This window comes from Cottoperca gobio, chromosome 9 (assembly GCF_900634415.1).
Source record: "Cottoperca gobio chromosome 9, fCotGob3.1, whole genome shotgun sequence".
Lineage (NCBI taxonomy): Eukaryota > Metazoa > Chordata > Actinopteri > Perciformes > Bovichtidae > Cottoperca > Cottoperca gobio.
In genome coordinates, this window is record NC_041363.1 from 24770264 (window position 1) to 24841959 (window position 71696).

Consider the following 71696-nt stretch of genomic DNA (forward strand, 5'->3'; position numbering starts at 1 on the left):
ACCTGGTTGCCACTGTGAGCAGGTGCAGTGTGCAATACTTTATCTCATGTTCTTGCACAAGAACACAAGACTTGATAACATGCTACAGATTAGATGTAGGATGATACAGTTTTGTCTTGCACAGAGACACAGCTCCCCAAGTGAGCTGATCATTAATATAAATATGGTGTGGGCCCTTCTGTAAACCAGAGCCTTGCATTGCTTTAAGCTCAACAAGAGCAGTATTGTTGTATGTTTGTCTACTGATACAGTGTGAAGGCAATGTTAAAGATATACTTTAAAAGCTTTATGGATCTCTTGGTTTGAATTGTTCCACAGATGTAAATCAAGGCACACAAAACTAAACAAGTTATTATTGATTTTAAAGGAAGTGGGACGTGCCTTGTACTCCTGCTCATAATGTCCATAAATAATTCCATAAATATTAATTTCTTTAACAATTTTCTTCAATACCTGCTTGAGGCATTACAACATTACACGAGGCAGTACTTTTCACAATGTTGTTTTCTTCTGCAGATAGTAAATCCAAGTTGAGAGAAAAAAGAAGTGATTGCTATTGACGGTAGTTTGCTATTTAAAAACGGCAGTCTAGTGCAGGATGTACCGTGAAGCGCTAGTGACAATTATCTCTGAACAATCGGTGGTCTGAAGTGTCCACCTTTTAGTATCGACTCGTAACGTCGGCTAAGATGGTAATACAAAAATCACCAGGTACCAGGTACTATCTACAACTTTTCCTAATTGAGTCGAGTTGAGTAGAGCTGTACCTTGCAGTGGAAACTTGCCATCAGTTTACCATCTAGGGCTCCAGTAGATGATTATTTAATATTATCTCCTAATAACTTTCAAGGTCAACATTTTCTAAAATCCTGGGTTGTAAAAGTTTTTGTTGTTGTATTTCGTAATACATAGACCTTTTTACACTTCACACCAATGTACAACACTTCTCCACTTTGTAGTTACAGCTAAAGACGTCGTTCCTTCATTTCAAATTTTAATTAATAAAAATCCTCTTTCCGCTGCTATGCTGATGACACCCAGCTATTCTTGTCATTCCCCAATCTTACACTCAGATAGAGGCATACGTCACTATATCTAATGGATGTTAAGGCGGGAGCTAAAATTCAGCCTGGATAAGACTGGGCTCATGTTCCTTCAGGGGAAAGGATGCCCCACAGAGACCTAGCCATATTGATAATAATGAGGTGCTGCCAACTCTTGTTTCTTTGGAAGGGATGCTCTTACAATTTTGATGACACCTTGCTCTTGTTCCTAAGATAATAAAATATACTTATTGTAAAGTCAATTTGGCCGAAAGCGTCCAAAGTGCTCTATTACCATAATGGAATGGATTTGAGGCTTTCAATTTAATAGTTATGGTAGACAGACTCAGATAGTAATTGTCTATTGAGAAAAAGTATAGATTGAGATCTGTCAAAGTTTCATCTTCATATATTGGCCAAAGTTCAAAACATGCACAAAGTGTAATGAAAATCCATTATAATATTTTTGCAGAGAAAGGAATACAGGAAAGAGTAACTTTTTAGAGAAAATAAATCCCATCTTGCTCTGAGAAAGACACTGACAGCAGTTAACAAACACACTGCACCAGTATCTGTTTATTTGTCAATGTCAGACAGAGTGAAAGTGCACAGTCGGCTTTCTGGTTCAGCCATAAAGCAGTACATATAAACCTGGAGGTGACTGGCTGTGGACTCACAGGGGAGCGACTGTAAGGGTGAGTGCTGTTCAGTCTCTTTTCACCTTCAGTCAATCAAACTCAGGACAATCACTGATGATCTTGATCAAGTGTAATCCATTTGTATTAACTGATTAAACTCTAAAAGTATTTACTTATGCCAAGTAAAGACTGGGCATTATCAAAATGTTACATTGTTAAAAGTGTGATCTGATACACACTTCCAAATTGACCCACTGGGAATGAATACAGTTATTGATTTTAATTAAATGATTATTAACAAAATATAATCAAAATATAAATAATAATAATTAAAATATTGGACTATTTCCATTTCAGGGGGAAAAAACTGACATGTTACTCCTACTTTTTAGATTAAAGAATATATTGGAGAAACATTGGCTTTAACCGATAGGTTTCATAACACTTAACAAACGGGTATGTTTATGAAGCGGGCTTTAACCAAGATTTTGCCAAAAGAGTCTGGACTCACGAAGACGTCTGTGTTTTATACAAGGGTCAATAAAGAGTTTGAAATAGACTACCAGGAATGTGTAGCAAAGGGAGTAAACCAGTTGAAGGGCCACAGGGGCCCATTGTTGATCTCATGCTTTCAAAATATGGCCCTGATAGTTTAAAACATTTACAAGAATGGTGTGATGAATGTGGTTTTCTGACAGGAGGGTCGTTAAGTACTGCACAGATACAGAAACTAGGTACAATACTTCAATGCTCTTTTATACTATTTTAATTATGCTATTTTATCTGCTATTTCAGACTGTTTTAATTCTGCTATTTTAATTCTGCTTTTTTATCTGCTTTTTTATACTATTTTAATTCTGCTATTTTTATAATGTTACTTCAGACTCATTTACATCAACACTGTGATTATTGTACAGTAAATGCTCTTATTCTGTCTAATGTTGCACTCATTTTTATGTTTTTGCTGTGAAGCACTTTGGGCTGCAATTCTTGTATGAAAGGTGCTATACCAATAAAGCTTATTATTATTATTATTATTATTATTATTATTATTATTATTATTATTATTATTATTATTATTATTATTATTTAACTAGTTTTTGTTTTAGTTTATCTTATATATTTTTTTTATAGTGTCAGATTTTCGCAGCACAATGATTGTGGTCAAAATCATTCACGCTGAGAATATTGTATATGTAGTAAATGCAATGTGGCATGCTCCTATGGTTTTACAAAAAAAAGGTTAAAACTAAAAATAGAAAGAAGACAAAAAATTGAAGATAAAAAAATTGAAGATAAAAGCTTTTGGTATATTGGTACGTTGTAATAGAGAAAGAGATTGCAGATAACATGTAAAAAGACAGCTATCATGTTGATCATGTGCCAAAATATGTGTTATTTGGATGAAGGTGATTTTGTCTCTCGTGTTCAGAACAAAGGAAATGTTGGAATAATAAATGCATGTCCTTTTACAGGACAAAATTAAAGAGATATTTGGATCCTGTTAGTTAATTGTTTTGTTATTTAAAGGATGAAATGTTCTGAGCGTAACAAACGTATTTAAAAGTTTTTGATTTAAAACATTTTGTGCTTCATCTCCAGATGAAGCTGTCAGTGTTGTTGATGCTGGCCCTGCTGGCTCTGTCCTCAGCCAGTCTGCAGGACATTGTGAAGAAGAGCTCACAGCACAGAAAAGGTATTTTTGTAACATAAAGACATACAGATATTAGCTTTGCGTTACACCTGCAGTATATACCTAACCATTCAGGCTAAAGCTATTTTTAGACAATATGGTCACTATTATTGAGTGCTCTGACTCTTGCTAAGCTGAATTTCAGTCTATTTAGTACGTTACTAAAACTACTTATTATAGCATTTTTGTGGTTGAATATGTAAACTTTCTGTCTGTCTCTTTTATACAGTTTTCTTGCTGAACCCAGAGCTGGAGGGTCAGGTGCCTGAACCAACTGGTAACAAAGTGTTGGGCCCTCTGACTCCTGATGACCTGAAGCAACAGATGGATCTACCTTCGTCCTTCGTTTTCGGTAATAACGTTAACCTGGAGTGGCTGACCTGGGACGGCTCTTTGCCCAATGGAGCCGTTGCAATCTACATCGGTTACACCGAGCGCACCGATTACGTTTGCAAGTACAAATGCGAGGCCGGCTTCTACAACCCCAGCCTGGGCCCCTACTGCCGCTACCCCTACGGAGACAGTGAGTACTACGCACCCGAGTTTGAGATCCTGATCAATAAAGACAACTTTGAGTTCCTGGAGTGGAAAGAAGGTTCCTATGGTTCAGTGCCCCAATATTCAGTCAGGACCTGCCCAGGTGTTGGCATCTATGTTGGGAAGAACAAGTATGGTCTTGGGAAGGTTGTTCCTCAGTTTGAAGCCTTCTTTCTGCCTTGGGAAGGCGATGAGTATTGGTATAAGAGTTACCAGGTCATGACAATCAACAGGGATGCCTACACCCAACACATTACTGACGTCAAGTACAACATAGATGAGGTTGCGATCTTCCAGTATCCTCCTGAGACCATGCGCATCTCCGGGGTCACCAACAACGAATGCCAGACGGTGGGGAAGACAGTCACCATCTCAAAGACCACAGAGGTGGAGACCACGTGGAACATCGGCCGAGCCACCATGCTGGGTATCACTGGCAGCATCACAGCTAAAATCCCTTTCATCGGCTCCGGGGGCATTGAACTGAGCGGTGAGAAGACCCTGCAGTTCTCCAGAGGAACCACCTTGGTGGAGTCGCTCAGCCACTCAGTGTCTGTGGAGCTCACCGTCCCACCAAACCACTCCTGCAGAGTCCGTATGGAGGGACGCAAGATCAAAGCCGATATTCCCTACACAGCTCGCCTCAGCCGCACCTACCGCAACGGAGACACCCAGTGGACCTCCATCTCCGGGATATACGACGGAGTCCAAATCGGAGAAGTCCGAGCTGTAGTGGACCGCTGTGAACCTGTTCTCGACGCCAAGCCATGCCCCTGAAAGACTGACGGAAAACACACCAGAAGATATTTTTTAACAACTGAAATATTGTTATATATATCACTGATGTTTGTGATATTGGAAGCAAATTATGTGTCACAATAAAGAATAATGCCATACACATGTGTATAAATGGAAAATATGTTTTGTATCGTTTTGTGTCTTAACGAAAACGTTACATGTTGGAAATACATGCAAAATAAAATCATATCATTTTTCTTCATTTCCATTCTCTTAACAATGAAACAGATAGGTCATGATTTTATATTTACAACATACAAAAACATCAGCGCATCCAGGTATATGTTTTATATTTTTTAGTGTATTTTAAAGTTAAGTCTGAAAAAGTAAATTAGCAGCTATAAGCAGAAGTACTTCTGCTTATAGCTGCTAATTTACTTTTTCAGACTTAACTTTTTCTAAACTACAGTTCAGAGGAAAATATTGCACTCTGTTCTTGAACATTTATCTGACAGCCGGAGTTACTGGTTACTGTAGATAAACATTTTCCATACATAATAAATTGTTAGTTGTTTGGGTGCTACATTTTTTGATAAATGGAATTTTGATTGCAGGATTTTTGTTTTAAATTGAAACGTTTTAGTTTGTGGTAATGATATTTTTAGTAAAGTAAAGAATAATTATTACATCTTTACCACACAAACCGAACCTACTAACCAATTTTATAAAACACTGCAATAAAATTATAGTGAAATAAAAGACACTCAAACAGACCAAGGGTTTTTATCGGCCATAGCTGTTTGCAAAAGATTACTTGTAGTTGCAGGGATTAAAAATAAAAACATGGAAAAAAATTAATGGAGAGGGTACAAAAAAAATTCATGATAAAAAAATATATGAAAGGTAAATTAATCATAAAGGTGAATAAATAATAAAAGGTAGATTCACAGTAGGTTAAAGTTGTATGACTTCACAAACAACTGTTATGTAACAACTGTGATAAGTGTTATTCAGCTTTTATTCGTTTAAAAAGCATAATATGTGTATATATGTGGGTGCAACGTTATTCTAGGTATTTTCTAGTCACCTCCTTGTATATTCTGCTTGTATACTTGAAAGGTGCATCCTCGCAAAACCAGTGTGTCAGTTTGAAGCTTCATGTCACCGGCTTTCATTGAAAGTGACTGAGCATTGGTATTGTTCATTTGTACAGCATCACTAAATGTATTCTACAGTTTGTTTTTGTAGTTCACTTTATGTTGGAGAAAAACACTAAAATTGAGATTTCAACATTCAGCTTTGACATTGAGTACACGCATGGGCGGATTATGACACAATGGGCTCCTGGGCACAGACATGCTAAAGGCTCAACTACATCTCCTACAGAGGAGCAAGACACACAGACTAGCTGTTTTGTGCCACTTCATATTTGTTTTCGATTTGTAGTGATTTTTTGTGTTGTTGTTTTGCCTCTTTTCGTAGTCGTTTTACATCTCTCTATAGTTGCTTTGTGTCCCTTTGCAGCTGTTTTGCATCTCTTCGTAGTTGTTTTGGTCATTTTGAGTCTCTTCCTGGTTGGTACGTGTCTCTTTGAGTGACATCCGTCCATGACTTCAGTAATTATTTCCTTTGACACTGCAAATTAAACTAAATACTTTCTATATGAGAAGAACCTGCCTTGTTCCAATACTACCAGCTCCCATTATGTGAAACTAAGAGGGTCACAGAGAATAACAACATCACTGCCCGTCACACTCAGTATACACATCTGAATGATAGCATGAATCTGAATAACATAAAGTTCTCTCTCTGCATGAATGACAAACACAATCAGCTAAATGCTGAATCAGCTGAAGGCTGTGACAGTGCCATTTTGTCAATGCAAATGACCTTTACATAGCCTGGTTTCACACAGAGTCCTCATTCAGACTTCAATAAATAAATGGATAAAAACTTTCTTTCTCAAGGACACACACAGATGGCCATGGCATCAGCGATTTTCAATGATAGGGCTGTACGTGCAGAACAATGTTCATGTTGAGCCGCTTCTCCTCCAGTGTAATCTTGGCAGCCGGCGACATTACGTAACAAGGACCTTCTTAATCAATGACCCACTATTACAGGGGATTTAATCACTGTGTTCCCATTCTGAGCTTATCTAAACATACAGTATCTTGTCATCAGTGCACAGCACTTTGGACATTATGCAATCCTCGATCATCTAGTAGATATGGCTTGTTACATCCAGCCAAATTTATTTATGAAGCACTTTTAACAGTCTCATCAAAGAGTAAATTCACAGCAGGAGGAGGTAGCACTGCTGTTTTCTAAGGAAGGATCAATAAAGAATCCTGTAATCATTATCAGCATGAATGTATTTTTACACTCCTTCAAGGCTGCAGGTTGATGTTTTCTAGTCAAGGACAAAGTAGGTCAGAACAGCATGATGGCCCTTTATCTGCAACTTGTTCTAGTTCTGAAGGAAACTAAGACAACCGGCTATCACAGCTAAAATCAGACAATTACCTTAATGCCAAAAAACCGAGACTTGCAGCCAGGACACTGCTGTTTGTGTCCTGTGTGAAATCACAAGTCAACATTGACTTATTTGTCACGCGTAGTTACTTTAACCCTACCCACGATCTTCTCCTAAATCTAACCAAGTTGTTTCGTTACCTACACCTAACCAAGTTGTTTCGTTACCTACACCTAACCAAGTTGTTTCGTTACCTACACCTAACCAAGTTGTTTCCTGTGAAGACAGAAACAACTTGGTTAGGTGTTGCTGGACATTTGTAGGATATTGCATGAGAAAATAGGAACAACCTTTTGGAGGTTATCATACGAACCGTTGTATGAGGATATGTGAATTATTTACCTTGTATGTTCAGCCAACCTCTCTATATAAGTCATATCTAACAATGTATGTACCAGACCTCCCACAAATACTATACAGGCCACACTAAAAACAACAGAAACAGTCAAATGTGTAAAAATTGTTCCTTTACCACTGAACTACAATACACTTGCTCAACATCTGGTATTAAAATGCTTCCAAAGTGTTAACTTTTTAGAAGTTAATAGCAGCAGCTTTGTGTTAAACTATGAGGTTTGATTGTGAGCCTAAGAAGAGGGCCAATTTTTCTTAACCCATAATATTGATTAAAATCATCTGAGCATGAAAATCAAACAATGTGTACATAAATATGTTTCAGTTGGCAGCAAACAAAAGGTCCAACACAAAGAATAAGCATATAAAAGTACAGCAGTACAGTTGCAGGTGGCATGTGATTAGTTTTTATTCAATTAAATAATTGTATGCTCAGTGTATTAAACACATCTAGATATTATTGTTTAGCCTTTAAGGTGTCTGATGACGCCATAAATGAGGACATATTTATAGGAATTAGCTCATAAAGGTCACTGTTTTGAATCCATACAGGGGAAGCTGGCCTCTCTGTGACACTGACATCAGAGGACAGTGGCTGTAGTGATCAGCTCCCAGTGAGAATACCAAACATGCTCAGTCACTCTTCCTACTTCCCTTGTATGAGTTTTAAACTAGTTAATTGGGAATATTACATTTCCAAAGCTCCATATGTGGTTATCTTCTGCTCTGAGTTTTTCCTTTCACATGAACACTTCAAACTGAGCAGCAGGAGAGAGTAAACTCTGGGTCAACGGGCGAGAAGCTGCTGCAGCTCTCTGTCCTGTTTATTGCAGGCAATAATTCTGCAGGGAGGTTTTAAAACTCAGCACATACTGCAGGCAGCTTCACTGCAGGAGGAATCTGTTGAGGTAAACACAGCTTCTCTATATCTGAATGAAGTGCTGATTTAGATTTACAACATTCCACATAATTTGACTGTCTGATTATTATCCTACAGTGCATGAAATTGATTGACAATCAAAATAATTAAATGGGTCTAAAATATTTGAATCTGAAATTATTTAGAACCTTCTTGTTGTGACATTTTTGTTACTATGGCTGCTCTTGAAATAATAAATGAAGCGGCATCCAATTATTAATAATACTGCTGCCTTAATAATACATCTTTGGCAGTTTTTTATTCATTTACATGAAGTGATTGAACATGAAGATTTTTACTATCTGTTTCACGTTGTATGTGAGGAAACCATGTGTATTATGGTATCACAAAGGTGTATGTTACCAGGACTTTGTTTCCTTCCATTCATTTCCTTTAATGTTTTTGTAATTTGTTAACTGAAATAATCCTATATCCTAATATTTCTGAATATTTCATTGGCCAAATGTTATGCAAAGAACACATTTTAATCATAAATGTAGATTGACATTATCACATTTTCATGAGAGAGCAAGCTTTTTAAATAATGCACTATTCAATATGTTATTCAACAGGCCAGTTGCACTGCCCTTAAACTCTTAGACTTAACTAAACCTAGATATTGATCAGGAAGTTTGTGTGACAAAAGCTAGAAAGCAAAAGCCATTTGTAAAGACATCTATATCAGAGTGAGGGCAGTGGTTTCCAAAGTTTTTGAGTTGAAAAACATAGGTGTTAATGGTAACTGTATTAACTGTTGCATTGTGATAATGGCTGTAACTGAGCCATCACTTATTCAGAAATAAAAACAATATGTAAAGTACAAGCTGGACTGAATTGTTCCTGAAACCTCAAGTAGTCTAGGGGTCAATTTTACTCTCATTTTTTAAATTTTATTTCAAACCAGAAATAAATGAGAAACTTGCGTGAAAAAGAACTTGCAGGTCATGTTATGTTATTTAAATACAACTTAACTTGGCTCCCTTTGCTATTCATTTCCCCAAAATAGTTATTGGTTAATAAAAAATGAATCGATCAGTATCCATAGTGGGACATGACCACACTCAACCCTAACCCAGTGCTTATACTTTTGTAAGTTTGATGAGTTTTGCTTTTTTGCTTCAGACTGAATCCCCAGTGATGCTGACATGCGGGTCATGTTTTCTCTGTGTGTCCAGATGAGGTGGCCTGTCGCTGTATTCTTGGCAGTGCTGCAGTTCTGCAGCCCAGCACTGCAGACTGACCCGCGTCTCTACATCTCCCAGGTGCATGAAGGGCAAGAACAACCCAGCAGTGAGTCACATCATAATAATACTGTTTTATCTAGTCAGACACCCAGATAGAGTTTCAATCTATAATTTCACAGAAGTTACATCAGCATAAATTAAAAACATGATATATTTACAAAAACAACCTACAAGCCAACGTATGATCAAGGTCGACCAAAACAAAATACTTAGATACTTACTAATTCCCAACTACGATATTATTATTCTGTCCAGGCCGTCCTCACCGAGAAAAAAAAAGGCTGTATAGGTTTGTACAAGCAGATTGTGACGAACCATATTTACGTTTGTTATCATAATTACTACGGCCACTAGAAGTGATTATGACAGGAGCAATAGTGGAAGTCTGGTTTGGTATTATAAAGAGCAACAAAACTCCACTTACGGAGGAGATTCAAACAAACACAGGACTAAAGACCCAGGGGCCAGAGTTCTTATCCAGTTTGAAATCAATAGTCAAGATTTTATTATTTTAAGTTACGGACGTTACCACGTCACGTTCTACATCACATACTTAACGTAATAACTACCTTCACTGGCAACCTACCTATTCTGTCGTTTTGGTATGAAGATGTGTTGATCTGTCAGCTGTGTGCATCCCTGAAAAAATGTACGCTGCACATCCGCAAGAAGCAATTAAGTACATGAAAGTATTTGCAAAAACAAAGTTTTCAAGGAAGATATTCTCGTTACGGACAAGAATGATTGGCTCTAATCTGCCCGTAGTGGATACACTTTTAACATCCAGGTACATACAAAGTATGCATGCAAGTACGTGAACAATGTTGTTTGCATTACAGCCATACACCTTGGTTTACTACAAGTATATCAGCCTTTGATTAAGACTAGATTCTGTTAGGTTCATTTTCTTTTAAATGATTGAAATTGACTATATTGATCCTGTATTCTCTTCCAGAGGCATGGCTTAACCCCACGCTGGAAGATGTTGTCCCTTCCCGGGAAGTCATCCAATCTCCTGAAATTAGAGAGACTCCAGAAACTGAGACGACCTCTCACTCCTTCCCCATGTTTGGTGAACACACCAACCTGAAGTGGGTGACGTGGAGCGGCTCTCTCCCAAACGGTGCCGTCGCCATCTTCAACGGCTACACCGAACGCAACGACTACGTGTGCAAAGTCAACTGCGAGGCCGGCTTCTACTCTCCCAGTAAAGGGAACCTCTGCCAGTACCCGTATGCTGACAAAGAGTATGCTTCCTCCAAGTTTGAAATGCTGGTCAACGTGGATCACTTTGAGTTCCTGGAGTGGGTTGAAGAGTCGTATGGGTCAGTCCCAGGTTATGCCATCAAAACCTGCCCCGACTCAGACATCTATGTGGGCAAAAACAAGTACGGTCTTGGCAAAGTAGTGCCCCAACACGAGGCCTTCTTCCTTCCCTGGGAGGGCGATGAGTACTGGTACAAGAGCTACCAGGTTCTCGCTATTAACAGAGACAGATACAGCCAGCACATCTCTCATGTGGAGTATGGCATCGACCAGATGGAGCTGTTCCACCATCCTCCGGAGGCCCTGCAGCTCGCCAAAGTCACCAACCTGGAGTGCAGAAATGTGCAGAAGACGGTGAGACTGGAGAAGACCAGTTCGATAGCGAAGTTCTGGGATATTGGCAGGGAGACCCGCAACGGCTCCATTTCCACCATGAAGGCCAAAGTGCCCATCCTTGGCCCGGGGACTGTGGACCTCAGCAAGGAGCAGACTGTGACCTTCTCAGAGGGAACTAGTATTGTGGAGGCCATCAGTCACTCTGTCTCTGTGGAGCTGCTGGTGCCACCCAACCACTCCTGCACCGTTAGGATGGACGGCAGGAAGATGACGGCCGACATCCCCTTCACTGGCAGGCTGAGCAGGACCAATCACAACGGAGACACCCACTGGACGTACATCACGGGCATCTACGATGGCGTGAGCGTCGGCGAGATCAATGCTGTGGTTGAGAGATGTCAGCCGGTTATTGACGCTGTTCCCTGCACCCCAAGTCAAGACTGATGATCAGTCTGTTGGACTTACAGCTCAAAGGGCAAATGTAAAAAATGTAAGTTTCCAGAGTACAAATAAAGACATTCAATATCTATTTCTTTGTGCGTCTTCCTTGACCTGAGATATTTTAGGCCAGTCACCGAATCGACCCTTGAAAGTCATTTTCTGATTATTTATTTCCCGTGCTACTTGTCCAGTTACAAGTCTGTACAATTAATTAAATATCTTGAAGTACATTTTCTTTAACAACATTAAAGATATGGCATTAATATGTCATAATTACATTGACCACACAATATAATGATCCTTACAAGGAAATTGTCAAATATATATATATGTTTAATATTTAATAAAAACAATATTAAACCATTAGTTGAATCCAAGATTTTTATTTGATCATTCTTCTACAATGTTTATTAAATTCAGTCACACAAAGTTCCTTATTGTTCAGAAACCATGCAAACATTTATAGTGTTTTATAGTAGGTGTAAAACGTGGGTTATATATGTTGAATAGTTTATATCTCTTAAGTGACAAAATAACTATTACTAAGGACAGTAAATACATATATTTATATTTTTGGACAGGTCACCACCAAGGCCCCAGCACCTCCGGCTCCAGGTTCACAATGTGGCAACTAGTGTGTGGCGATCTAATTAAATTAAAATGTGTTTGTTAATACAGGACTAAACGTTGATCAAAACTAAAATAACAAAAGCTTTAAGACAACATCTGAATTGCCACTAAATCTTGAGGTCCCATCTGGTAGAGAGGTTAAACTCTACTTTTACCACATTTAGTGTATATTTTACAAAAAAAAGAAATTAAGTAAAAATACAAAAGTATTAGCTTCAAAATATAATTGAAATGCCCAAAGTAAAAGTACTCATTTTGCAGAATAGTCCATTTCCATTTATATTATATTAATTAATGTGTACAAGATTTAAATATGCGGTAATGGTGGGGCTAATTCAATTTTTTTTAAATAATATACTGCTCTTTGTGAACTTCGCCCTGGGGAACAAGTCATATTGATATAAAAATATCTTATCTATTTCTTTATTATAATTTGTAGAATAAATCAGAATCTGAAAAGAAACTACTAACTAAAGTTATCAAATAAATGTAGTAGTCAAACGTTTTAAGAAAATATTGGTTGCCTAATTTATTTATTTTAACAATGTTTTAGAAATAGTTTTTTGTTCAATTAAAATGATGAGATAGTATTTTTACATTCTGCTTTAACATTAACAGGTCACGTAATGGAGACTACAGCAGGTGTTTTCACTGATGGACACTGAAGGTGTGTTTATCAGGAAATGTGGTGATAGGTGTGACCCCTGCCCTGCCACTAACACACTCTACTGCATACATTTTTGTTATTCAGTGTGTCCTGATCAATCCCCATCCACTCAGAAAATAGACTGTGTTTTCTGTAGAATACAGCCTCTGAAAATACATCTCAAATGTTGAGTGTATTGCTTTTGTTGAGCAAAATGTGAGCCTACTGTAATTCTCAGTCACCGAGCTAGATGGTGCTGTAGCCCAGCAGAGCAGGAAAAGGCAGTCCTCTCAGGAGGTCTTTCCAACAGTCGTTGACTTGTGACAGAGGCATGACAGGACGTCTAGCTCAATAATGTAACCTCGTTTAAATACTTGACAATATTTAGTTAGTATCCTATATATTGGTCTCACCTGTCTAACGTAGTGTGTGGTTGTTCTTAAGTGTGTCTGCTGGTGTTGTCTTGAGCCAACAAGGTACAGTAAGCTAGGCGTAGTAAGCTAACGTTAACAAAACCAGTTAAAGTAACCTTCACATAGTTGTGACAAATACGATGTAAAAACTTCTCTGAGTTCGGAGTTTTTTTTAGATATTACTTAGCTAATACATTAAAGGCATCTACAGATACATATAACTGGATTAAGTTCATATACATTGAATCCCATTGAGAAATAAGTCTAATTACACAATGAACATACAGGGTATTCTTATGGAAATGTTTCCTCACGATACATCATTTTGAAAACGTATGAAATTTAACCTAATGACAAGAGCTCACAGTCTTTTTTATGGGCCGATTGAAAAAAGTCCCAGTTTTAAGTAGATGTTGTCGTTATTTGTCACTCTTTTTTAAGAAGCTGTTGAACTTTGTCACAATGCGACGATTTTTAACAAGAGTCATAAACCGAGTTTTGCTGTGTGCGCCGTTTACACCGGCGATGGGCATTGAAGCAGCAATACACACACACGGCCGACGAAGGCTGGTAAGTGTTTAACCTCACATCATTTACATGCTGTCTACTTCACTGTACTGTAGCTACACGAACAGTTGTTTAACTTTCACTACCATAGATTTTCTCAACAGAATTGCCAGTCAAACGTAATGGATTGATAAATCCAACCAAACAACATTCAACATATTTGAGAATATAGTGCTGTTTGGACATTGTTACACATAATGTACGTTTGAAGACATTTTCAGGATCAGTCTAAGCCACTTTTTAATTCGGTCTAAATCTCATTCAAATGAAGTGATGATTTCTGTGCTAGATATCTAATGGAGTAACGTCACTGCTTCAGCCATATGGTTGTTACGAAGCAAGGCTGCCCTTTAATGTATAGTTTTTAGAATAGAGTTTGGCCTGCTCTCTCTGTTTACTACTGGTGAACTGTGACGGGTTAGGGACCAGTCCTAGTTTGTCCACAAGTCTAGCCACAAAAAGGGGTTTAATGGAGACATTGTAATCATACTATGAGATATAAGTTACATTTTGGCACCTTAAGAAAGATCACATCACATTTCGGTTTTCTTTTAATAAACTTGTCATATTTGTAATCTTTTAATGTACTTTCTCAGTTGACCTTCACTGCGTTAACTTCTCCTTGCCTTTTCACTGAGTCCTGTTCAAGTAAAAATAAATAAAAGCTCAGTGTGTAGATGCAGAACACAATGTTTGCAGTGTGTCAGCAGCCATAGAGTTGAATACAATGTAGTCTATAGTGTTGCTGTTAACAGAGCTGCTGCTGCCAATGGATCAGTACCATCAGTACAAGGCAGCTGCTGCACATGTCCTGTGTGTTTATGTCAGTTGACTTAAAACTTTTTCAAAGGAAGAATTGTTATTGTAGAATCACATTTGCCATTCTCCTTTAGTGTGTTTTTAAACCTTTCATTGGATGTGTCTCAATCGTCTGATTCAACTTAATTTAACAATGGCACAGAGGAATGAGATATATCTGGCTTTGAAAACACGCACACTACTTGTTAGTAGAATAAATTCATTGTTAGTTTTGGTCTTTTCATGAGCTCCGTTGACAAAAAGAAAAATATAAAGGCATATTTATTTATATAGCACAATTCATACACTTAAATGTATTTAAAAGACAAATATATGAGTGAGACCGTAAAATAAAATCTGAACGTATGTAGAAAATATGAGACAGACATGGGGAAGATATATAAATAAGTGAATAAATTCAGGCAGAAAACACAACATCGTTTCAATTATGGTTTTAAGCCTGATCTTAAGGTGTAGAAGTATATATATCACCAGCCATTTAATTTAATTTGTGATAGTTCAAATCTAAAATGATAACTTAATATGTATCTAAAGATCTTCTTGTTATTGCTATTCTTAATTCAAACTCAATTTAAAGATTTTAGATCACATCGTTAAGAATCCTCAGAATTCCGTAAACTACAGAACATGTAGCTTTCAATATTGCAGATGTGTGTATTCATATTTGTGTGTGTGTGACAGGTGGTGGGACTGGGTAACCCGGGGATGGAGGGTACCAGACACAACGTCGGCATGGCGGTGCTCGGCACGCTCGCCGCCCGGCTCGGCGTGGCTGACCGTTGGCGGAGCGACAAGCACGTGTCTGGTGAGGTCATCGTGTCAGAGGTACAACAAACACATGTGGTGCTGCTCCGTCCCAGGCTGCTGATGAACGTCAATGGAGTGTCAGTGGCCAAAGCAGGTGAGGTCACCGTCTTTCTGTGTGTTATGCAATAGGTGATGCTTAGCAGGAATAAGTGTTACCTTCCTTCCTGTTCAATCAATTTATAATCAATTTAGTCGATTGATAGGAAATGATAAATCGATTTTGCTAATCAGTTAGTCATTTTAGTTGTTTTATGAAGCTAAAATGCCCAATAATGGCTGGCTGCTGCTTTTCACTGTTTTTATATCGCTCTAAAATTTGACTGTTGGTCAAAAATAGAAAAGAACAATTTGGTGTTGTCTGTTAAAGAAACGTTTTATCCTGGAGATGTTTGAATTATTCATGAAAAGTTAAGAAAACTAAGAACGATAAAGTTGTTTGTTGATTAATTTGTGTCATTAATGAACAAATTCCTGGAAATGTTTTCTTGGATATTTAATATGGATGATCTAAAGTTTCTGTTTGTCCTCTCCAGCTAGTAAATACGGCATCGAGCCTGAAGACATCTTTCTGGTCCACGATGAAATGGACAAACCTCTGGGGAAAATCTCCGTCAAACATGGAGGAAGTGCCAGGTCGGTTTCCTTCATCACGTTCTTGAGAGCTCATGTTGTCTCTGACTTAATACTTCTCCACGCCGCAGTTTGAAGGTCTAGAAAAGTAAAACAAATGAATGTTATTTGTAAAGCTTTCAATGTGTCATGCAAATAAATACATGTGTGCATCTAGTTCCCTCTAAGAAATAATTACCCAAATCCATTTTATGTTGTTATGTGAAGTTATAAGATTCAGTATACAAATATCAGGACATTGATGCTCACTGTTATATTTTGTGGAAATGACAGTTTGAGGTGCAAGAACAACTTCCCCCCTGTGTTTATTACCGTGACAACGCAAAATTGACTCTGACCCCAACTTCTTCTTGTTCACAGAGGTCATAATGGAGTCCGCTCCTGTGTAGATTGTCTTCAGACTGATGTAAGTGACACAACTGTTCACAACACCTCCCATTGGAATTCTTAGGCACGTTTTGTTTTTTAAGAGTCTCATTTTTATGTTTGATTCACTTTGATTCACTTACATCTGCTGGTTAAAGTCATGGTGACAGCGCAGACATATTTCCAAGATGTTTTTATTTAATCAGTTAATCTCATTGAGACACAGGGTCTCACGCTCAAGAGAGACCTGCTGCTAGCTCTAGATAGATATATATATATATATATATATATATATATATATATATATATATATATATATATATATATATATTATATATATATATATATATATATATTATATATATATATATATATATATATATATATATATATATATATATACACACACACACACACACACAAAAGATATACACATAGAACAAACTGAGGTGCACATTTGAAATGCACTAAAGTGCAGAATAAAGCTTAGATTTGTATCTGACGAACGTTTACGTGTATTTCTGCAGACAAACAAAACATTTAAAACTCAAGCACAGAACTGGACTGGACTGAAGGTAGATCATGTGAATGTGTGTAAACCAGCAGTTTTCTCACGTCCTGTCGTCTCCTGCAGGTGATGCCCAGACTTCGGGTCGGGATCGGCCGTCCGATGGAGAAAACACAGGTGGATCGTCACGTCTTGGGCCGGTTCTCCTCCGAGGAGAAGAAGGTTCTGGACTCTGTTCTGGTCCAGTGTGTGGACCTCCTCCTCTCCCAGCTCTCTCTGCAAGACTCCCAGCAGGACTCCCTGTCCCCCTCCTCACCAGCAGGGGGCAGACAAGCAGCACAGAAGAGGAAGGAGATGGAGCGCTCAGCCTCTCCAACTGGGAACTCTGCTGCTGCCCAAAGCACCAAGGGCCTGAACTCAAAAACATGAACCCTTACAGAGAGAAGATGTTTACTGTGACTGTATTTATTCTCTGGTGTGAGGTAGAATGAGCCAAAGCAGACACATTTCTACAGAGCTTGATAACTGCTCGCAATGATCGACTTGATTCTTCTTGGTAATCCTTCGACTGGAGCAGGTGTGTGTGTGTGACTGTGACCACAAGAATAGGCTAAAAGCTCAAAATTAATGGATTCCACAACCTCCTAAAATCAGAGCTGCAACTTGTGCTGTGTGGATATATTTAAAAAAAGATTATATTTTACTATATTTAATGTAAAGAAATGACACAAAAACACAATTTGCCAGTCTGAAAATCAGAAGAAAAAAAGAATGTCCGAAGTTTTGATTACTACCACCAGGCAGGTTGTGTGTTCACTCATATTTGTCTGATTGTTGGTTCACATTGAAACCTAAAATAACCGAGGAAGAACAGATTTCAGTAAAAAAAAGTATATGTTTTTGATGTGTAGCCAAGAATATATTACGGATATCTAACATTGCAAGATATGGCTTTAAAAAATATTTTCTGATGAGATGCTGTACTTGAATGGAAGACAATGATATATTAATCCTATGGTCGCTTGCTCTGTGTGTGTTTTGAAGCTCATACAGATGCAAATGAAAGATTCCATTTATTCTGATTAAAGTAATAAATTAAGAGGACTGTGAAGCCTCCTGGAGGTTTATGGCATTTGAAATTGTTATGCCACCGTTGTTATAGAAAGCACATTGATCTTAATAATAAAATAGCCCATTTCGTCATAGTTTGTTATTTGCACGATTGATTAAAATGTGTAAATGCAGGAAATAAGTCACTCATACGTGTGACTTAATTACAAATATGTGCATACGAGTGGTTCTCTGGCCTTTCTGTACAGACATGTTCTTTATTGGCAAAACTCTGAAACTGATGCATCTGTGATCAGCTGATATATCCAGCAGAGAACAATCACAGCACTGGATTGCCAACACTTTACTACATTACTACAAACAGACATTTTGGTCCAAAATGCTGAGTTGATTCTCCACTTGAGGATACCTGCTTCTAACAGCAGCTGGACTATTGTGCTATTGTCTTTCAGTACTTCATATTTCCAAATGGTGCATTTTATTATTTACTCTAAACACAGCTGTAGTCAGGACTCAAAGCGCAACCTAGAGACACATAATGTGTTTGTACTGTATGAGATGCTGCTCTGAAGTGTGAGCACTGTAAATGTCTTTTTGGGAACAGCTTCAGGTCTCATTTGTGTATTTCTGACGTGTGGTGGCATTTTTAGATTAATAGACTCCCAAGTGATGTAGTTCTAACAAGTCAAGAGTCAAGAATTGAACTGGGAGAAAACAAAAAGCTCTTTTCTTGAAACTCAATTTCTCCTTGTTTGCAAGTAAAAGTGGCAGCGAGCCTCCTCATGCTGCTGTCAGCCGAACATACGCTTCTCCTCACATGCTACTCTCTTCCATCTTGTCCTCCCTGATGTGGCTCTTTTGGCTAAAAACATATTGATTTCCCCTTTCCGATTGTCACACTAATTACACTCTTCATCAATTAGGTGTCTTTAATGAGTTGCATCCAGTCAAGAGGCGCACTGCGTTCTCACACTGCAGAGAATGCCGGAGGAGGGAGGGTTTCGGCGGGGGAGGTGGTGGACAAAAAAAGCCAGAAAAGAGCATATAAAACAGCGGAAAGAGGCCGAAGAGCTGCTGAATGAGGGAAATCAATACAAAGGAGGCCAGTAGATTGCGATGGAGGGCTGAAGAAGAAAGGCAGGCGAGAAACAAAAGGGGCCAAACATTGTTTAGACCCGGTTTGTTTGAGGCCTTCTGTCCTGCTGTAGCTCAGAGTCACAATAGCTGCAGGGACACACTTGTGGACATGAGGAGGAGGGGGGGGTCAGAGGAAACTTCTTCACTCTAGTGACACCACCCCACCACACACACACATACACACACTGAACCCCCCTCAACCTCCTAAAACCTCCCGTCTTTCTCTGCTGTGACCCCGTTGAGCCACCCTTCGCCTCCATCAGGCCACTTTCCCAGCCCCTCCTCGCTGGTCAGCTTTAGGAGGCTTCACCAGTGGCTTCAATAACTTTTCTTCTGCATGGGTCAGAGGTCAGCAGTGGGGCTGGACACCTGGGTCTTTAGAAGAGACCTTAAATTTATTCAGGAATGGGAACCCCAACCTTCCCCCATGCTCTATGGCCAGGCGTAGCTGGGCTAACAGTGGCCTGGTGGGGGGTCTTCCCACAGATGTGCTAACTCTGCAGAAACACAAAACAAACCCACTGTCACTCCTTAAACTGGGGACGCTAATTAAGAAGAACTACATTAATGGAACGTATACACTTTTACACTCTTTTAAAGCTCTAAAATATTCCAGGGACGGCGATGACTGTTGGTCGGTCCAACACTTTGGTCCCAACTGAAATATCTATTGGATGGATTACCATGAGCTTTGGTGCAGACATTCATGATCCCTACTGACTTTGATGATCCTTTGAGGACTTTTCCTCGAGTGCCAGCATGATGTTGACATAGTTTTTATTTAAATATCTCAACAACTGTTTGATGCATTGCCATGGAATTTGCTTCTGATAATCAAGTTCCTCAAAATATAAATTCAAGTGACATTCTCAGAATTTATTCAGTGAAATGTCTACACATGTTGGATGGGCAGCACATTTTGTACAGATCTCCATGGTCCCCAGACGATGCCCTATTGCCACCATCAGTGTTTTTTATTAAAATATCTCAACAACCTTTATGTGTATTGGAATGACATTTGGTGCAAACATTCTGTGTCCAGAGAGGAAGAATAGTAAAAAGTGTTTATTTCCCAAACTTTCATCTAGCACCACCATCAGGTCAAAATCTCTGTTTTCCAGTATTTTGGTTTATGACAAAAGACCTGAACCAGCTTAATGTACTTAATGTACTTAATTGTGTTTAATGCTAATTACCAATTGATAGCATGCTAATAATGCTACAGTAAGATGGTAAACATTATTAAACAGGTGTAAAGACAAAAGTGAGCTGTAACATGCACTCCTTGGTCTGGTAGTGATATTTCAACAAGAGAGCTCATCCTCTCTGAATGGCTGCTCTTCTGTATGTGTACAATCAAAACAATCATGGCTGGCTTGTCTTCAAGTCACCGGTTTTCCTTGTTCATATGGAAACTGGCATCCTGACCACATACCGGCCCTGTTACCTTGCTCTACATGGCTATAGTTATAGAGGGAGTAAAGGAGAAGTAACATGTAGTTAACTCTGTAACAAACCAACTTATTTTAACTCAAACCACAATCTTTTCCTTAACCTCACCAAGCAGTTCTGTTGCCTAAACCTGACCAAGTCATTGTCATTTAAAGCGTAGGGTCACTGACTAAGCTGCTATATTGGACGGATTGGGAGTGAGGACGTGTTGAATTGAACATATCTTAAGACGACAACATTGACCTGATGATATCTGAATTCTGTCTCTAACATGGAAATAATTTCTGCTGACAAAGTCTCATCACAGTGTTTTTAGGATAACGTCCATCAGTGTATCTCAGTTTAGGTTTAAGGGCCAAGTTAAAACACAAAATCCTATGTTACAAACTGGAGGAAGTCGTTGTATTTTCTAGATTAAAGGAATAAAATAATAAAAGACAGCTGCTTTTTACAAAGTCGGCCATCTATGGTGTCGAATACAGAATACTTCAACACATTACTTCCCCCCTCCATTTTTATTTATTAGCTTGGATTGCTGTTGATCGGCCATACAAGGTCATCACAGTTTGAATATTTAATTTGCCGCCACATTCGAACAAAAGAAATGACAAGAGAAGCTGATATTGAGTTGTATTACGGGAAATGTAAAATCCACCATATTCACCCATACTAGGGAGGATACCTCAGCAACTTTCTGAAAGTGAAATTCTTAATAGCTTAAGGATCCATATACTGTTGTGGAGGCTTCTAATAGCATTGTGTGATCTGTGTATTTGTTGTTTTTACTGCATATTGGGCTATTGCTTCTATATTTATTTGTATTGTATCTATTTTCCTATAATTGTCAACATTAGTATTGAATATCAGAAGAAATAAAGTTGTAATTTCATTGTATTTGTATTTCATATGGTAAAATATTTAAATGTTTCTATATAGAATGTTCTCATATTGACCTTACTGTGCTTATTATTCTCATCCCCATTAGTCTAAAGGTAACCCTCATGATGTTCCTATAATATTTCTGCAGGGACTAATTAGCACTTTATAGTGACCCTAATGTATTTGATCTCTTGGTGTATTACTATAATGTGCCAGTAGGGACCTGCAGTGTTTTTCAGTATCACTACAATTTCTTTTTTCATGAGGCTTTGGTTTTTTTATAGAACACACTGAAGCCACCGTGGTTTCCCATAGAGCCATGTGTTACAGTGAATTCAGACCCATTGGGGATCTATTTCTCATTTGTCTCTTACCGATGAGCAAGCATTAATAACGCGTCCTTTTCCCCTTTCATAGCCATAATCTCCAGTGATCTCGGGCCTCCCGCACTAAATTATTCTTACAGCCCCATGAAAAGGCAGCAGCAGGGACCTTTAAGAGGCAAATGAGCATCCAACGTGCAAAGATGTTCCCAGCAATGGAAATGTTAACTCACAGTACACAGCAGAGCAGTGCAGAGGGAATCCACTGACATGCCTGATGAGAGGGGAAGGAAGGGTCCACCATCGCACTGAAGGCAAAGCCTGCTGGGTAATTTATCCTTTAACCCTTTGACTAACTGTTTACATTTGGCTTTAAGAGGATAATGTTGTACAGTGCAACACACAAGGAGTGAAACAGTAACAAACAGATTCACATGCTGGACTAACACCCTAGGATCCAAGATGGAGTTATTTTTTAGAAGCCAATACAGAAGCAATCGTTTCATTCCTTCATGCCCAAAATATATATACAATGTAATATAATATCCATGAATTTTGTTCTTATGAGGGTATAAAGCATATACAGCATTAAAACCACCCTGTAACAGTTACACTCACAGCTGAAACCCAGAGTGAAGAAATCCCTTCATGATGAGCAGCTCTTATATACTGGCTGGCAAAGTTGAATTAAAAAAAAAAAGTAATGGTTAGTAGAATATTTATAAAAACTGGCGGTTATTCTATATAAATTGGGACAATCTCTGCATTTGTTTGTGAATAAAGAAATTATTCTTTGCAATGCTTTGGTGACAGATTCACGTTTGCTAAATTTGAAATGTGAAGTTGCAACACTGACAAATAGAAAATGTTAATATGTATGGATCGAAGTGGAGTATGCTACTATCTATAGCTAACTCATTCGGTTTTTATCAAAATGATGTCTCCCATTGGTTTATGAACTACCATTTTGAAGCCTCAAGTTTAGCATTGTGGCCGTCGCCATCTTGTTTCTTTTGCAACCAGAAGTGACACAAGAGGGTGGAGCTTAGTACAACTGAACAAGACTTTTTTATGCAATCAAAATACAATTAACTTTCATGAACTGAAAACACAAGTTGTAAGATGAAAACAAGGACAACAGTGTGGTAGCAGCCTGTCAATCACAAGGTAGACATGCCCTATAGCATATCGTTTATTTTACTCCAAATGGGACCATAATTTACAAAACGAACATTATGCTGTATTGAAGAAGACTTGAAACTAGAGATTGAGAAAATAAACTCATCAGGAAAATGTTTAATTAGGTAATAAATAAAATGAGAAGTAGGGTAATTTTTTCATAGACTTCTATACAGTGGGACTTCTTTTTGCAACCAGAGGGGTCGAGAATACAAGTTTAAGGCATTTCATGTGGCATTGTGTCACTCAGAGTGGGTTCAGATTTGATTATTTCCAAATACTAGTTTCTAATTCGAGAGCAGTTTATGAATGACTTGTTCAGGGTCTGGTCCTGAAGATGTAGGTTGTGAAACTTCTTAACACAGAGTGACAGTTCGTACTACTAAAAGCCAGCCAAAATATTTGAACTGATGGTTCCCTCTCCGCATTTTCTATGCATATTCTCAAAATAGTCACAGTTTTTCACTAGCTTCATCTGCATCGATTTCTTGGCGATTAGTATTGATTCAATAATCAAAATCTGTCTTCTTAGATGTTTCAGGTGGATATCAGTTTCATCTCGGTGCGTCCAGGATGTGTTTAGCATAGCTTAGCACAAAGATAACATAACATAATGAATGTATAAAACAAATGTATACATTCATTATGTTATTATTCTTAATCTATCTGAACTCATTGAAAAAATGAATTGAAAGCAACATTGTGTTATTTTTTTATTACAAAGGGTTTAATGATTATGTCATTTATTGTAAGGTATTTATGGACATTAATTTATCTATTTTAACAATGACCTGATTATTTCTATTTATATATTTACTTTATACATTCTAATTAACATGTACATTTAGCTCGTTTAAAATGTTTTAACTAAATTTAGTTGACAAAACAATCTTAACTTAATGCTCAGCTGTTCTGGAGCTTTCAATCATGGAATATAGATTTATTTTTTTCTTCTGAAAAGTCGTATTTTTTCTACTTTAAAATTTAAATGTAATGTAAACCTAACATTTCTAAAATTGTCATTTTAACTTTAGTTAGATTATGTTAAAACGAAATAACGTGTTTTAAGATCGAAACAACTTTAAGAAAAATAAGTAAGCAATAAATCTATAAAAATCTTGGCTTAATAATGTATTTATTGTTTATTGTCCTCAAAATAAAAAAAGGTTTTGGCTGTTTGTGATGCACACATTTCCATTTTTTAAAAATGAATTTCGTTTGCTTGAGTTTAAACAAACGTAGTGCTCTTTTTTGTTTATTGTTGTTATTGTTGTTTTCTCCACCATCACATCATCAGTGAGGGAAGCCTCTGAGCTCCAACTGCCTCTTACAGCAGCAGCAAAAAGAGAAATGTCATCTACCCAATGTGTGTGCGTGGGTGTGGGTGTGTGTGAGTGTGTAGCAATATAGTGTTTATGTAGGAAGGTTAACAGTGTTTTGATTGTAATTGGAAATGAAGAAAAAGCAAAAGAGAGAGAGAGAAAGGGAAAAATAAGACCGTTGTGTCTTTAAGAGGTTTGCGGGTCCTTTATTCGCAGCTTCTCTCTCTCTCTCTCTCTCTCTCTCTCTCTCTCTCTCTCTCTCTCTCTCTCTCTCTCTCTCTCTCTCTCTCTCTGCAGATTCATTACTTCTTCTTCTTCTCCTCCTCCGGGCACAATGGGCATTTATCATCACCCCCGCAGTGTGTGTGAATGTGTGTGTTTATTCAAATCTCAGTACCAAGAGCGGACCGGCCCCACTCTCGAGCTCTCTCTCGGTGACACGGACGCACCGGCGCTTATTGTTGGAGGAGCCCCAGAAAAAGCCCCCCAAATCGGCCACTAAGGGAGAAGAAGGTGGAGCAGCTCAGGAGCGACAGAAGCAACCGGCGGTGGTGGTGGTTGTGTCGGCGGTGGTTTGCCGTCCGCTCGCACCCCGTCCTCTCTGCTACTGTCCGTGGGGAAGCATCCAGCCTCTCTGGCCGCTTCCCTCCATCATCAGCCTCTTTTTCCTGCGGCTGGAGTTTTCCAATTTCTCCCCTGGAACTACACGCGGAGGAGCAGGTGCATCACGTAACCTGCAACACATTTCCCGTCTTTTTTCTTTCTTTGCAGGTTTGTGCAGCTGAAAAGAGCGGTAGATGGCAGTTGCATTTTTTTTTTGAAGGGGGGGAAACTACAAGGGGAAGGAAGGATGGAGGAGAGAGATGCGTCTTAACAGGTGCAGATATGGCGGAGAGGAGTTTTGATTCCCGGGATTCCTCTTCTCTTCCCCTCCACATAAAACTCAAAGTTATTGTCTGTGTGATGTTTATGAATGGAAACTGATATTTTTTCTTGGCTGCTGATTTCGGGATTATTTCTTATAAATTGAAGAGCACTAATTAGCGGCTGTAATTGGATAATATGGTTGATGTGGCCTCTTATGTGTAGTCACTGTGAGTTTGAACACGCTGCTGGGGACTTCAGGTTGAATGTGATGGAGGAGAAGATTCACTTGTTAACACACGAATCGGCTCCTTTCAGGCCTTTTTGAAACCCTTTACCTTAATCTTATTCTTTTTCTTTTCATGTCTGCTTTAAAGGTGATTTCATGTGTATTTTTGAGCTCTAGCTGCTGATTGTCCAAACGCAATTCTTGTTAAATTTCAAATCCAACCCGAGAATTGTGCATGGACATCTGTTGCTGGACGCTCCTGCACTTCTGACCCTCTTTCACCAGATAAAATGTGTTTTTTCTTCTCTGCATGTGCCTCATTCAATTCATTTGCTTTTTTAAAATTAAACATTATCATTTTTTTCTTTGAGTTATTGTGGGGTCGATCTTACTCGGGGCCTTTGCAGGGCCACAGTCTTTTCTTGAGACCTTAATTTAACTCCAATTACTTTTTTTAATGAACTTTAATTTTCTCTAAAAGTGGGTATTCCGGCTCTTTTAACTGCTGAACTGAAGCAGAATAAATTTAAACACTCACTTTCTGCAGATTTAGTTTCATTGCAGGCCAGCAGGAGAAGAAGGCCAACCAAAAAAGAATGAGTGGTAATTAAGTATTTTACAAGCAGGGGCATTTTTTCTAAGTTGTTGGAGTGAAACTAATATTTCCCAGGCAGGCCCTGTTCCACAGCTTCTCTCTTTATTCACACTTTTCCTGCTGAAAACGTCGCAGGGAAGGTTTATTGTCGCTCCACTGGTGAGCTTTTGTTGCCGCCTTTTGTTGGCGTTTTGGGGATTATAATTAGCATAATTCTTCAGGAATGTATCATTTTAATTTTGTTTAACAAACCGTGACCTTTTCCAAGCCCTTTATCCTTTTGATAAAGGATGCCATTACAAGCCAATAAAGACGGAATTCGTTTGTACTGATTCTACTGTTAGTGAATAATAAAGAATTAATGATCATTGGAAGCATCAGATTTTCTTTTTGTTCCAGGTTTTTTTTTTTCTTCTCTTCATCTTTCCTGATTTTTAAATTTTATTTCACGTGCATGCAAATTCCCTGACACATTTATTATTTGTATTTAAATCGTAATTATTAAAGTAAAAGCAGTTTAAAAAAAGAAACAAATTATTGAGCATTTTGTTCCAGAATTAATTGTCTTCTTTTTGTGGTCTAACAGGATCCACGTTTGGGTTTTTTGGATGCTCTCCTAATTTTGGATTTCTATAATCCTGACATTATCCATCATAAATCAAAAGGTGTATAAAACATGCTATTTTTGGTTGATTTTCTTTTTAATTTATTGCTTTGTCAGTTTTTGGAAAGAATCTGATTTCATTCCAGAAAATGAATGAATGGATAAACAATTGTATTTACAGCATGATTAATATAACAAAAACATCTTTATAATGTTTAAATACTTCACTCTATGTTTACATAATGAGATTCAAATTGTTAAAAATATTCTTACATTTCTATGAAACTATTTACTATATTAATTATATATATATATATATATATATATATATATATATATATATATATATATATATATATATATATATATATATATATGTTTTTAGTAAAATATCCTGCCAACATGTGAAAGCTGTGATATGACAGGGATCTGAAAAGCTGTCAGCAGCAGAGTAAACCAAATCCTCAGTTTGATTTGGCCTCTTTGAGTTTTTGAGACAGGGGTCTGTTTGATTTTCACACCACAGCATCACCTCGGCTCGGATGCGTCGGGTCTCCTCAGACTAATTTGCTGCTGTAATCCGCTCTCAGCGTGTTGCTGAGGAGCAGAGAAGCTCTGGGACGGAGCTCAGCCTCAGAACAGTGGATTAAAAACTTGGGGAGATGTGTGTACCGAGTCCAAGCACCACCACCCAAGTTGGGGAGAAAAACACACAGCAAGTCTGTTGACCGAGTGCCACTGAACGTCCCATCATGAGTGGGTCAGAGAGGAGACCTCATGTCAGATCACTTTGAGTTCATGAGTAGCTAAAGCTGGTTGCTGTTTCAACAATTTCAACACTAGCAATGGGAGATTCAGTACAAAAGAGAAACTTTATGTAGTATAATATATATTAATATCTTTTTCTGCAAACATATTTTGAAATTTAACAAAAGAATCAATCACTTTGCCCGAATAGACTCGAGTCTAAAATTGGTACCTTTTTGATTGATGTCTGAACCAAGCTGAGCAAAGTCAAGGGCAACGTCTTGACTGTTTTCAGTACTCAGCGCTTCTCAATTTGGTGAGTGCCAAAATTATATAGTGGGGTTTTTTTGGTGAATTTGGTGTCAAACTGTAATAACATGATGCATTTTAAAGTTTTCTTCAACAAAATACAATTACAAAATTTTAATTTAAGGAATTAAGAATTTAATTTTGGTTTGGGTTCAGTACATTTAGGTGTAGTTAAAGGTTTGTATCTGTTAGTGATGTGTTTACCATTTGATTTTAAAACAAAGTTATTTCTGCTTGCCACCCGTCATCACCAGTTGTGATCAGAGTGCTCTTTCTCTTTACAGGTTAGGAACCACTGTCTTATTGCAATATGTTTCCAACAATCTTTAGTAATGAAAGCTATGTTAATAATTTAAAAAACAACAAAACTCTAAAATGACAAAGCTTTTAAAAGCTAAACAGACCTGTAAAATATTTTTTTTAGAATACATCTCATCTGAAAATTGTTTGATAAAAGATTTAACAAAAGGCACAATGGGATTATTTATACAGTTTATATCAGGGTTGAAATATAAAACCAAACTCTGTTTAAGTTCCCATCACTTTGTAAAACCAGTCCGAGTTCCTGCTTATTTTACGTCGAAAACAATCATAAAACCTTGGCAGTAGAAGTGCTGATGCAGCTGAAGCTTTCCTCTGCCAGTCAGGGTTACTTCAGGTGCACTTGCAGCTGAGCGCCTCAACGAGGAATTGATCAGTATCGGCAGAGATATTGATGACAAAGATATCTTGAGGAAACAATTAGGAGAGCAGTGTAATGATTAGAGAGATCATTAGAGCCATTTAACCTCGCTGGCATCTGCTGATGAGGTATAGACTGATCGCTGGGCCTCCTGCTTGTCTTGTGTATGTTCAATTATGATCTAACCTCTCCTCTTCCTGCTTCTTCTGTTGCCAAAATGTACATTTCTTTCTGAATCATTCTTTTCTTTTCAAATCCCCTCCTGTGAAGCATATTTTCTCTCTGATTCCAGACTTAACAAAGCATCTGCAGCTTCACAGATGGTCAAAATGGACCTGTGTGCATGTATTCAGGGCTACATTTGGCATGTTTATGAACATTTTGGATGCCTGAAGTCATCTCCTCTTTAGTCTGTGCCTCAAAAGAAAAGCCCAGATTCATCTCCATGTTTCTATGGTTTATGTGTCTGTTAAGGGGGGGGCTAAATGTGATCACAGACGTTGACGCAGCGCTAAAACGTTTGCAAACGCTTCCTCTTCCGGTTTCGGCCTCCATGTTGGACGGCGTCGAGCAGCTCTTGCCTTGCTGTGTTCTGCGCCGGGTCACTCACTTCCTCCTTCATGCCACCCCCACCCTCCCACCTCCACAGTCACATGACCCAGCCTGTGACATCACTGAGACATACACACCGCCGCAAAGTAAAAGGCTGGGAGGATGGAGAAGGACACGTAGGGAGGGGACCGGATGTGGGCGGTGTGAGGAGGAGGAGGAGGAGGAGGAGGAGGAGGAGGAGGAGGAGGAGGGTGTGGGAGCATCATAGGGGTGACGTCACATCACAACCTCCTTCCCAGCATCCCTCCATCGCTCCTTCCCATCATATACACACACACACACACACACACACACACACACACACACACACACACACACACACACACACACACACACACACACGCACACACACTCTCACACACACAGATCAGCATCAGCATCTCACAGGCGTCTGAGAAATTCTGCTGAAGGTCTGTCGCTTGAAATGACCTCCTGACTTTACGGAGACATGTGATGTCTTTTTTATGTGACGAGTGACAAGTGTTGAGGACATTTGTGTGTGTGTGTGTGTGTGTGTGTGTGTGTGTGTGTGTGTGTGTGTGTATCTGATACAGAATTGTGTACAGAATTCCTGAAAATCCTTCACAGTCTGCGATGTCGGTTGTTAACAGTTGGAGGCGATTCGCCACTCAGTGGTAGCTAGGCTGAAATGGGTTAATGTTTTGAGGGTTGGGGGTGTGAGAGGGACTAGATAGTGCATAGGATGTAGCACTAGCCCTTGTCTTACTCCCCCACTCCCTCACCCACCTCCACACACACATATAAACACATGCCCCCACCAAATCACATCATCATCACGGACCCATCACCTCCTGCAAAATGTCACCGCCGCTGTGTTCGCCCGGCAGTTTGTTCTGTGGCGGAGAGAAGAACAGGCGGCCATGTTTGGCACTCGAGCTGATGAATGTCTCCTTTATGACGCCCACGCACATGTTCATGTCACGTTTAAGTTCATACGTGACTTAAACGTGTGCATGCTTTTTGCGGCCGGATTTCTTCCTTCCTTTTGACACTGGCTGGAGATGTCTCTGACCCAGCCGCCATCACCACCCCCCATCCCCCACCCCCTTATCATCCATTTTATTGGCACCAAACAGCAGCCCCCCCCCCCCCCCTCCCCACACTGCACCACTGTTCAGTCCCAGCTGCAGATGCGGTTCAGCAGGGGCGCTCTGACATCACCGCCTCCTCCCGGCCAATCATCTGCTTTGTTTATTTTAAGCAACACTTACTGCCTGGCCAGAAGAGGACAAGTTTTTTGCACGAATTTGCCGTGTCTCTGTTGTCGTTCACAATTCCTGCAACAAGGAGCGGAGACCCTTTAATAGACAGCAAAATATAAAAAGATAAACGTCTCCATCAAAAAAAAAACGTGTGAAGAAGGCTTTGAAACAGCATTACGACCATAATTGTGTGAGAAATTATTTACATAAAACATAAAAGAAATATAGCGTGAATAAATTAATTGTAAAATTTTGTCATTTAAAAAAACTAAGTGCAGCAAAGTTTAAATTCTCATATCATTTTTGCGCTAGGTGGCAGGTAAAGAAAAGGTTTGGTGAAATTCGTCTGTATGAGTTAAAAAAATATGCACCCATCCCAAATTACTTAACGTTATGGATACACAGAGATGGAACAATTACAGACAGATGAGAAAGAAAACACTCCAGTAGTCAATTCATTATTTGCTTCAGAACAAACCTTTAAAGAGTTTTCTGGTAGCTAGACAAACATTTGTTTGTGGATTAAGGTACACTGGAGGAGAATTTGAACTCATGACTTCAGTATTTGCAAAGTCCTACAGATGTGATGATAAATTAAGATATACTTTTATTCTACCAGATATTTGGATTCAACAAATGGCTTTTGACTTTTAAAACATCTAAGAAGAATTCCCTGCATGGAGAAGCATGTTGTTGGCTACCCAACTAAAAGAAACTGCCTTAAACCATATCTACGTTTTAGTAAGTAAACACTGAGGTTGTTCGGTGGGATCAGAGAGTCGTGCAGAGCAGCTGCAGACTTGCAGCTCCTCGCCTCTTTCAGTATTATTACCATAATTTGTGGTGGGAAAGGAATCGCTCATCAATCAGAAGTGTTGGGAAAGTGACCACGCCAAAGACCCGGGGCCGCTGTTTGAGCAGCAGGGTCAGAGGGGTCAGCCGGGGTGCTCTGTCTGTGTGTGTGTGTGTGTGTGTTTTGCCATTAATCACTTTGGTTTTAAGAGGGCGAAAGGCGTCGCAGGCTTTATCCTCCCCTGATCTTCATCGTCCTCCTTTACGGCCTGTGGCCTTCGCACCCCATCTGACCACCGCTCAAAGGCCAAGGTCAGCCTTACCCCCTCCACCACCAGCTCCCACATCAGCCATTTCCAGGAGCCACCCTTCAAACCCCCACCCAACCTCCCTCCTCGCCTCACATTCCCCCCGCCGTGTCCCCTTTGTCCACCTGTTGTCCTGGAAACTCGATTGCCACTGAGCACACCCCTCTACTGTGTAAGATGACTGTGTGTGTGTGTGTGTGTGTGTGTGTGTGTGTGTTTATGTGTGTGTGTGTGTGTGTTTATATGTGTGTGTGTGTGTGTGTACGTGTATGTATGTGTGTGTGTGTGTGTGTGTGTGTGTGTGTGTGTGTGTGTGTGTGTGTGTGTGTGGCAGAGATCAGAACAGAAGCTAGAATAACATATCCCAGAGAACACTGGTCAGGTCATGACACCATGGAGGCCACTCAGCAACAACAAACGTAAAGTAACGTCAGAGAAGTGAACATTATACATCCACAACACAATATACTGTCACACAGCCTCACACACGTAACTTCAAGTAACTTCATACAACATAGAAGAGCTGTCATAATAAACAGGACGGCGATCCAGGCACTCCAAAATGGACAGATAATCATGAGGAAGGAAATATTAAAAGCCTTTGTTGTAGTGGCTAAATGATTAAAAAGCCAACATTTTTCAACCACTGCAGGTCTCTGTCAGAGCTAATAACAGATAACACGGGTGCGGCCTCACCTATATAGTTCCAGAGCTGTCACTTTAAATAAAACAGCTATCAGTAACCATCAGTAACCGTCAGTAACCGTCAGTAACCGTCAGTAAACGTCAGTAAACATCAGTAAATGTCAGTAAACTAGGGTACTGTTGTTGTCTTTGTTAGGGAAATACACCACCTTTGCATGTCCAATCAGTGTTGATGGTAAATGTAATAAATAAAAAATAAAAATAAAAATCATTGCTATATTGACAGAGAAAATTGAGTTCTCCTGCTCTCGAGTCCTCACTAACACCAAGAAAGTGGATCACATCACTCCAGTTTTGAGGTCTTTACACTGGCTTACTGTCTGTCAAAGAATTGACTTCAAAATACTGCTTTTGGATTATGAATCACTGAATGGTTTTAGGGTTTAGGTTTCTGATCTTCTGCTATATTACGAACCATTCAGAACTCTCAAGTCGTCAGGGACAAGTCGGCTTTCTGTCCCAGAGTCAAAACTAAACATTGAGAAGCACCTTTTACTTTTTATGCTCCATTTATCTGGAAAAAACTCCCAGAAAGCTGCAACTCTCACTTCTTTTAAATCAATGCCGAAGACTTTTGTGTTTGCCCCTGCCTTCTATGAAATATTATAATTATTAATATCTTGCACTGCACTGTAACTTTTATTCTTTTGTTTTATACCTGTCTTATTCTACTTTAGCTTGTTATTATTTATATTATCTTGGATATTTAATGACTGTTTTAAATGTTATTTAAATGTAACTAAAGTGTGATACAAAAATATCTGAGAAATATTGTGTGGAAGTATTTTGAAATTGACAACATAGATGTAAAATCATGGAAAAAGGAAAGACAGCTGCCATCAGACGAGCCTAAAGCCTTCAGCCATGCTAGCAGCTCTGTAAGGATGTACTTTGGTACTGGAGTGCTTTGAGCTAAATGCTAAAAATCAAAAGGCTAACATGCTCAAAATAACAATGCTTACATGAAAAACATATTTGGGTAGGAACGCTTCCTGGACTCAAATAGAGTTTGTTTGAGGTGCTCCTTGGATAAAGACATATGTAGACACAGAAATCACCAAGAAAAATCCAAAGCACTCGCTTTTAAAACATTTCAAATGCTTTTTATTGTCATGGCTTAGTCATGTTAGACCTAAAAACAAACTCTGGCGTGTTTCAGCATCAAGCCTTCGTCAGGGTGAAAAGATGTTAACAATGCTAACATGTTTACAATGTTAACATCTTAGTTTAGTTCACCAAACTAAAATACAGCTGAGACTGATGAGAAGGTGATTCCTCGAGGTACTGGCCGAGGAGGTGGAGTTGCGGCCATATTTGACTCAAACCTCTTGATCAATCCTAAACCTAAACTAAACTATAACTCTTTTGAAAGCCTTGTTCTTACGCTCTCAAACCCAACATGGAAAACAATAAAGCCAGTTTTATTTGTTACTGTGTACCGCCCTCCTGCTCCGTATTCTGAATTTCTATCTGAATTCTCAGAACTTTTATCAAGTTTAGTCCTTAAAACAGATAAAGTAATTATTGTAGGTGACTTTAATATTCATGTGGATGTTGACAGCCTTAATAATGATTTATCTCAATATTAGATTTAATTGGGTTCAGTCAGAATGTACATGAACCAACTCACTGTTTAAACCACACTCTGGACCTTGTTCTGGGATATGGTGTTGAAATTGAAAGCTTATCAGTGTGTCCACATAATCCTCTTTTATCAGACCATTTTTAATAACTTTTGAAGTCCTGTTACTGGACTACAAGCCAGTAGGCAAAATATCCTACGCTCGATGTCTATCTGAAAGTGCTGTGACTAAATTTAAGGAAGTGATTCCATCAGCACTTAATTCAATACCTGGACTCAATATCAATATAACGGAGGACTCCAATGCTAACTTTAGTCCCTCCCAAATTAATCATCTTGTTGATAGCGCTGCAGCCTCACTGCGAATAACACTCGACTCTGTCGCTCCTCTAAAGAAGAAGATCATAAAACAGAAAAAGAAAGCTCCATGGCTTAATTTACAAATCCGCAAACTAAAACAAAAGTCGAGAAATCTTGAAAGTAAATGGCGTTCCACTAAATTGGAAGAATCTCGTTTAGTCTGGTTAGATCATCTTAAAACGTATAAGAAGGCTCTCCGTAATGCCAGAGCAGCTTATTACTCTTCCTTAATAGAAGAAAATAAGAACAACCCCAGGTTTCTTTTCAGCACTGTAGCCAGGCTGACAGAGAGCCACAGCTCTACAGAGCCTTCTGTTCCTATATCTCTCAGTAGTGACGACTTTATGAGCTTCTTTAACCATAAAATTATAATTATTAGAGACAAAATTAATCTCCTCCTGCCCTCAATTGGTAATGACTTCACTTCAACCTCCGGAATTTCAAAAACATCTGTAACTCCTGAAATATATCTAGACTGTTTTACTCCAATCAACCTTAACCAACTAACTTCAACAATCTCATCGTCTAAGCCATCAACCTGTCTTTTAGACCCGATTCCAACTAAACTGTTTAAAGAAGTTTTACCCTTAATTAACACCTCGTTATTAAATATGATCAACCTGTCTCTATTATCTGGCTACGTACCACAATCCTTTAAAGTAGCTGTAATAAAACCACAGAGGTTTTAGCCAACTATAGGCCGATATCTAACCTTCCCTTTCTCGCTAAGATCCCTGAGAAAGCAGTCGCAAAACAGTTATGTGATTTTTTACATAATAATAGTTTATTTGAGGTTTTTCAATCTGGATTTAGAGTTCATCATAGCACAGAGACGGCACTGGTGAAAGTTACCAATGACCTTCTATTGGCATCAGACAAAGGACTTGTCTCTGTTCTTGTCTTGTTAGACCTCAGTGCTGCTTTCGACACTGTTGATCATGACATTCTACTACAGAGACTGGAACATTGTGTTGGCATAAAAGGAACCGCACTAAGCTGGTTCAAGTCCTATTTATCTGAGCGATCTCAATTTGTATGTGTTAACGATAAATCCTCCATGACAGCCAAAGTCAGTCTTGGAGTTCCGCAGGGTTCTGTACTTGGACCGATTCTATTCACCTTATATATGCTTCCTTTGGGCCATATTATAAGGAACCACCCTATAAACTTTCATTGTTATGCGGATGATACCCAATTATATCTATCAATTAAACCAGAAGAAACCAATCAATTGGCTAAACTTCAAACATGCCTTAAGGACATAAAAACAAGACAAAAGCAACTTTTTGATGTTAAACACAGACAAAACTGAAGTTATTATATTTGACCCTAAATGCCTCCGAAACGCATTTTCTAATGACATAGAAGCTCTGGATGGCATTAATTTGGCCTCCAGCACCACTGTAAGGAACCTTGGCGTCATCTTTGATCAGGATCTGTCGTTTAACTCCCACATCAAACAAATCTCAAGGACTGCCTTCTTTCATCTACGTAACATTGCAAAAATAAGACACATCCGGTCTCAAAATGATGCAGAAAAACTAGTCCATGCATTTGTTACTTCAAGGCTGGATTACTGCAACTCATTGTTATCAGGTTGTCCCAAAAAGTCGCTTAAGACTCTTCAGTGGCACGTGTATTCACAAGAACTAGGAAACGGGATCATATTACTCCTGTATTAGCTGCTCTGCACTGGCTCCCGGTAAAATACAGAATAGAATTCAAAATCCTTCTCCTGACTTACAAAGTAATTAATGGTCAGGCTCTAGCATATCTTAAAGATCTCATAGTACCTTATAAACCAACTAGAGCATTGCGCTCCGAGACTGCAGGGTTACTTGTAGTTCCTAGAGTCTCTAAGAGTACAATGGGAGCCAGAGCCTTCAGCTATCAAGCTCCTCTCCAGTGGAACCAGTTTCCAGTTTGTGTTCGGGAGGCAGACACACTCTCCACATTTAAGAGCAGGCTAAAGACTTTCCTTTTTTATAAAGCTCATAGTTAGGGCTGTCTCAAGTTTGCCTTGGATCAGCCCCTAGTTATGCTGCTATAGGCTTAGACTCCCGGGGGACACCTCCCTACTCTCCTTCTCTTCCTCTCTCCTCTCCTCCCTCTCTCTTCTTCTCCCTCTCTATCTGTATGCATTTATGTAAATGTATGTTACTAACACAGCATCTTTTTGAGTTTCTGTGTCTTTCATGTGGCAGGTTGCCACTGATAAAGTTTACGTCAGGATCATGAATCGTGGCTGCGCTTGCTACCCTGGTCCTGCTGGACACCGGGAAGCCTTTTTGACATTTTCCTGGATTCATCCATACTTGATCTTTTTCAACACAACATCATTTCTGTCAAATGGATGTTATATTTGTACTATGTTGTTTATCCTGTACACACGACATCTATTGCACGTTTGTCCGTCCTGGGAGAGGGATCCCTCCTCAGTTGCTCTCCCTGAGGTTTCTTCCATTTTTCCCCCTTTTAGGAAGTTTTTCCTTGTGCGATACGAGGGTCTAAGGACAGAGGGTGTCGTAACCTGTACACTCTGTAAAGCACACTGAGACATGTGTAATTTGTGATATTTGGCGATATAAATAAATTTGATTTGATTTGATTTGATTTGATTTGAAGGTCATTAGTTTTGTGGGTATTTAGGGCAAAAATATTGGACAAATACAACATTTGTCTTCATGGTGATACTAGAGGAAAATTCCGATGATCATCAGTCAGTAGGCTTTATCCTCTGAGGAACATGAATGTCTGTAACAAAGGTCATTGCAATCCATCAATGATTGTGTGGCGATATTGCAGTCGCGACCAAAGTGGTGGACTGACCGTCCAACCATCGCCATCCCTAGAGACATATTTCTAACATGGCTATAAACATAACAGCGTTATGCATTACCGGGTGGGTAAAACAGTGTTTATTGAGAAATACTTCCACCACTTGTCGCGGCTACAACCAGCTCTTACTACCACCTGCATTATTCTTCCTGTAGTCAGTTTGCCAGACCAGACACCAAGGGTTTCTCAAATTCAAGATGCTTCTATGGTAGGACAGGTCCTTCCAAGTCAGGTCCTAGAGAGGCTAGGCAAGACTCCTTCATAGCATAAACTACTACACAAACTGAGCCTTTGCAACAATATTTTCTCATGGCAACTGATGATATGATTTTGCTTAGAAAACTCAAAAAACTCAAAGGTTGGAAGAAAAGAAAGATTTCAACAGTGATTTAATGCTCTTGACAACACATCTTGACTTTCCCAAAAGAATGAATTCACTTTGGTGACCCCTGGACTTTTCATATAGCGTCACGATAACATTTCACTTTGGTCATACACATTTTGGTGTATGACCAAATACCTTTAAAACTACTGCTAATAAGCAAATATTAGTAGTGGCTTCTCAACGGCAATTGGAGAATCTGGGGGAGAAATCAGACTTCTAGACTTTAAGATCTTCTGTGAAAAGAAGGAAAGAAATTCTTCGCATTTCTCAGGGGTGGCATCTAATATCCGACCTGGGGATGATCAATGACACAGCTCACAATGTTCAACAATATTCTAAGATTGGACTGATTGTTATCAATTAGTGTAGCAAAACCTCTGCGTTAAAAGTCTTAAGACCTGAGCAGTTCCAGGTGAACTGTGAGTTTTGATCATTTCCACCACCATTCCACCATGCGGCATTTTCACCTGAACGCTTTCATTTATGCAGGGTATTGAGAAGCAACTAGATTTTTAGAACATGTGCTCACTTGCAGAAAAAGGCAAGCCAGAGAAACTAGTGGGGATGTTAAAGGCAGTGTTGAATTTAGCAGCAGAGGACGATTCTGGGACTGGGATAGAGGAAACACAAGGCATTGTTGGTCAGAGATACAGGCGTCTTTACAACAGGAATCTTTTTACCACAAGTTAAGACTAGCTCAAGAGTATGGCCTTTTGAGTGAGTAGCTCCAGTCTGAGCATGTGATGAGTTAATAGACTCTATAAGGTTTGAGAACACCAGGCACACTTCAGGGCAGCAGATGAGGATATTAAAGTCTCCAAGGATCAGCAAACTATCGAAGCTTGGTAGAGTTAAGGACAGCAATTCTGCAAATTCACTGATAAATCATTTATTTTAGCAGATGCAGAACACTCACATTGTCATAAAGCATGCATAAACCATCAACCCAATGCTGGAGCACCTGTTGCACTGGGGCCTCAATGTTGCATGCGATTACAATGTTATGCTCTGTGATGATATGCTAAGAGCCTCTGCATACATCCTCCTACACAACTTCTGCCTGTTCAGCTTTCACTCTGTTCTTCCACCTCAGTCCCGTCCCGTTCTCTCCGTCCTGCTGGGGGACAGCCGGCTGCAGGAATGCGAGGCGTGAGTTGGGCCCGTCCCAACCGTCCCAAATGACTGCACACACAAAAAAGGATTTAACTCTTTGTCACAATTGTCCCCTCACACTCTGGCCTGCAAGAGAAAACAGCACAAGACTCCCTAAACCAAATCCCCCCCCCCTCCCTGTGCCACCCTCAACCCTGACCCACCCCCCCATTGTATGCACCCCCCTCCTCTCCTGCCCCTACCTTTCTCCTGACCCTGGCCGCGTGCATAAAAGACCCATCAGAAGTATCGCTGGCCACATTTACAAGTGAAAGAGGCCCAATAATGGAGCGGTTAGGGAGAAGAATAAGGAGACAGAGGGGCACTCACAGATGTGGAGGTGGGTGGGGAAGGGGGGAGGAAGGAGCAGCGTCCCATTGTCCCTACCCTCCACCCCTGATGGAGAGGAGGAAGAAGGGGAGGGTTGGGAAGGGGTGAGGTGGTAAAGTGGGGGGTGAAAGTAGCTTTTTACACACGATTTGTGATGGGGGAGCAGAAAGAGAGAGAGAGAGAGAGGGAGAAAAGGGGGGGAGAGAGAGAGAGAGAGAGAGAGAGAGACAGAGAGAGAGAGAGAGAGAGCTTAAAGAGTGGGAAAGTGAAGTGAAAGTACCGTAACAGAAGAAGAAGAAGAAGAAGAAGAAGAAGAAGAAGAAGAAGAAGAAGAAGAAGAAGTGGACTATATTCGACTATCGCTCCGTCCAATAGTAGAAAAGAGAGGCTGGTCCAGCTGTTCTGCAGGGAGCGTGTGAAAACAGGCTCAGAGGTCATAGAGGTGTATATATATGTGTGTGTGTGTGTGTGTGTGTGTGCGTGTATGTGTGTGTGTGTGTATGCTGGTCATCCCCGCATTATTATGCATGTGTGTGTGTCTCATTGTCCAGAAGGATGGACATGGCGATACAGCAGCTGGGGTGAAGAGGCCTCTAATCTGACCTTCGAACCCCGCCATTCCTCACACAGCCTGTGTGGTGGTGGGTGGGGGGGGTTAATGAAGTCATCACGGCAGGATCGTGGAGAGATGTGGCATATATAGGAGGCGACGGGGTGCCGTCAAAGGACGAGGGGATGTTTCCAAAATGTTGGTGGGTTGATCACCTCCAGCAAGTCATGAGTCAACTTTTTGACATCGCCAGAGAAGAAGAGTTGGCTGAGAAAAGTGAGTCTGAGTAGTAAGTAGTTTTACGGTACAAGGTTAATTTAGTTTTGCTTTCGCACCACAAGTAAAGGCAACCAATCATGTTGTGCAGAACGGGTTGAGTTGCGGTTATATTTATGAGTATTAGGCTCAGCTCAAACTTCCAAATCCTTTGAACCTTGACGAAGGCAGCGTATACCAGACCCACTGCTTCAGTTCTTACCTTTCACAATAAAAGCCAAAGACATAGACACTGAACTGGACCAACACACTAACTGTTCTTATGGGTCAGGGGAATGCAAAATGTATCGTGAGGAAACACAAAAGTACTTTTGAAAATAAATCCTATCGTGACCCTTTGTAGGTTTATGAAAATCAATTTCTAGACACTTATAGGCTGAGCTAATAAACTTAAAAACCTTTAAAAAAAATCACCCAGATCAATTTTGAAACTGTTAACAGATTCTGCAGGATCCATCAAGTGACCAAATCTGTTCCTCACCACTGACATCTCACTTCCTGAGTGCATCTTCCTGCAGCATTCGGACTTAAAGATGCGTTTTAAATCTTGCACAAAACAACATTTCATTGAAGAATTTCGAGGCAGCGATTTTACCTTATCTTCAGCTCTTCATTTATATCCAGATTAAGAATGATTATTTATTTTCAATCAATTCAATCACCAGATGACCGCCACAAGGAATACATTTAAATTAGAAGCTATTAGGAAAATATTACATGTTCCCCTTTCTTCTGTGTGGACGCCCTGAAATGTCCTCACAACCAACAATGTTCCCACAAGCCAAGTGGACTTTAAGTTGTGACACACACACACACACACACACACACACACACACACACTAAAGACCTCTGACACCTGTTCATTTCCGATGGAGAACTATTAATTTCCTGCTGAAGGCGATAGTACAGCTACGTCTCTGTCAGAGAGATCACATCTCCTCTGCTTCCTGTTCAGAGGTGACAAACAGCAGCTCAACTCATTCTCCATCAGTGACAGGTATCCAGACACTTCAGTGGCTGAAACTGGAAACTTGTGGTCATGTGACTATGGAAGATGGCAGAATCGTCCAAGAAGACACAACCCTATAAACATGTCTGCTTCTCAAAGAGATTGTTGTGACTTATCAAAAGAGAATATGTGGAGTATTGGCTGCGTAAGACGTCTGGTCACCACTCTCACATACTCTCACTGCCAGGCCTCTGAAGGCAGTGAAACACACAAACCAAAACGACTGATATCTGCATGGAGTCTGGTGGGAGTTTTCATGCCATCTTCTTTGTGTACAGTACAGGTTCAAAAATGTAAACGTAAAAAAATAAAACAACTGAATCAATAGCTGGCGGGAAGAAGGGAAATAAATCTTAAACTGATAATTCTTCTATTTCCCTCTTGACAACACCACAACAGTAAAGATGGATATTATCTTACAGACTTCTGACAATTATGTGTCACTATTGAGTCTGTTACTGTGTCAGTGCGTCTTGGCTGCAGTGAGAAAGTCCTCCTAATGTGCTGCTCTTGTAAATTCATCTTTACAGTACATTTTACATTAAAGAAACAAAATACATAATTTTTTACAGAAGTCAACTGAATTCAAATGCACTGAGGTGAACTCTGCTTCACCTCCTCCACTCTTGTTAAAATTAAGTCTTTACTGCCCCCTGATGGCAGAACTGATGATGTGCTCTAAAACCATTTGACACCAACCCTGTTGGAAAGCAAACATTTTTTTTTATGACATGGCACTTTTGAGTCCAGAAATAAAAGTTTTGGACATGGTACATTTTTAATATATACTGTATGGAGTTTGGTACAGCACACGCTGCTATGCTGATAAATTAGAGGAAAACTAAAAGTCGCTGAGTGAAGCCTTACTGTCACGATCTGGTTATACTGTTTCCTGTTTTATTTTGTAAAGTTCACTCCCCTTGTGTCATGTCTAGTTGTACTTCCTATCTGTGTGTTTTCCCTCACTTTCTGATTGTTAATTTGTTCCTCCTGTGTCCATTCAACCTGCCCTTGTGTCTTTGCCTTTCTCCCCCAGCTGTGTCTTGTTCCCTCGTTTAGTGTCTGTGTATATATCCCTGTCTGTCCCAGTGTGCCTTGTCGGATCGTCATTCATGTTACGTTGTTGTTACCTGCAGTCTCTACCCCGTGTGTCTACCCCGTGTGTCTACCCCGTGTGTCTACCCCGTGTGTCTACCCCGTGTGTCTACCCCGTGTGTCTACCCCGTGTGTCTACCCCGTGTGTCTACCCCGTGTGTCTACCCCGTGTGTCTACCCCTGGTTGGTTTGTGTTTTCAGGTTTATTTGTCACTTTGTATTTGAGATTCAGCATTGTTTTATTAAAGGCTTGCTTTTTTTATAATCATCGTCTGTTTACTAGTGATGGCGAGATGAGGCTTCATGAAGCATTGAAGCTTTCTATCCAATTGGTTCACTCATGGGCTGAAGCTTCATGGTGCTTCATTTGCTCTACTGTGCCACAGTGGACAATAAATGTAAAACCGGCAGAGTGATTATAATGACATGGCTTTGGTGTGTGTGAAGCTCTGAATATTATAAATGAATGAATGATGTTTGTGATGCCAATACATATATTATGGACTTATTAATATGGTGTTTGTCAATGGCGGGGTCAAAAGGGAAAGTGGAGAGGGTTGTGATGTGAATGTGCTTGTGTCACGTCAGCATAGATGAGGTGTTATTGTTGTTTCCAAGTTCTTTTGAACACAACGGACACTTCACCTATTTTAAATACCAGAAATGAGAAGAAAGACATTAGAACAAGGGATACGCTGTGTTGTCACATTTATTTACAGTATATACGCTAGTTATTATTACTATGTGCATACCTATTAGGTGAGATCAGCTCAAAAGTCCATATATTTATTTATTTATTTGGAGCTGACCAGCGTCTTTCCTGTCCCAGAGGAGCCATGGAAAGACAGCACCAAGGGCCGCTCAGGGATTTTATTCTGAAGGAACCTCGCCACCTCCTCTGACACGATTTCCTGAGCCAGATGTTGTCCGTAAACATTCTTGTAAAGGTCCCACTCCAGGTCTGGTAGTGAGGAATTATAGATACCTGTGATGTTAATGTTACCAACCATCCTCAACACATACTTGGCTGAAAACTTTATAGATCACATAACTTGTGCTCCAGATTGGTCCAGGAACTAGAACTAACCCTTTTCACTGGAAGAAAGCCGTACTTAAAGTATGAAAAGTAAATGTATTCCTAGTGCAGTGTAATGTGCCCTATAATGTCAGTGTTTTACGATTATAAATGTTGTTTTTGAATTAATATTAATGTGTATGTGGCATTTTACTGCTGTAGATGTTAATGGTTGTGCTCATTTTAACTTGGGTGGTTTAATCTACTGCAATGCAACATATTCTATAAGATCATCATGTTTGTAGCTTTGTCTCAGTCCTGTGAGAACCACATATCTCTAAAAAGATAACTTCATGACCTCAGAAATACAGCTGTTTTCAGCATTGTGACGATGCGTTTTCCAGATGAACCAAGACGCTTTTAAAATAGTTAATTAGAAGTAGAAATATGTTCGCAGCACATAAAGGAACACTTGATGCTTCAGTTTATCACAAACATTCAAAATCGCATCTTGAGATACATGGTTTTCACTGGACAGGAAGAAGAGGAACGGGCTCTATAGTAATGGTCTCTAGCTGTCGATTACCATGAAGTGAAGTTAACATGTAATTAACAAATGTTCCATATACCAAATCATTTCCATAAAAGTTACCACACATTGTTAATGTCGCATTTTAAACTGCATATTAAGAAAGTTCCCCCACAGTTTAGAGTTTGCAACTTGCAAAACAATGATTTGTTCCAACATATTCAAACTGTATTATTAATGTTTAATAGCAGAGAAGATTTCCTGTGTTTTTTCTAGCTAGCATAACAGCTAACTAGCAAAGCAGTGACTACAGTAACGTTAACAGTATTAAGTAGATCTTCCTGACAACACCAGTTAGCTAACATGTTCTGCACACGAACAAAACATATAACCTATGTTTAAATTACTAGACAAATAACCTTGCTAAAAACGTAACACTCAATGTTTAACTAAAGCTAGCTGGCTAACAACAAGCAGCACTCGTTGGTTAACGTTAGCTACCTACGACACACATATATCGTCTTACCTCTGATATTTGGCTTAAAGTCGCATTCACAGCTGTCTGACATGCTGCAGTAAAGTTTCTGAAACACGCCACAGACCGGACTATAAAGATATAAAAACAGCACAGACAGGATGGCCAACATTTTGGCTGCCTGTTGGCAGACAGGAAACCCGAATGGACATTCACCTAACGACAACCGGTCAATTTTGTAGTTTTTCTACTTCGAGGAAGGCGTCCAGAAACACTTAACAGAAATTATAGGGAGGACTGCTTTTCCCAGAAAGCATCTGGCATGGGCGTACTGAGTAAGACACGTTGGAGGATCACAGTCACAGTCCAGAAAGCACAGCTGGGAACACAACATCTGGAAAAATACTACTACTATTTTACCGCTATATATGCAGTATTTTATTATAAAAATTATATTGAGATTAAAATGTATTTAATTATAATGGGACATATTTGCAAAACATGGTAAAATAATTAAACGTTGTTGTAATAACATAGAAAGAAAATATTTTTATTAGCAAATGATTCTACCGAAAATAAACGTTTGGACACTTAAGTTAACCGTTTATATTTGTAATGAACTGTAATTCTTTATAGAAATAATTCCATCCATCCATCCATCCATCGTATACCGCTTATCTGGGGTTGGGTCGCGGGGGCAGCAGCTCCAGTAAGGAACCCCAAACTTCCCTTCTCCGGGCCACATCCGCCATCTCCAACTGGGGTCTCCTCCCAGCTGGACGTGCCTGGAACACCTCCCTAGGGAGGCGCCCAGGTGGCATCCTTACTAGCTGCCCGAACCACCTCAACTGGCTCCTTTCAACGTAAAGGAGCAGCGGCTCTACTCCGAGTCTCTCACGGATGGCTGAGCTTCTCTCTAAGGGAGACGCCAGCCACCCGTCTGAGAAAACCCATTTTGGCCGCTTGTACCTGTGATCTCGTTCTTTTGGTCATGACCCAGCCTTCATGACCATAGGTGAGGGTAGGAATGAAGATCGCCTGGAAGATCGAGAGCTTTGCCTTCTGGCTCAGCTCTCTTTTCCTCATCCCAACCGCTTCACACTCGGCTGCGAACCGATCCAGTAACTGCTGAAGGTCACAAACCGATGACGCCATCAGGACCACATCATCTGCAAAGAGCAGCAATGAGATCCTCAGGCCACCGAACTGCAACCCCTCTCCTCCACAACTACGCCTCGATATCCTGTCCATGAAAATTACAAACAGGATTGGTGATAAAGCACAGCCCTGGCGGAGGCCAACATTCACTGGGAATGAGTCCGATTTACTGCAGAGTATCCGGACACCACTCTCGCTTTGGGCGTACAGGGATTGGATGGCCTTCAGAAGTGACCCCCTCACACCATACTCCCGCAGCACCTCCCACAGTATCACCCGGGGGACCTGGTCATACGCCTTCTCCAGATCCACAAAACAACAAAAAAAATCCCAAATTTCTTCAAATAAATGTGAGAAATCTGTATAGATTTTTATTATACAAAATGCAGCACGAGTCAGTTGTAGTGCACAGCGACACACATGTAACAGATGTGACAGTTGTATCCAAAGAGTGAGGTAAACATGTTTATTTCCATTTCACATTTCAGATAAATATTAGACATTAATAATAAGATAATATAAATGCTCTGTCCCTGCGTGCTCTACTTGTGTGGTTAGGGTGAGTTCACTCTCTTCCAATCCACACAGTAATAATAAAAGATACAGTTTGTGTGATAATGTGAAGAACTTTCATTTGGAAGAGAAAAAAAAAAAGCAACATTTCTGATAACAGCGCCACTAATCTCAAGATTACATTACATATTCACTTCGAATTAGAAAATCCTAATGATTAACACATGATGGGGAACACAATACAACAAATGAAAATGTAGATACAGTGTTATTCTGTTATTGGGTTGTATAATATGACATACAGTTCATACAGTTGTAGATTTAGGGAAGGTCCAGCCTTTCATTAGGCTAACAGACCGAGGCACAGCCTCATCTTAGAAACTATTTTCATGAAGAAAAAAAAACGTTTCTTTTGCAAAACAAAAGCATCATACCACAACAGAACCTGGCACCGTAGCACATATTTACACTGATCGCCTTCCCTTCACGATTTAGTTCAAAGTGCGTGTGGAGACTCCTGCCCCACTCAGGTCACAATGACAGAAGGAGAGTAGGTTGGGTGTGGACACAACAGGTTTATTAATCATACATCTGTGCCAGGACTTGTACACAGTCACACGTTCCACTGTTGGTCTGGACTCTCTGTCTCTCTCTCGTTGTCTCTCTGTCTCTCTGTCCAGCTGTCTGACCTCCAGCTGAGACAATCCAATCTCTCCACCAGCAGCCGGCGCCATAACCACACCCCACTTCCATAGTAGGATAGATGAAGTCTTTTAGCATTGACATTCTGAGACATTAAAGTGGTGTAAATCCTCAGTTAAGAATATATATATTTGTAAATAATCGAATAATCCATGATGAGGATGGTAAATGAGAATACAGTGAGTTTGTGAGAAGACAAAGCACCAAAGCAGGAGCTGTGATGCCATAAAACTGTACATTTTGCAGCTTCTTGGTTTGCATCTTTTGTCCTCCAGGGTGCTGTACTACCTCATGCTTCAAGTGCCTCCACCGTCCTCTGCATCTAGTGGTTTCTGAGCTCATCCCGGATAAACAAAGTTATTAGAAACATGTCGTGGTCAACGTGGTCTGACAGGCGGCTCCAGCCTGTAGGACAAGGCGGTCAGGACCTGGTCAAACTTGGCTCTCCTCGGCACCCTTTCTCCCCCAAAATAGCGACATAAAGATTCTGGAAGTCAGTCAGGAAGAGCTCCAGGACCTCCGCCTGTTCCGGGAAACCTGCAACATCACATCACCATCAGTGGATCAACAGCAGAGTTCACAATTTGCTTATATTTCTTGCTGACCACTCTACGCCTGGCGAAACAGAGGAACAAGTAGTATTACAAGACTGGACGGGCCGGGGCTAGTTATCTCTGCAACCCAACACATAACATCAACACTATAATCTCTTCACATCCTGTTGTTAATGTTTTTTTGTTTTATGAATATTATAAACTTAAATTATAGCCATATCTTATACATAGATATCTATATATAGATATAGATATATCTATATATATATCGATATCGATATAGGCTATATAGATATAGATAGATCTATAGGTAGATATCTATCTGTATATAGATATATATATGTATATATATCTATATACTGTTTATAGATATCTAAGCACTAAAGCACTAAAACTGAGCATTTCAGACAGAGGGTAAATCCAGCTATATTCAGATAGAAAAATAAGATTTTTCAGACTCAGTAATATACTGAAACAGCTGGTCGCTGTAGTTTTTTAACAAACTGCATTCAAACAGTAGGATATAGTGCATTTGTTGTGGACTATTTTCAACGGTGGATTAATCCCAAACTGCAATCTCCGGTTTTGAAAAATGAAGTCAACGCTGAACTGAAAAAGTGTCAGTGAACAAGGTTATGTAGTGAGCACGAATACGTAGTTACTAAGAATACTCTATCTACTGTATGACGTATGTAGGTGTAATGCATACCTGTCAACCCTCCCGTTTTTCCCGGGATTATCCCGTATGTTTAACCTTTCAAACAATACAATACAATAACACAGAAGGTGAAGACGAAAACATATGGATGAGAGTCATAGTGAATGGGAGATAGATGGAGACGCAGTTGTACCTGGGTCATTCCAGAATTGGAGGACAATTTAGACATCAACACTTTTGAAAAATTAACCTTTTATTTTATTGTTTTTTGTTATGTATTTAAGAAAAACAAATCAAAAAAAGTGATTTGGCCAGCAAAGGCATCAAATGTACACTTTATATTAGAGATTTTATTTGTTGTGTGCCATGTTTTGTGCAACCCTGTGACACATACTCATTAAGCAGAAAAAGGTATTTTAAAACATATTCTTCAATAAAACTCTTTACTATTAAGTAAAAAATGTCACATTTATATTAAATACTCATGTAGTTTTGGATAAAACTGGTTAAATATTAATTTAAGCAGCTTTTTTAATTGATCTTGCCCAACTTTTCAATTGTCACATGTTTCTTTTGACCAATTTCAGTATTTAATTTTAAATATTTGCTCAAATACATTATGCATATAATCAATCAAGCTAATAAAAGGACATTAATTGAAACTTTTGGGAGCTGAGAAAATTATTTAAGGTTATTTTAACAGAAAATGATATAGTAACAGGGTTGAAATTAGAGTAACAGGGTTGCGTAACGTTACTTTTTGTTGTAGATCATGACATAAATGTGACAAATAAATACTCAGGACCCCAGAAATGTTGTTAGATAATATGTTATATATATTTTCCAATGAAGGATGAACAGGAAGAGTATCAATGATACAAAACAAACATGTCAACACAACAACAAACTGGGTATGATCAAATATAAATATAAAACATTGTAGTATTACAGTATGGAAACAACCTTGCTTAAAGATTAATGAGCATTTTAAAAAATAGTCATGAGCTGACAAATATTAACTAAATTGAACATGTCCCACCCTGCTGCAGCACACATTCACTTTTCGTGGCATGCCAGAGTATTCCATACCTCCCTTGCAATAGCCATGTGCGTGATGTAACGTTCTCTGGGGGAGGAATAAGAGTCAGCACATCCTGTAAGGGATACCAATGAAGATCTTCCCTCAATGGCCAGTAAAAACGGTTTTACCCCACTTTGTGCAAACATTTCACTTGGCAGTGGTTCTCATTCACCTCTGTGATGATCCCTGGGTAGATAACGTTGTCATACAGCAGGGCACACCATTTGCCCACAACCTCTGGGCTGTGCCACTATGGGGCCTTCTGTTGGGTCATCAGTGGCAACAAAGGTGAAGCACTTGTTTTTTTTGGCAATCACATTCCAGATTCCCTTTTGCCGAACACAAACAGCTGACGTCGCGGTAGAGAATCTTACCAGGTGAAAGAGTAACAACCTGGTGAAGCCTCATTGTAGATGGTACGGCTGGGAGGTCAGAAGCAATTTCTTTTACTGCATCCTCCATAGCTTGCTCTGGAATGTAAAACAATTTTACCTCACTCAGAGCTTGGTACAGAGACAATGCTGTAGGGATATCAACTCCTTGGCTGACAAGCATGTCGGCCCTCCTCTTTAATGTGCCACCAACACCATCTGGGGCACCTTTCCCATGGCTGGCTTCAAAGTAGTTCCATGTTCCACTTGTAAACCCTTTCTTGAACATTTCTGTGCAAAAGAGGTAAACATTGCCACGTTGCTTATACTGTGTGCAAGGACCATCGCTAAAAAATGAATGGTTGTCACATCTGGCCATGTCTCTCGAATTTCACTCAGGATGGGCTCCAGGTGTTGCCAGATGGCAGGTGGCCCCTTCAGTCTTGATTCTGAAATAGTGCAGAAGGTGGTAGGGGCAGATCCCCAACATAGTAAACCCCAGTGTGCAAAGTTGCCTGCTGGTGTGACGCACCAAAATGGACAACTTGTATTTCAGCACTGTACTTGCAACCGTAGTTTTCTGAAAAGTCAACATGGGCTACACATTGATTTGCAGCAAGGTTCAGCTTCAGGGCCCGTGAGAAAGCATATTGCTGCCTTATGTTGAAGAGATGGCGCCTGAACTTCTGGAGAAGAATGGCAAATTTTTCCACTAACTCTTCTTGTGAGCATTCAAATTCTTTTTTTAGAGTGATCTTTGAGGCTGCTCCAGGATTACATTTGTGTTCTTTGTCCACAGTGGCCCATTGAATGTAGGAGACACGATCAGTTGCTTTGTAGTGTCTTGATAGTGTGTATTCTTTTTTGCTGCATTGCTCACATTCACCATATATGCATTTCTGGTTCTTGATGTCACATGTGATGGCCTATGTCAGGCCCTCCAAATTGGATGTTCTCGTTAACCAAGTACTCCTGTCTCCTCTGTTCATCAGCATCACGCCTGGCACGATAGCGCCTTTGCTTTTCAGCAGCGCTCAATGCTGTGCTAGAACTCTGTAGAAATCAATTTCAAAAAGGCTATTAACCTCTTGATTTAACCATGATTTAAACACATTTGTTCTTTTTGAGTTAATAATTGTTAAGAAAATGGTAAGTAGTTGCAACCTTAACATGCTTACGCTACCCAGTGGCAATAAAAAAAGGAAATTCATACTGTGGGAAAATACATTTAAAACATTATATTATGCTAAATTATACATATGGAATTGTACTATAAGTAATAGAGTAAACTGAAGGAAATGCAACCCTGTTACTGAATGTCAACCCTGTTACTCTAATTATAGTAACAGGGTTGCAAGTAACAGGGTTACAAATCAATGCTAATTTTAGCATTTAGCTCAGGAATTAATGCTAGCTGCACAATGTAATGATAATGTCAAGGAATGGACACACTTAGATATCTAACTAAAGAAAGATGTTAAAGGGTTGGGAAAAAGCTGAAGAACTCGGAGCTTAAATGTCGAATCAAAACAGCAATCTCCTGGTGTAATCTATATATTTATTTAACGCAATAAGTCAAACAAAGAAAATATTCTCAGCTGAGGACACATTTCGCGTCGCCGTTTCCATAGACCGCATGGCTCAAAAAGCCCCATCGTTGCGGTCTCACGGCTCCGCTCCAGGTGTGTCCCGAAACATTTGAAATCATCGCATCTAATACAAGGAGTAGGCGTTGACCTTCTCCTCATTGGTCCCAGTTTGGCGCCAACACGATCCTCCGTCAGCAGTCAGGAAGTAATGGTTTGTTGACCCGTTTTCTTAAAGGGGAAGTGCCCCTATTATGTTTGTAATACACTCAGTGCAGAAAATACATAATTGCAGAGAAACATATTCGTAGTGTAGATATATATATATTGATTGAGGTAAACAAATACATACGATAGTCTTTCCAATATGGATTAATTTACCTGACAATGTGTTTGAAATGAATTTGTTTTAGTCTCATAATGTGAGTAACAGGGTTGCGTTTGTGTGAGTGCCACACTCCATCAAGAGTGAAAAGATTGGAAATATACTAAAAATAAAAGGGAGGACTTACCTTTGGTCTACCCATGGTAGTAGCACATGACTTGCTGATGTCATTTCCTCTGTGTGATATGACTAACAGTTTTTTCACTTCCTCTGCCAAGCTAAAAAGGTTTCAGTAACAGAGTAGCACATACATGTTATATTTGACATGCAAGTTGATCACCAAGAAACTGGGACAAGAGAAAAACGCTATTTATGGGGTGTTTTTAGGTATTTAAAATAATATTTTGAAACAACTTTTTCTGCAACTCTGTATACAGTATATTTAAGTATATTTAACACAACAAGTGAATGGTTTAGCTTTTTGGGCATGGATAATTAGACCTTTTATATGGGGGACATGAAATGTCCTCCAATTCTGGAATGACCCACCTGTCAAACAAATAAAAACTTTATGTAAGTAGCAAATGGGAGGAGACCTTCCCTTATTTATTAAAAGCAGTCGGGCAAACTCGTGCTTTTTGTAAAGTGTGCCATTCAGATGTTAGCATCGCAAACGGCGGAATAAGCGATGTTCGCCAGCAAGAACAATCGTCCAATCACAAGCATACACTGTCAATGACTTCATGTGTGACAAGAACTGTGTCGGAGGCAGACCAAGTGACCAAAGCTGAGGGAAAGATGTCGATGCTTTGCGTTAAAAATAATGTAGCCTTCAGCTTCTGCGTTGATCTCAGTCGCAGTGTAGCGGACATGTTTCCCGACTCTGACATCGCAAGGAAGTCCTCGTGGGGAAACAAAAGCCACACAACTCGTGAATCATGAAATAAATTGATGATAATAACTTATCAAATAAAATACATAAATCTTATAAACATGTCTGTACAAGTAATACATACTTTAAATAAACATGTATTTCCTGAATGTATATACCCGTCCCTTATGTGTTTACTTTTACATTGGTGACTGTTAAAATATGGGCGGAGTCCGGCAAAGAATTTCCCTTATTTTGAAATTCCAATGTTGACAGGTATGGTGTAATGTTCATTATGCTAACATCCTCCGAGCTGCTGTAACCGTCAGAGCTGTGCGACATACAGTCAGCCGTCTGCTGTGAGGGAGTCTGGACGCACCCATGAACTCGTGACACGTGATCTCTGTGGCCTGGGATGCCCTCAGTAAGTGTTCATATCCAAGAATCCAAGACCAGTGAAAGAGTTTTACAAGCTAAAATAGGGATACGACTGGTGGTATGTTGATATAAACTTGTATTTATTTTTTATTGATTTCAGTGTGGTTGGTCTTGTGTTCATGTTGTATTATGCGATTATTGCTGAGATGTATATGTGCATGCAAAGAGTATGCAGCTAAACCCTGAGGACTAGCAGATGAATGCTACGGTTTCAAAGTCTAGCGACTTCCAGATGTTTCCTGACTGAAAGAATGCTTTAAGCAACATGGCTTCAAACAGTGCTCATTTACAACTCTAGTATTCCTAAAGTTCAGTTTAAAATGCAAACTCACAGCAACAGGAGAACACAATAAGTAATAATAATCAGCTCACACAGTTGCCTCATGTTTCCTGTTTGCAGAAGTTGTAGTAGTTGTCATAGTTGTAGTAGTTTTTGTTGTGGTCTTCACACTTTCGGTCGCAGACTAAAAACCCACCTGTTTCAACAGCTTTCATGGCCAATAATACAAAATAAAATAAACATTCTGTATTTAGCACTTAAATTGGTTGGCTTATTGAAAGCTATTGTACTGCGCTTAAAATAATTTCACCTATTGGAAGCTAATGTACTTGTTGTTGTATCCTCAAGATTGTTTGTACTTATTGTAAGTCGCTTTAGACAAAAGCGTCAGCTAAATGTAAGGATGTAGTAGTTGTAGTAGTAGTAGTAGTAGTAGTAGTAGTCGCATATGTATTATCTTTAGTCAATATTACTTTTGTTTACACAACCATTTTATTACATGCTTGAAGCACTCTGTGAATCTAAAGCTCACAGTTGTGGTTCTTATTCTTGTTAGCACGATATGTGAAAGCTCATTTGACCTTGTAAATACAAAAGGCAAAAAGGCAGCTGCTATTAAATCCCATTCATAGTTCGACACCTATCATTACTGAGCCACACATGTGCATGAACACAAAGCTGAGAAACGTGACAGAGAGAACATCTACCAAATCCAAACAGCTTTTTGCATCATCTTGCAGACGACAGTCTTACTCAATTCAACTGGCAATACTCAGGTATTAATAAAATACCTTTTTATTAATGGATTAAATCAGTGGTTCTCAACCTTTTTTGGGCCAGTGCCCCCTTATCCATCATCCAGGTCCCTTACCCCCCCCCCCCCCCCCCATCAAATGTAGGCTAATTGTCTCCCCTGAATCTTTTTATGTTGATTATTATGCTGTTTGTATTATTATGATTATTATTCTTAGTATTCATTATTTATATTACATATTGAGTATAATAATTTAGTATTTAAATTCTTATATTATTTTTCTTATCATTAGGCTGCTATATTATGTTATTATAAAAACTTAAATTCTCTAAGATTGAAGTTACATAATAAAGTTTTTAAATAATAATAAATATTATATTATTAAAATATTTTTTTGTTGTTGTTGTTTTTTTACCTTCAATTGCCCTAATACGCCATGTACCCAGGGAGCAAACAAAGACATTTTATTCAGGAGTGTTAAACAAATGCAACGGTAAGAAGTTTGAGATTCAAACTTTATTCGGTGTCAAAGACTGCAGCCAGTCAGGGTCAGACATTCAAACTGTATCCGGTGTTAAACACAGCAGCCTGAGAATTGTGAAACAATTTGCACTCTTAAGTGATCCAACGATAGACGAGCAGCCAACAAAGTCTGAGGTTTTTTATATATATATATATATAGCGGAGGAAAGGAGAGGAGAGGACTACAAAGTGCAAAAAGTCAAAAATCCAACACATTAATTATAGATGGAGCGACGTCGACCCCATCATTCAAAAACTCAGGCGACAATATTATCTTAAAGGCACACAGCCTGAAACAGAACCAGTGATGCAGATGTTAGCTCTGCTACTACGAGCAGCCAGAGTGCAGCTCACCTGCTGCTGGTCCAAGTCCCGACCAGAGCGTTAGTGCTTCACCATTAATTCAGATTAGTTTTATTGATGGTGTATCCTTGGGGGCTGAGGGGGGCAGCGCTGCTTTTTTTCAGCACTTTATCGCTCAGCAAAATAGAAATAAAAGTCTATAAACACACAAAGTTGCCTGAACACTGGTCAGAATCAATTCAGAACTTGGTTTATTGCCAAGTACATTTACTCATTTTTTTAAATCTCAGATTTAACAACATACCAGAGCCTATAAAACAGGGGGGCGACCTTGTTCCTATCAAGGGCCATTTTGATTTTTACAAAATCCTTTGAGGGCCATACTAATTATTGAACTCATATCCTTTTAAAACACAGCCCATTCATTTCACCTTTCTTTTATGCTGTGCAAAAAAAGCAACTTTTTCATCCATGTATCTTTCTGTTTTATTTTTCCATTTTTTTATGTTCCACTCTGCAGAGAGCTGCTTGTTGGGCCAAACTCCGCCGAAGAGTGTTAACTTTATCCAAACACACTCTTCCTTTCATCTCATGCAGTTTGGCATGTTTCATGCTGTAATGACGCTCGAGAGCCTTTTTCATCACCGCAAGTGCGTCCGCACAAGCTAGACACACTTCCACTAAGAAATAATCGTTTGTCCATTTCTCCTGGAAAGTACGACATTCCGCATCCACCTTTCCCTATTTCTTGCGTGTGTTCATGAATTACCTTGAGGGCCGGATCAAATGGTCTGGAGGTTCCCCACCCCTGCTATAAAACAAACACCCCCCAAAAACACATGAACGATGTTCTCTGAACGCCCCCATTGGGAACCCCTGATGTAGAGTATGTGCATGTCTACATACAGGATGTAGGATTTGTATTGACAGTGACCGATATGTAGATATTTAAAAAATGATGCATTAAAACTGTATAAATATCTATAATGTGAGCAGTACTGTTTTGATGTTACAGGGTTATTGACAGTGGAAGATGGCCCGCCTGAAAAAAGCATTCATGTTTCTGATTGTTTTGGCTTTAAGTGTTTATTATTTTTGTGAAGTTTGAACGGGTTGTGATGGGTCTATAGTGATATTGTCTAATAACTTCAGCGAAAAAGGTCATGTTTCTGCTCTGTGTGTTTGTTAGTTAGAAAGATGTCTAAAATATCTAGACCTTCAGTCAAATTATCAGTTTATAATCCACATCCAGGAATGTTTTGAAGGATTTCTTGCAAGTTGTTTTTTTTATTTTTTTACTGCACTTATTTGAATGAAATAAGTGCAGTAGGGTTAGTCTGTATACTGACCGTCTCACCTATAGTGCTTACGAGCCTGTTGTCAAACACAGGCATATAAATAGTATGAAATTAAGATGACGCTAATATTGGCCTTTTTTCTGGATATTGCATACTGTGTACATGTCCTTACCACTCTTCTTTTGTACATTTAGGTGTACATGTGAAAACTGTACAATTATGGAAGCAATTGAAGAGCTGCTGCCAAGAAAAGGATGTCATGGAGGAACTCAATGAATATGAGGGACATGGTGCAAACACAACCTGCATAACAGATCACCCAGGATTCAAGTCAAAGTGTCTGGATGTTTGCGTGTTGCAGACAGCCTACCAAAGGTATTCGAAGAGGGACAGACAACAAGCAGGTGATCAGCCACGTAATGAGTAAAGTTACTTGTGTGCACAAATGTGTAGAGCTCAGAAACTTTGATTTTTGGGAAGTCGAATGGTCACAGTCACAGAATACATAGATAAATAAGCAAATAAGGTTGAAGTGATTACCATTGACATGTATTATCTTGTACTTTACAGAATGTATCACTATGTGGCATACCGCCAGCTGGTGAGATTTTGTTGGGGAATACTTGGTAAGAACCACAGACTGCCATCATGTGCCATTCAAAAGATCTGTGCTACGTTTCCATCTGACAACTACACGTCGTTCAAGTATCAGCCTTTTATTAGAGTAAATAACAAAACACAATGTCAGTTCAGTGATTGAATCTGCTTCTATACAGCACAACAGCATCCCTCTTCTTTGGTTCTTGGTGGATCTGGGACTTCGAAAAGTTCCTCATCAACATTGTCTTGGCACAAAGCATTGAGTCTCGGTCAAGAGTTCAGTAACATACTCTGCAAAAAAGATGTTTTATAATCAAGCATTATATATAATATATATATATATATTATGATGCTGACCTTTAGAACAACCAACCTGGATTGGAACTTGCAGTCCAGCTGACCTGACACGTGGTCGCGCCTGCATGGACTTGTGGTGTGTCCGTGGAGGGGGATCCGTCTGCACAGCAATTTCTTTCTGACATGTCTGAAATGTACAAAACACAAGCTTTACTAATAAATCTTTCAAACCAGCTTGAACTTGTATTGCATGTTTATACATGTCTGCGTAAAGAAAATATCTAATAACATTCATAATAAAAGATGTGGTTGAATTGATTGAGAGAGCAATGATATCAAATTAAACAAATATATGAATTATGTACATGCATGTGGTGTTTGTATTTTTAACACGTCATGTGCAGGTCTACTGGTACTACAACTGTAATGTACAGATGACGTACAGTCTGTATACTTACTGGTGTACACACAGCTTCCTCCCCAGTGTGGATGTCCAATAGATGGTCGCTGATCATACAGGTATCCTCAGTTCTGTCAGCTGGCTTCATTCACCAATGTTTCAATACCTCTGTAATAATAGGGTGATCGTTAAAAGTTAAATAGACTCACGCTTTTACTCAAACTACAGAATGAAATGGGGAAGCCTGTTATAAACATTGAATCTATACTTAATTAAGCTAATGAAGTGTAATTAGCTAAAGTTATTAATACTACAAACAATAACACACAGATATCGGCTAGGGCCTGGTGTAAACTCGTTACATACAGTAGGCCTAGACCGACTATGGCTTTATGCTTGAAACAATAAATACAGTAAACAAGTAGCACGGCTTACCTTTGCTCTCTCCCTTTTGGCGAATGCATTTCGTCGTCTCTTTGGTGGAGGACTCTGCACCGGCGGACGTGTTTGAGTCGGCGTGCTGGCTTGTGCTGGCTGGGGTCTCGGCAGTATTGTAGGCACAGCATCTGCAGTTCAGTTTTAAATTCTTTTTGAATCACATTTCCTTGGTGAGCATAGTTTGTTCGAAACACGATCTCTCTAAGTGCTGCCCACAAATCATCGGTTTCATCGACGCACTTGTCTTGTCCATAAACGCGACATTTTATCATCTTTTGGCCACAGAAAGCTAGATTTGGAGACGGCCCCACATCCCCATACAACACATCGCTTCACAATTCACAGCCTTGGAGATCGATTGTTGTCCGTTCTTTCTTGTAATAATTGACAGCAGTCTTTGCTGGATGCTTCAACGCAGACAAACACTGGCGGCGGCTGTATTCTACTTGTGACGTCATCGCCCGAACATTGCCGAAGTGGATGCTCTCGGCGCAGCGATCAATTGTTGTTAGCAGAAGTCATTTTTATGCTGTTATGATCGTGATTTATTACGAATACATCAATAATAAAAATATATATATGGCATATTTCACAATAGATATGCAACCTCTATCATATACCAAGCCCAATAACACTGACGAAATATAATTTCGTAGGCTCTTTAAAAACAGGCATTAAGTTGAATGCAGCTGTGTGTAGCACTTTGGTCAAAGAAAAATGTCCTGGGACTATAAAGTACATCTTATCTTATCTTACACACCACGGTCCGACAGGCTAGCGAGGGACACAGTCAGGGACTGTTTGAACTATAGACTGTATATAAAGATCTTTATATTCGTTACATGTTTAAAAACAGACAATCACTGTTTTAGAAAGTTTAAGTTACATCTCCTCTCCATGTTCCTACTCCAGCACTTTTTTTTGTAAACTTAGATTGGATAGACCAAGTAGTAAAAGTGAAATGCTAACCATTATTTCTTTGGAGCATATACAACAACTCACTGTTGTTGTACAGAGTAGAGAGAGAGGATTCTCCAGCAGTCAGCAGAGGCCGGTCGTCCTGCTCCCTGTTTACATCTGCCTCCCTGTGGTGGAGAGAGGAAGGACTGCGTTACTTCCTTGTAAAAGAGAAGATGCAATAAAAGCCGACAGATTCAGACGTTTTAGACCTCTACTCCACCAGAAAGCCAGAAAAATAAAGAATATACAAAACAGCGTGTTGGTTTAGCTGGTGACCACAGAGCTCCCTCATGTGGTCGAACCACTGCATGACTCTGATCCTGCAGATTTTAAAGGCAAAGTCCCCTCTAAAATACACTTCTGATGTGTTATTTTAATGTAAAACAAGCTTTTACGTTAAGGTCCCAACAGCCCGTTTGTTTTGGCCCCTGTTGTCAAAACATCTGCTTTCATTAAGCTCTACTTTATAGCAAAAAGAAATATACATGATAAATTACCTAAATGGCAATTATGTAACAAGGAACATTTAAAGATTTGCGTTGCAAAAAGTGTGTGTGTACTTGTACAATGTGGGGACATACAGTAACTCTGATCACTATGAGGACTCACTTTCCATTTGAGGACAAAAATTGGGTCCTCACACTTAAATTAAGACTTAGGTAAACAGCACAACACTCCCTAAACCAGGGGTTACTAACAGGCGGACCGCGGTCCAAGTCCGGACCCAGACGCCAGTCAACCGAGCTTTCAACCCAGAATGGACTCATTCGTTCATCCTTCCCACTGGGAGCACAACACCAGCGTCTCATATGCTCAGAGACCGTGGTGCTCATTACAGTGGTGATGTGAAACGCCACTATGAGACAAATCACAGCGTTTTTGACAAAACATACCCACTCAAGTCTGAACTGAGGGCACAGAAAATAAGCCAGGATGTGCTAGCCTGCGTTAAACTGTTAAACTGTTAAGATGTGTTGAGACTGATTTATTCTAACATTGGTTGAGACTTAAATCAAGATGTGAAAAAGTTAAAGAAAAAGGGAAACTCAAGCTGCTGCTACACTTTATTTTATGTTTCTAAGATTAAGCACTTTATTGCACAATTTTTCAAAAGCTATTTTATTTATTTTCTCTATTATTTTTAAATGCATCCCGAGAAGAACACTATACATATCTACAGTATTATATATATCTGTATAGTTCAATGTTAAGTGACAGTAAATATTGTTCTAAATGTTTTAAATTGAACTTTCTTTATTAGATTTGACAGTCAGTTGTTGATGACGTGCAGACGTTGATACAGCTACTAGGCTGCTTCAATATATATCACACTAATTCATAACGCACGTTAGACATTATGATGCTCTGGACATTTGCTCGCGGAAATTTTCTCTAACTGGACCTTTTAGAATTTTAGTTGAATATCCCTGCCCTAAACCAAACACCCCCCCTCCCTGTGCCGCCCTCAACCCTGACCCACCCCCCCATTGTATCCACCCCCTCCTCTCCTGCCTCTACCTTTCTCCTGACCCCGGCCGCGTGCATAAAAGATCCATCAGAAGTATCGCTGGCCACATTTACAAGTGAAAGAGGCCCAATAATGGAGCGGTTAGGGAGAAGAATAAGGAGACAGAGGGGCACTCACAGATGTGGAGGTGGGTGGGGAAGGGGGGAGGAAGGAGCAGCGTCCCATTGTCGTAGTCCCCCCCCCCCTCAAGAAGGGGAGGGTTGGGAAGGGGTGCGGTGGTAAAGTGGGAGGTGAAAGTGGCTTTTTACACACGATTTGTGATGGGGGAGCAGAGAGAGAGAGACAGAGAGTCCAGACCAACAGTGGAACGTGTGACTGTGTGCAAGTCCTGGCGCAGATGTATGATTAATAAACCTGTTGTGTTCACACCCAACCTACTCTCCTTCTGTCATTGTGACCTGAGTGGGGCAGGAGTCTCCACACGCACTTTGAACTAAATCGTAAAGGGAAGGCGATCAGTGTAAATATGTGCTACTGTGCCAGGTTCTGTTGTAGTATGATGCTTTTGTTCTGCAAAAGAAAAGTTTTTTTCCCATGAAAATAGTTTCTAAGATGAGAGCTTAAAGAGGGGGAAAGTGGAGTGAAAGTACCGAAGAAGAAGAAGAAGAAGAAGAAGAAGAAGAAGAAGAAGAAGAAGAAGAAGAAGAAGAAGAAGAAGAAGAAGAAGAAGAAGAAGAAGAAGAAGAAGAAGAAGAAGAAGGATGGACATGGCGATACAGCAGCTGGGGTGAAGAGGCCTCTAATCTGACCTTCGAACCCCCCCATTCCTCACACCGTGGTGGGTGGGGGGGGTTAATGAAGTCCTCACGGCAGGATCGTGGAGAGATGTGGCATATATAGGAGGCGACGGGATGCCGTCAAAGGACGAGGGGATGTTTCCAAAATGTTGGTGGGTTGATCACCTCCAGCAAGTCACGAGTCAACTTTTTGACATCGCCAGAGAAGAAGAGTTGGCTGAGAAAAGTGAGTCTGAGTAGTTGTGAAGTCGTAACTTAAAAAGGTGTTTAACGTCACGAATACACCAGCAGCGTTTTCTGGTCAATACATTTGTCTGAAGTTGTTTTACGGTACAAGGTTCATTTTTAGTAAAGGCATCAACCAATCATGTTGTGCAGAACGGGTTGAGTTGCGGTTATATTTATGAGTATTGTAATGCAACCGTTCTTACCTTTCACAATAAAAGACAAGACATATAACATTTGCAGGCCTGTATTTTGCATTTTTGTGACCTTTATTTGTTGCGCCCCTGGTGTGTTAAGGCCTTTAGGGAGAAACTTTAACTTTAAAGTGACATAAAATTAGAAAAGAGAGGAGGGATGATGGGAAACACTGATCCCTAGAAGGGCTTGAAACCTGGATGTTGCCAATACATGGTCAGTGTCTTAAACCTGTATGACACCAGGACACACCACACCAGTGTTTTGGCATGTTGTAGCATTTTTACTAAAAATTCAATAAGATTTACTCCATTTAACAACTTTTCCCAGAGCCACATCAGCAGATAGATTCTAACATAACAACATTTGAAAGCAGTAATGAGCAACAAATGTATGAAGTAAAGCGTCCCATCATCTCTCCTTTCTGTTGTTTCTGAGCGTGTGTTATATAACTGGACTGGACTAACACACTAACTGTTCTTATGGATCAGGGTGAATGCAAAAATAAATCCTATCGTGACCCTTTGAGGCCTCTGTAGGTTTATGAAAATCACTTTCTAGACACTTATAGGCTGAGCTAATAAACTTAGAAAACCTCCACTGACATCTCACTTCCTGAGTGCATCTTCCTGCAGCGTTCGGACTTAAAGATGCGTTTTGAATCTTGCACAAAACAACATTTCACTGTGAGCTTGACAGTCCAATCAAACATTTAAAATGTTACCTTATCTTCAGCTCTTCATTTATATCCAGATTAAGAATGATTATTTATTTTCAATCAATTCAATCACCAGATGACCGCCACAAGGAATACATTTAAATTAGAAGCTATTAGGAAAATATTACATGTTCCCCTTTCTTCTGTGTGGACGCCCTGAAATGTCCTCACAACCAACAATGTTCCCACAAGCCAAGTGGACTTTAAGTTGTGACACACACACACACACACACACACACACACACACACACACACACACACACACACACATACACACTAAAGACCTCTGACACCTGTTCATTTCCGATGGAGAACTATTAATTTCCTGCTGAAGGCGATAGTACAGCTACGTCTCTGTCAGAGAGATCACATCTCCTCTGCTTCCTGTTCAGAGATGACAAACAGCAGCTCAACTCATTCTCCATCAGTGACAGGTGGAGAACATTAACATGTATCAATATACACCAATGTCACTTTTAAGTTTGTTTCCAAGACACGGGGAAACAATGATTTGGGGGAAAAGCTGAGGAATGTTATGTAAAGGTTATTTTAGAATACATTCTTTTCCACTCGACCACTGCAGGACAATAATTTAGCTTCAATGCTTATACTTCTGTCTGTTTCTACAAACTGGAGACGTGCCGACCGCCATCTACTACATGTAAAACACTGACTATAGATAAGTACTTCATACCACCCCACCTCAAAACATGCAAACTATGCCTTTAAGGTCCTTCTCATAAGTGTTGGTTAATAGATAATAAGGCCCTTTTAAGTCCTTATAAGATGCTTATTCACATTTATTTGTGAATTAGCTTAAAAAATAGCATCATACATCAGTTATGTTTCAATTGCACTATTGCTTTGTTGTTGTTGATGTGATTTGCGATGTTTTATATTCATATAGTCTTTTACAATATACAATTTACCTCAATGTTGAAAGATATTGAAAGATCATTGTTAGCATATATAATTGTAGCATATATAATTCAAAGGCTTATTTGAGGATATGTTTTATAGAACGGTCTCTACAAAATACTGACCCCACTTTGGAGGAAAATTGTATTTATAGAAAAAGATCAAGGTTTTAAATTACAATTTCAATCAAGCCAAGTGCATAGAAATGGTTGTGTTCAACCAACAATCAATCCCTAACAGAGTGTAGACAGACAACATAACTTGAGTGTCTAAAAGAGAACACAACAGGTTTTGTTCTACATTTGTAAAATTTATTTTTCCTATACACTGTAGTATCAGAAATTGCATTTGGCCCCAGTCACCAGCATCCAGGCACTTGTGGCTGAAACTGGAAACTTGTGGTCATGTGACTATGGAAGATGGCAGAATCGTCCAAGAAGACACAACCCTATAAACATGTCTGCTTCTCAAAGAGATTGTTGTGACTTATCAAAAGAGAATATGTGGAGTATTGGCTGCGTAAGACGTCTGGTCACCACTCTCACATACTCTCACTGCCAGGCCTCTGAAGGCAGTGAAACACACAAACCAAAACGACTGATATCTGCATGGAGTCTGGTGGGAGTTTTCATGCCGTCTTATTTGTGTACAGTACAGGTTCAAAAACGTCCGAGTGTCTTTTACTAGAATAACAAAATAGAAAATTAAAACAACTGAATCAATAGCTGGCGGGAAGAATGGAAATAAATCCTAAACTGATAATTCTTCTATTTCCCTCTTGACAACACCACAACAGTAAAGATGGATATTATCTTACAGACTTCTGACAATTATGCGTCACTATTGAGTCTGTTACTGTGTCAGTGCGTCTTGGCTGCAGTGAGAAAGTCCTCCTAATGTGCTGCTCTTGTAAATTCAAATATATTTGATTTTTATTGCATTTTAATTGTGCGACTTGCTGCCGCAGGTCTTCATAGAGCCATCATTGAATACAACAAATCATTAATGGATACGATTCAAACTTCTGGCAATATTTCAGAATTAAAGAATACATTTTGGTGGATGCAACGACTTCATCACATCGTCATCACAGACAATAATACATCAGATCCTTCACAGAAGTATAGTGCACTTTGAGTGTGTTTAAACACACAGGAAACATCTTTACAGTACATTTTACATTAAAGAAACTAAATACATCATTTTTTTTACAGAAGTCAACTGAATTAAAATGCACTGAGGTGAACTCTGCTTCACCTCCTCCACTCTTGGCAAAATTAAGTCTTTACTGCCCCCTAATGGCAGAACTGATGATGTGCTCTAAAACCATGTGACACCAACCCTGTTGGAAAGCAGTTCAATCCTCCCGCTTCACATTTCTTATTCCAGTTTCTTTCTTTTTTTTAATGACATGGCACTTTTGAGTCCTAAAACTGTTTTTCAGAAGTAAAATAGTTTTGGACATGTTACATTTTTAATACATACTGTATGGAGTTTGGTACAGCACATGGTGGATGCTGATAAATTAGAGGAAAACTAGAGTGAAGTCTTACATTGCATTGCATTTATTGAGGGAGCTGATATTTTAATGATAATGTTTTATTTTATTGTATCTAGGGACATATAGGGATGTATTAATTATTCATTAATACTAATAACTAGTATTAATTTCCACACAAGTTGAGTGAGTTTATGACTCAACAACTCTTTAGCTAAGTGGATCATAAACCGGCTAAAATATAAAGTTTCTTAGCTCACGAAAAGCTAATATCTTTTCAAAACACAAGGTTGACTCCCTTTTTAAATGACTTGCACATTTTTGACCATGAAGATTTTCCCCAAACATATTAACACATTCAGATGTATTTGAATCAACACTTTTATGAGCGTTTTGATCCCTTTTTGTAAAACAGAAAATCAGCATCTTTGAGAAAAGAGGCCGCGCCACTTTCGACTGCTGTTAGTAGGCTAAGAGGTGAGCAAGGCACCGAACCTCCAGCTGGGATCTGCTATGGACGCCTGCGGGTGAACTGGGAGTGAACAGTGTGACAGACTGAAAGTGAAAGGGGCACGGTGTTGAGAAAAAGATAAATAAATACTGAATAAATAGACTTCAAGACAAATTAACTGATGTTACCACATGGCAAACCAACTGCAGCTGAATTCTGAAACCACACTGTACCAACCTTAGAGTTCATAAATTAAGGTAGTGTTGGGCTCCTGGTTTGAATAAAGCAAAGTTTGACTCGACCAACGATTCCTTCAGGGAACCTCAGCATTGACAGCATGAAGCCGTTGAATTCAGGGGGTTTGAGTTCAATTCTCCTCGATTCCAAGTGCAGGAGGCATCCTCGACGCTGCTCCAGAGATGCAGCTCTGACCTCCATGTGAGAGACAGACGCAGAGATCTGTTTCTCTTCACCGACTCACCTCAGAAATGTTTCCCTTTTTAGTCCTTAAAAATTAACAATCAGATCGCTCCTCGACTCACAGGAAAAGGTTGATTTTGGCGGGGACGGCCTTACAGCCGGTGGTGGAGAAGTAATGTCCCTGGACGGGAGTGTAGAGCATGTCGCCCCCTACTGCCTCCACTACGTCACTGCGGCCGCAGCTGCCCCGCTGGCAGAGCTGCGAGTGGACACAGCGCTCCACATGGCGTCGGCTCAGCGGCAGGAAGGGAACGAAGCGTGTGATGAGCTTCTGCAGGATGACTCTGGACTGGAAGAAGCCGCCTGGATAGAGAAGCTCACTTTAGTTTACCAACACTGTCAGCAATGTAACTGTAACTAGGCAAATTAGCTCAAATTAGTTTGATCCACTGAAAGAAGACAAGTTTCATCTTGTATTCTGCACCGCTGCAGTCCACTGAGGAGGCTTCTTATTAGGGCGATACCAAATGTACATTTTTACATTTTAAGCTTCTAATCAAGGATTTTTGAATGAAGCTTGAATATATGATATGCAAACTTAAAAATATTAGAAAAAAAAAAAGAGTGTTATAAGCAGTCTGTACTCGTCGCTGAATATTTTACAGTTAAATATCAAAAGACTCACTTGTTGTGCTGTTGTAAACCACCTGTGCAATGGCTGCCTGCAAGTCGGCCAACTTGATGTCCTCCCTGTCCCGTCCGGCCTGCCGGCTCTCCAGAGCCATTTTGTTAATCACCTTGTATCCTGTGGTGCTGCAGGAACACACAAAACACATTGAGTCACAAAAACTGTTAAATTTAAATGCTGCCGTTTGTGACTAGACATTGACTTCTGTGTACAACCCTAGTGTGTGTATGTATGTATGTGTGTGTGTGTATGTATGTGTGTGTGTGTGTGTGTGTACCCGATGAATACGTAGATGGCCTTGCGGTAGTTAGTGCGAAACACAACGTGGGAGGGACCCAAGAAGGGCTCCAAAACATCGATGAGACCTGGAGGCATTTTCTCCATCTCGTCAAAAAAGAAGACGGAGCGAGCGCACTCGGTCAGGTTACCCTGCACCCAGTTCTTCAACTCCTCCTGCAAACCAAAGAAGGGGAATTCAGTCCTGACAGAAGCTCAAAAGGCTAAAAGCAGATTTATATTCTGCCCACCATCATTTTCTTAAGTATTTGTTAAAAATTAACAGATCGTGCATCTCATTTAATTTCCAGACACATTTAATCTGTTCTTTGTTTCTTATTTTAGAATTAGTCACAAACCTATAAATACTCATGATTACTGCCTAAATAAAAGGTTAACGCTGCCTAAAGATCTCTAACTTACCCTGTATTCCTTGACCCGGTCAGGAAAGGGGAAGTGCAGCGTGGGAATAAACTGGTGGATATACGGGCTGCTCATCGCCGAGCCGTACAGATGATTTCCCAGCATGGAGCTGACCAGCGTCTTTCCTGTCCCAGAGGAGCCATGGAAAGACAGCACCAAGGGCCGCTCAGGGCTTTTATTCTGAAGGAACCTCGCCACCTCCTCTGACACGATTTCCTGAGCCAGATGTTGTCCGTAAACATTCTTGTAAAGGTCCCACTCCAGGTCTGGTAGTGAGGAATTATAGATACCTGTGATGTTAATGTTACCAACCATCCTCAACACATACTTGGCTGAAAACTTTATAGATCACATAACTTGTGCTCCAGATTGGTCCAGGAACTAAAACTAAAAAAGTCCCCTTTTCACTGGAAGAAAGCCGTACTTAAAGTATGAAAAGTAAATGTATTCCTAGTGCAGTGTAATGTGCCCTATAATGTCAGTGTTTTACGATTATAAATGTTGTTTTTGAATTAATATTAATGTGTATGTGGCATTTTACTGCTATAGATGTTAATGGTTGTGCTCATGTTAACTTGGGTGGTTTAATCTACTGCAATGCAACATATTCTATAAGATCATCATGTTTGTAGCTTTGTCTCAGTCCTGTGAGAACCACATATCTCTAAAAAGATAACTTCATGACCTCAGAAATACAGCTGTTTTCAGCATTGTGACGATGCGTTTTCCAGATGAACCAAGACGCTTTTAAAATAGTTAATTAGAAGTAGAAATATGTTCGCAGCACATAAAGGAACACTTGATGCTTCAGTTTATCACAAACATTCAAAATCGCATCTTGAGATACATGGTTTTCACTGGATAGGAAGAAGAGGAACGGGCTCTATAGTAATGGTCTCTAGCTGTCGATTACCATGAAGTGAAGTTAACATGTAATTAACAAATGTTCCATATACCAAATCATTTCCATAAAAGTTACCACACATTGTTAATGTCGCATTTTAAACTGCATATTAAGAAAGTTCCCCCACAGTTTAGAGTTTGCAACTTGCAAAACAATGATTTGTTCCAACATATTCAAACTGTATTATTAATGTTTAATAGCAGAGAAGATTTCCTGTGTTTTTTCTAGCTAGCATAACAGCTAACTAGCAAAGCAGTGACTACAGTAACGTTAACAGTATTAAGTAGATCTTCCTGACAACACCAATTAGCTAACATGTTCTGCACACGAACAAAACATATAACCTATGTTTAAATTACTAGACAAATAACCTTGCTAAAAACGTAACACTCAATGTTTAACTAAAGCTAGCTGGCTAACAACAAGCAGCACTCGTTGGTTAACGTTAGCTACCTACGACACACATATATCGTCTTACCTCTGATATTTGGCTTAAAGTCGCATTCACAGCTGTCTGACATGCTGCAGTAAAGTTTCTGAAACACGCCACAGACCGGACTATAAAGATATAAAAACAGCACAGACAGGATGGCCAACATTTTGGCTGCCTGTTGGCAGACAGGAAACCCGAATGGACATTCACCTAACGACAACCGGTCAATTTTGTAGTTTTTCTACTTCGAGGAAGGCGTCCAGAAACACTTAACAGAAATTATAGGGAGGACTGCTTTTCCCAGAAAGCATCTGGCATGGGGCGTACTGAGTAAGACACGTTGGAGGATCACAGTCACAGTCCAGAAAGCACAGCTGGGAACACAACATCTGGAAAAATACTAGACATTTTCTTTTACCGCTATATATGCAGTATTTTATTATGAAAATTATATTGAAATTAAAATGTGTTTAATTATAATGGGACATATTTGCAAAACATGGTAAAATAATTAAACGTTGTTGTGATAACATAGAAAGAAAATATTTTTATTAGCAAATGATTCTGCCGAAAATAAACGTTTGGACACTTAAGTTAACCGTTTATATTTGTAATGAACTGTAATTCTTTATAGAAATAATTCCATCCATCCATCCATCCATCGTATACCGCTTATCTGGGGTTGGGTCGCGGGGGCAGCAGCTCCAGTAAGGAACCCCAAACTTCCCTTCTCCGGGCCACATCCGCCATCTCCAACTGGGGTCTCCTCCCAGCTGGACGTGCCTGGAACACCTCCCTAGGGAGGCGGCCAGGTGGCATCCTTACTAGCTGCCCGAACCACCTCAACTGGCTCCTTTCAACGTAAAGGAGCAGCGGCTCTATTCCGAGTCTCTCACGGATGGCTGAGCTTCTCTCTAAGGGAGACGCCAGCCACCCGTCTGAGAAAACCCATTTTGGCCGCTTGTACCTGTGATCTCGTTCTTTCGGTCATGACCCAGCCTTCATGACCATAGGTGAGGGTAGGAATGAAGATCGCCCGGAAGATTGAGAGCTTTGCCTTCTGGCTCAGCTCTCTTTTCCTCAGATTTTGAGGTGCTGATCTTCATCCCAACCGCTTCACACTCGGCTGCGAACCGATCCAGTGACTGCTGAAGGTCACAAACCGATGACGCCATCAGGACCACATCATCTGCAAAGAGCAGCAATGAGATCCTTAGGCCACCGAACTGCAACCCCTCTCCTCCACGACTACGCCTCGATATCCTGTCCATGAAAATTACAAACAGGATTGGTGATAAAGCGCAGCCCTGGCGGAGGCCAACATTCACTGGGAACGAGTCCGACTTACTGCCAAGTATCCGGACACAACTCTCGCTTTGGGCGTACAGGGATCAGATGGCCCTCAGAAGTGACCCCCTCACACCATACTCCCGCAGCACCTCCCACAGTATCACCCGGGGGACCCAGTCATACGCCTTCTCCAGATCCACAAAACACATGTAGACTGGTTGGGCGTACTCCCAGGCCCCCTCCAGGATCCTTGCGAGAGTGAAGAGTTGGTCCATTGTTCCACGACCAGGACGGAATCCGCATTGTTCCTCTTCAATCAGAAATAATTCACAGTAAAAGAATATAGAACCTCCTAGAAAATGTAATTTAAACAGTAGCAGGTGCTATTAATGTGGAAATGGTCTGTTAGGGAGCCATGGTGATGGTGCTTAATTTAATTGAAGTTAATTTTTTGAGTAACAATAGGACGGACTGGAAAAACTGAACTGGAAAAAACAACTTTATATGATTTAATGAAATGTATTTCTTTTGACGGCAAGACAACCACTTTAGAGAGAGTTAGTTTTCATTAAGAGAAAACAAGTTGTTAGTCTTTGGTGTGGCTTTTGTAAAGGTTGTTGTGATATACTTACTGTGTGCTCTGTCACAGACACACAGATATGTCATCACACACGTTGCATCAAAACACGTCAGTTTGCAACTTTAAATTTCATCACACCTCAAAGAACATAAAAAAAATCCCAAATTTCTTCAAATAAATGTGAGAAATCTGTATAGATTTTTATTATACAAAATGCAGCACGAGTCAGTTGTAGTGCACAGCGACACACATGTAACAGATGTGACAGTTGTATCCAAAGAGTGAGGTAAACATGTTTATTTCCATTTCACATTTCAGATAAATATTAGACATTAATAATAAGATAATATAAATGCTCTGTCCCTGCGTGCTCTACTTGTGTGGTTAGGGTGAGTTCACTCTCTTCCAATCCACACAGTAATAATAAAAGATACAGTTTGTGTGATAATGTGAAGAACTTTCATTTGGAAGAGAAAAAAAAAAAGCAACATTTCTGATAACAGCGCCACTAATCTCAAGATTACATTAAATATTCACTTCGAATTAGAAAATCCTAATGATTAACACATGATGGGGAACACAATACAACAAATGAAAATGTAGATACAGTGTTATTCTGTTATTGGGTTGTATAATATGACATACAGTTCATACAGTTGTAGATTTAGGGAAGGTCCAGCCTTTCATTAGGCTAACAGACCGAGGCACAGCCTCATCTTAGAAACTATTTTCATGAAGAAAAAAAAACGTTTCTTTTGCAAAACAAAAGCATCATACCACAACAGAACCTGGCACAGTAGCACATATTTACACTGATCGCCTTCCCTTCACGATTTAGTTCAATGTGCGTGTGGAGACTCCTGCCCCACTCAGGTCACAATGACAGAAGGAGAGTAGGTTGGGTGTGGACACAACAGGTTTATTAATCATACATCTGTGCCAGGACTTGTACACAGTCACACGTTCCACTGTTGGTCTGGTACTCTCTGTCTCTCTCTCGTTGTCTCTCTGTCTCTCTGTCCAGCTGTCTGACCTCCAGCTGAGACAATCCAATCTCTCCACCAGCAGCCGGCGCCATAACCACACCCCACTTCCATAGTAGGATAGATGAAGTCTTTTAGCATTGACATTCTGAGACATTAAAGTGGTGTAAATCCTCAGTTAAGAATATATATATTTGTAAATAATCGAATAATCCATGATGAGGATGGTAAATGAGAATACAGTGAGTTTGTGAGAAGACAAAGCACCAAAGCAGGAGCTGTGATGCCATAAAACTGTACATTTTGCAGCTTCTTGGTTTGCATCTTTTGTCCTCCAGGGTGCTGTACTACCTCATGCTTCAAGTGCCTCCACCGTCCTCTGCATCTAGTGGTTTCTGAGCTCATCCCGGATAAACAAAGTTATTAGAAACATGTCGTGGTCAACGTGGTCTGACAGGCGGCTCCAGCCTGTAGGACAAGGCGGTCAGGACCTGGTCAAACTTGGCGTACCGCAGAGCCTGGCTCTCCTCAGCACCCTTGCTACCCCAAAGCAGCCTCATCTGGAAGTCAGTCAGGAAGAGCTCCAGGACCTCTGCTTGCTCCGGGAAACCTGCAACATCACATCACCATCAGTGGATCAACAGCAGAGTTCACAATTTGATAATAATGAATGTTTTTCTGTTATTTTTTGTTTGTTTGTTTTAACCCCATTAAAATAAAAAATAAATCTTAAATACTAAATTCAGGAAAAACAACTGGGAACAAGGCCTCTCACATTTCTGTTTGGACGCAAATTTGGTTAAAAAAAAACAAAACCTAATTACCTGGTTGATTAGTGAAATAATAACAGTCTTTCAACAAATGTTTTAAAGCCAAAGATGTCAGCTGGATGAAGTTTATTAACTGTCAGCCACTCTTTCTTAAATCCACCAACTCGGTGGATTTGCAAGCATTTTAATGTCTTTTACTAAATGAAACTATTACTTTAATTTGGTTATTGAAAATAATGCATGTTTAATGTCCCTCTGACAAGTTTTGATCAACAACGCACCTCTCTCAACTCTCTTACCTTGTAATTTGCACTCAGCGTTGGAGCGGTAGATGCCCCCCAGCTGAGCGATGGTCCTCGCTGCTCCCAGGTGAAACATGACCACGTCCACTCCGACTTCCACCGTCTCCCACGGCTCTGTCCCCTCACCCACCGCCATGCTCTTCTCCAGCAGAGACAGGAGGGGTAGTACGTGGGGGAAGCTGGTGTTGGACAACGGACAGCTTTCTGGAGGACACACACACAGACACAGTCAGTGATTTTGGTTTAAAGGAAGGTGTGCCCTGCAAAAGGAGCATGTAGGAGGACCCCTACCTCTCCCGTCATTCAGACTCTTCATAAACGGCCTCAGAGTTTTCTCGTAGAGAATAGCGCCCTCTGTGTGTCGCTGCCGTAGCGCCGTCCATGTCTGCTCCAGACGGGATACCTGAGAGACAGAAAAACATCACCATTAAAACCTGGCAGTAGTGCCTCCACATGCAGGGGTGCACTCAGAAGAACATGGGATTTAA

General features: G+C 39.8%; 6 protein-coding genes across 10 annotated transcripts in view; 3 read left to right on the forward strand and 3 right to left on the reverse strand.

Moving 5' to 3' along the window:
- Nucleotides 1–3283: 3283 nt before the first annotated feature.
- LOC115013894 (natterin-3-like) lies at nt 3284–4688 on the forward strand. Its single transcript, XM_029440456.1, has 2 exons — nt 3284–3377; nt 3604–4688. Exons 1-2 carry the CDS (start codon nt 3284–3286, stop codon nt 4686–4688), a joined length of 1179 nt encoding a protein of 392 aa, XP_029296316.1.
- Nucleotides 4689–9633: 4945 nt separating this feature from the next.
- On the forward strand, nt 9634–11748 carry LOC115013931 (natterin-3-like). The gene is made up of 2 exons (XM_029440498.1): nt 9634–9745; nt 10658–11748. The coding sequence occupies exons 1-2, from the start codon at nt 9634–9636 to the stop codon at nt 11746–11748; spliced, it is 1203 nt and encodes a 400-aa protein (XP_029296358.1).
- Nucleotides 11749–13355: 1607 nt separating this feature from the next.
- On the forward strand, nt 13356–18808 carry ptrh1 (peptidyl-tRNA hydrolase 1 homolog). Of its 4 annotated transcripts, none has more exons than XM_029440618.1 (6): nt 13356–13377; nt 13879–14004; nt 15502–15721; nt 16161–16260; nt 16618–16663; nt 17258–18808. In XM_029440618.1, the coding sequence occupies exons 2-6, from the start codon at nt 13897–13899 to the stop codon at nt 17558–17560; spliced, it is 777 nt and encodes a 258-aa protein (XP_029296478.1). In that variant the 5' UTR covers nt 13356–13377; nt 13879–13896; the 3' UTR covers nt 17561–18808. The 4 variants fall into 4 exon arrangements, with proteins under 4 accessions (XP_029296478.1, XP_029296477.1, XP_029296476.1 ...); XM_029440617.1 differs by having other exon boundaries at nt 13357–13497; nt 13876–14004; XM_029440616.1 differs by having other exon boundaries at nt 13357–13497.
- A 23646-nt stretch (nt 18809–42454) lies between these two features.
- LOC115013316 (prosalusin-like) lies at nt 42455–43985 on the reverse strand. Its single transcript, XM_029439526.1, has 2 exons — nt 43812–43985; nt 42455–42702 (listed from the first exon to the last, which is right to left on the reverse strand). The coding sequence occupies exons 1-2, from the start codon at nt 43930–43932 to the stop codon at nt 42536–42538; spliced, it is 288 nt and encodes a 95-aa protein (XP_029295386.1). The 5' UTR covers nt 43933–43985; the 3' UTR covers nt 42455–42535.
- A 1385-nt stretch (nt 43986–45370) lies between these two features.
- LOC115013313 (SH2 domain-containing protein 3C-like) overlaps nt 45371–71696 on the reverse strand; it is a 61403-nt gene continuing 35077 nt past the window's right edge. Inside the window, exons 10-13 of one of the 2 annotated variants that reach the window (XM_029439524.1) lie at nt 71500–71611; nt 71206–71412; nt 70628–70746; nt 45371–46561 (exon numbers count right to left, since the gene is read on the reverse strand). In XM_029439524.1, the coding sequence (XP_029295384.1) occupies nt 46511–46561; nt 70628–70746; nt 71206–71412; nt 71500–71611 (489 nt within the window). In that variant the 3' untranslated portion in view covers nt 45371–46510. Of the gene's footprint in view, nt 46562–69341; nt 70747–71205; nt 71413–71499; nt 71612–71696 lie in introns of those variants that run through there. The other variant, XM_029439523.1, reaches the window with a different exon arrangement.
- Nucleotides 62480–67569, reverse strand: tor2a (torsin family 2, member A). The gene is made up of 5 exons (XM_029439525.1): nt 67329–67569; nt 65947–66212; nt 65525–65700; nt 65245–65372; nt 62480–64922 (listed from the first exon to the last, which is right to left on the reverse strand). Exons 1-5 carry the CDS (start codon nt 67447–67449, stop codon nt 64678–64680), a joined length of 936 nt encoding a protein of 311 aa, XP_029295385.1. The 5' UTR covers nt 67450–67569; the 3' UTR covers nt 62480–64677.

Bases quoted from the DNA above. Each gene is read 5' to 3' on its own strand.
- LOC115013894 (XM_029440456.1), top strand. From the start codon at position 3,284: ATGAAGCTGTCAGTGTTGTTGATGCTGGCCCTGCTGGCTCTGTCCTCA. The intron at 3,378-3,603 runs GTATTTTTGTAA...TCTTTTATACAG, and splicing joins GAGCTCACAGCACAGAAAAG to TTTTCTTGCTGAACCCAGAG.
- LOC115013931 (XM_029440498.1), top strand. From the start codon at position 9,634: ATGAGGTGGCCTGTCGCTGTATTCTTGGCAGTGCTGCAGTTCTGCAGC. The intron at 9,746-10,657 runs GCAGTGAGTCAC...ATTCTCTTCCAG, and splicing joins TGAAGGGCAAGAACAACCCA to AGGCATGGCTTAACCCCACG.
- ptrh1 (XM_029440615.1), top strand. From the start codon at position 13,810: ATGGGCCGATTGAAAAAAGTCCCAGTTTTAAGTAGATGTTGTCGTTAT. The intron at 14,005-15,501 runs GTAAGTGTTTAA...TGTGTGTGACAG, and splicing joins CACACGGCCGACGAAGGCTG to GTGGTGGGACTGGGTAACCC. The intron at 16,664-17,257 runs GTAAGTGACACA...CGTCTCCTGCAG, and splicing joins TAGATTGTCTTCAGACTGAT to GTGATGCCCAGACTTCGGGT.
- LOC115013316 (XM_029439526.1), bottom strand. From the start codon at position 43,932: ATGTTGGCCATCCTGTCTGTGCTGTTTTTATATCTTTATAGTCCGGTC. The intron at 42,703-43,811 runs GTAAGACGATAT...CCTCACTACCAG, and splicing joins CTTTAAGCCAAATATCAGAG to ACCTGGAGTGGGACCTTTAC.
- tor2a (XM_029439525.1), bottom strand. From the start codon at position 67,449: ATGTTGGCCATCCTGTCTGTGCTGTTTTTATATCTTTATAGTCCGGTC. The intron at 65,373-65,524 runs GTACACACACAC...GTGTTCCTGCAG, and splicing joins GCCATCTACGTATTCATCGG to CACCACAGGATACAAGGTGA. The intron at 64,923-65,244 runs GTGAGTCTTTTG...TTCTCTATCCAG, and splicing joins GGTTTACAACAGCACAACAA to GCGGCTTCTTCCAGTCCAGA.